General features: G+C 38.7%; 1 protein-coding gene across 1 annotated transcript; it reads right to left on the bottom strand.

Annotated features, from left to right (window-relative positions):
* Nucleotides 1–2,944: 2,944 nt before the first annotated feature.
* SLC15A5 (solute carrier family 15 member 5) lies at nt 2,945–38,494 on the bottom strand. The gene is made up of 9 exons (XM_052790364.1): nt 37,705–38,494; nt 35,692–35,914; nt 29,495–29,664; nt 25,343–25,566; nt 22,655–22,841; nt 17,699–17,887; nt 13,311–13,442; nt 5,120–5,228; nt 2,945–3,270 (listed from the first exon to the last, which is right to left on the bottom strand). Exons 1-9 carry the CDS (start codon nt 38,072–38,074, stop codon nt 3,162–3,164), a joined length of 1,713 nt encoding a protein of 570 aa, XP_052646324.1. The 5' UTR covers nt 38,075–38,494; the 3' UTR covers nt 2,945–3,161.
* Between the last annotated feature and the right edge of the window lie 16,640 nt (nt 38,495–55,134).

Raw genomic sequence — 55,134 nt, 5'->3', positions numbered from 1 at the left:
GTGCTGGTACAAGAGTCATAAAATTTAGGCAGTGCTCTGAAAGTACAAAGGATTCCATCAACTTTATATGGAGCCCCAGATGCTGCAGTTCAAGAAGCATCCCCATCTGTTGGGTGTAACTGGCTAAATTGCTCTAACAGTGAGCATGATTGATAGACTTTTGCATATAGCTTCCTCTGCATCACCAGCTGAAATAAGTCAAACCCCAGAAATCAGTATCCCTTTTCTTTTGCCATCCATCCAAAAGGCCAAATTCTTACCTAAATCTCATAGAAAAAGCTTTCCTCTAGTCTATGTGAAGAAGGCAGAGAGTTTTCAGTAGTCAGCTATTCATCCCAAAGCCCATTCTAACCCATATCTTCCAGAGTACCTCTTTGTGAAGGCTGCCCAACTGGTTCCTTCTCCATTGCTGAAAGCCTTTCTTGCATGATTGCATGACAGAGAGGTCCTGTCCAGAGAGTTAACTAATCCTCTTTTTCTTGCAGAAAGCTCTTCATCAGACAATTAAACTGCAATAGCTGCATTCTGTTCTTTGCTGTCATCTATTCTCACATTTTGATTTCTGAGAGAAAAAAAAAAAAAAAAGGTTCTTGGGAAGCTTGAGGTCATTCAGCCTGAGCATGCACCAGAGGAAACACTTTTATCTTAAAAGAAAGTTAGGTTTCTTGTTCTCCTGTTCTTTATGTAAATGGTTCCAAACTGCTGTCATTTTTGCAGTTAAAAAAAAAATAATATATAATTACCATTAGGTGTTAAAAGGTCTCCAGCCCAATTATACTCACCTGCTCAAACCTTAGATTTTACCCTTTTATTACATAGTTCTCCTTCTGTGTATAACTCTCAAATGCATTGACAGCAACCACATACCTCTTGTCAGCAGATTCCAGCCAGCATCTTTGCAGCTTTTCTGTGCCAAGACAAAGGTCAGGTCAAGTATTCAGGAATTTCTCACTTTTATTTATGGAAAGAAACTAGGATTTTCCATGGCTTAAAGCTGGGTTTATTGCAATACAAGTACCATTTAGCAAATAATACCTTACAAGCAAATAACTGTCAGGTGGGATGGACAGATTTACTCCAATATGTGGAAATTAGTCTGCCTCCCATTCTCTGGTACCCTTGGAGACTAGGTCCTTCAGCCTTTCACTGTCTCTCCCTCTCACAACCCCAGCCCCAGCCCAGCTTATGCAGTCACTTTTGGAGAAAGAGGCTATCTCTTCCTGGCAGGGCAAGAGCCAGGGCAAGGCAAGCAGGCAGCCTTCCCCCCCCCCACTTCTTACAGGGCAAACAGGCAGTTGTACACTCAGCTCCGCCATCAAGGCACGATGACGTCCCACGCTAGTCAGAGAGCACATCTTGAAAAGGATGACCATTGCAGACGAACTTATATAAAGATATACTTACTTCTTCCATCTCCACCGGTGTACCCTAGGATCATATTCTCTGTTACCGTGAAGGAAGATATTAAACAAGTTTCACAAAAAACTTGCTTCCAGGTGGGTACTTCCCCTTTCTACAGTATCTGTTGCCATCTGTGCTTTAACAGGTCCCTCAGCCACCTTGTAGCTCTTCTGCTGACCCTGATCTCCACCTTCCCAAGTTATGTCCCATGGGACATATGTCAAATGCTTTACTGAAATCAAGGCAGATCATCTCTACTATGTTTTGTTTAGAAAATGAATTCTCATTACACAAAGACATTAAGGTAGTCTGGCAAAACCACTTTTGATATATCTATGTTGCATTTTATTCAATTTTCCTTTTATCTTATGACTTTAAATATTGCCTTTTAATTTAAAAAAACCCCACAACTTAAATACTAGTGAGATCAAACTAACAGCTGCTGCCTGCCTTCCTACTTCTTAGATGCTTTTACTATGTTTTGCTCCCCTGTCCCACAATGCCCAACCCAAAGTTACAGCATTAAATATAGTTAACAGTAGAGAGGTAATTTCCTTTACCAGCTCTTTCATAGTTTCAGCTCACAAACTACCCTCTGTGTCACTTCAGTGCACTGTATTTTTTTAACGTAGTTTCTCCTGCGGTAGAACATTCCTTGTATCTAGCAAGCATCCTGGCTTGACTACCACTTCCAATACAAACATCTTGATATCAAAGTGCTCCTTTCATTTTTGGGTTCAATATGTTTCCTTATCACATAAAGACCGTACTTCTATCCCCACTCTTTTTAGTAATACGACTTAAAAAAAAATTAAAATGTTAAGTGCTAGATTAGCATTGCTCACAATACCCAAGTCAGCCAATCTGGGGGGGTGTTTAACACTGTTTAGCTATTTAAAGTGGAATACATTTTACTAATAATTTTTTCCCCCATTTCCAAGTGCATCTACCCTTTCCCAATCTTCTTTTCCAGATTCCCTTCACCCCCTTCAACTGGGCTATAATTAATAATTTTGATGTGAATAAATTCTAGTCTCCAGTTCTCCTACTAGCAATTTTCTGTATATCATCCTTTAAGAATGTGTGCTTCTGCCAAATAAAAGACTAGATGCCTCAGCATCAAGGTTTCATGACATATTTTATGGATATATTACTGGTATATAGTTTCTAGCATATTACTTGTAGATCTCAAAGCAATTTGCAAAGAAGGTTAATATGGCTGTGTCCTTTTTACTAATGGGGAAAGTAAGGTAAAGAAGCAACTTGCTGAAGGCTGGGTAGCAGGTAAATAGCAGAGACAAGAATAGCACCCAAGTGTCCCACCTTTGCAAGTATCAACGAGCCAATACCAAACTTGTAAATGATACTGTTGCAAAGTAATTTGCTAAACAAATGTATACATAGGTTTATTAATTTTGAACCATTACTCAGTACAAATACATGTGGATACCTATCTGTCTCCCTATAGAGATTAAAAGCCTGTGTCCATCAACCATACCAAGAAGTGAGCTCTCATCATCCTCAACGTGCATTATGACAGTGCAGCATCCTACAAGGCCAAACCCTATGACAACTGCTATTTTGTAAATTTATAAATAACATTATTATTCCTTAGATAATTCATAAATACATTGGCAGTCCCACTTAAGCACACTAGGTAATTTATCATTAGAAAGCTGGTTGGCAGCACAATCAAAATTTAGTCAAACAAGGGTGAAATTTTATCAGGTTTTCTCCATAGGAGACAAAATGGGAGAACTTTACAGGATGGTATCATAATGCTTGATGGCTTTTTCATGCTTCAAAAGTTTTTCTTCAGGAAGACTTCCTCTGAATTCATTGGTGTATTCCTGATTCAGATTGTTGTATCTGGGAGGGAGGATAGGGAAGGAAAACACTAAAATAATTATCCTTTCTGGGATTAGATTCATCTATTGTTTATTAGGTAGTATTTTGCAAGTTACAGTGCCTTCCGAGTCCTGGACAGTGATATATGCTTTCCTGGAACCTTTCAGAACTTCAGGATGAGAAGTGCCAAACAGGATGCAGGTGCTAATAATAACCGTACTGTGTCATTTTAACAAATTTAAAAAAGAAACAGGCTTTTTTCCTCAGAGAAATTTTAGTATATTTTTTCTAATTCAGCGTTTTAAAGCCTTTTCCCCCTCCCCACCCCTAAATCAGTGTTTATCTGAATAGTCCTCACCCTTTTTTCTCCCCTCTGGAAGAATTCTTATTCAGCACAAAATGAAACAATTACATTTGACTCAAAAAAAGATATTTCATGTAGGTTTTGGTTGTCTTATTGAAAAATAAGGTACCTTGATTTTGAAGTGAAATACCAATTTTTATTTTTATTTTTTTTTTTTTAAGACTGGAGGTCAACAAATTTCCTCATAAAAATATGTTAATTTGTGGCAAAATTATTTGTTGAGTTCAACCCAATTTTATGGCCTCTGTTTTGACAACCAAACCCTTTTTGTTTCAGCAGTAAATGTCACAAATGAAAGTTTCATTTTACAGAAGAATAAAATCCCATTTTATAAGAGTACATACAGGAGAAATTTCTAATAATGACTTGGGTCACATTTAAAAGAAAAGAACCAAGAACTAGCCACCAGAATAAATGGACACTTGTGCCTCAGGTTACATAGAAATAATTGACAACACACTATTGTAATCTTTGGTGATGTAAAGTTAGTGCTATATGTAATAGAAAAAGCAGTATTTTACTCAAGAGTTCTAGGAGTACACTGCCTTTGGAAATTTTCTATTATTGTCATTATCAAATCACTACTTCATCAAGGTTTCTGAAAGATTTCCATAGAACTGCAGCCCCAAATTTCCATAGGACTGTCTAAGAGAATGCCACTCGCACGTGACCCTTTGCACTCATGGTGACACAGGTTGCTTCTCTCCCTGTTCTTGACTACAAGTATTACTTATAACACTGACAAAAGAAAGTTAACGATGATTAAATGTTCTGGAGCACAGGAGGCAGGCCAACTTTCAAACCACCCTGGATGTGATTGCAGTTGTGAGTTCCTTGCATTTTACAGGCAATATCCAGGCATTAAACCTAGGATCTATAGGTGGCATAAAATTGCTTCCTGTGGGGGGGGCTAATTGAGCAATTCCATTGTATCCAGCAGAAAGTTGCTTTTATCTCATTGCCCAGTAGGGTATCAGAAAATATTTCAGAGTTATTCTGTTGAAACCACTGCACAGAGCATTAACCAGTAGCAGTCTGCTGTTTTCTTGCAACTCCTTCACCTACTGTCCTATACTAAAGATGTAAGCTCGTTGAGACAACAGCAACATTTTCCATATACTGGTACAAAGCCAAGCGCAGTGGAGGTGAGTTCCATGACTGACATACCTTGGTGCTGTGATCTAAACACAATGCCAACATATTTATGTCCTTCCGTAAAGGATAGGATGCCGCTCTTTCTTCAAAGCATTTTTATATTGATAAGACCCCTTAAATATTTAAGGCTGATTACATGAGTCTTTTTTTTTTTTTTTAACTCTACCACATAATTTTTACTGTGAAATCTCTCTCCTCGAGGCAGATCAAAAATACTAAAGTCCGAACCCTGAATGATAATGTATGATCTATCACTACCAATTCTTTATTACATGCTAGTTTACAGGTTTTGCAATAATTTCTACCCATAACTACAAATGAAACATCAAGTTTTCATTTTCTCACACATACCTGTGTGCAATGGTCCAGAACCCCAGGGTGTTCACCATCATTAAGGAAGCCAAGAAGAAGAAGAATCTCTCCAATTTACCTTCATGCAGCAAGTGTGGAAACCAGTTGCCTGGCAAAGCAGACATTTGAAGCAGAATTAGTTTACCTTGCAAGATGAGACGTGGCTCATATGAAAGACACGAAGATAACTTTGTGTAAGACACAATCACAGCAGGTGCTTTGAACCCCCCCGTAGCTGTTTATACAGACTTCATTCTCACAGCATCTATGTTTTTTTGAGTCTACAGTATACTTTGCTCCTGCTTTGCAGACAGACAAGAGAGATCTAGAGAAATTAAAGGACTTTCCTAACAAATCTGAAGTGTACCGGAAAACCTAACTCTGCACAGCTACTACTGCAATGATTGGGCAGTCTTCCCTCTATACTATCTTGTGCACATACCTAAATGAATGTCAAACATGAAAATTTTAGGAAGAGCTAGAATTAAGGTGGTCTGTAGAAATCCTTATTCACATCTCTCATGCTTTTAATAGGCCCTTTTTAAGAAAAAAAAAAAAAGTCATAAAAAACATTTGTTCAGTGCCTTGGATGGTGCTCTATTACCAAGATGCTACCTGACATTTTACTTTACCTTTCTTTATAGCTGCCTTTAGCTGTGAGTCTACAACGTGTCCCTCTCTTGCACATGGCATTTATTTGCATAAATCAGATCTTTTTCTACCAAGGCTTTTGGCAATAGTGTTTGAGATATTTTGGCAGCTTAAACTCCATTCAGCAGAGGACAGTACCACCTATCTACACCCACAGTCTTCCCTGCCTGTATTCTTGTGTGCTTTAGTTTGCAACTGTATTGCTTTTGATGTTGTCCATTGCAACCAGTCTGCAAACAAGCTCAGGTGGTAAATTGCTATGGAAATCGAGATGCTTAAAAAGAAAGCCAGCCTCAGTCAGTCTGTATTTGAAGACAATCGGTACCTGAAGTACTATAATCAACTACAGCAAAAACATAAAACCAAGGTGAAAAAGAAGTTACAGTACATACAGAATACCAGAGAGCTCTACAGTGCTGTAACAACCTTTTACATTATTTGGGAATACAGGATATTTATTGCCTTTGAAGAAGAAAGAGAGACTGTCTTCATTGGCAAGTAGAGAAGTGCAATAGGAGCAAATACAGAGCATGAAACAGCTGGTGCTGAGAATGTGATGTCCACATTATACACAGCTCAGCAGGGTTCACATCAGACCAGTTCCTACCAAGAGCTGGAACACATCAGGTACAAGCATTTTTTTGGTTTAGTTCCATTCAAAAGGAATGCAGGTTTTTTGTGCTGCAAGATCACTCTGATGCAAATCAGAGATGATCAGGAGATTCAGATCAAAAGCACACTCCTGATCTGTACTAACACACCAGCATCAGTGTGCCCAAAGTCACCTTTCTTTGCTCCCTCAAAGTCTGGTATCAAATCCTAGCCATCTAAATAGAGTGGCTATTCACCACTTGAATGACCTAAAAGGGAGAAGAGGAAAAACAGCTTTGCCCTACAAACCTGATAGCCTTAACTGATCTTTTGGCCACTAATGCCATCCAATGCCATTCTTAGCTTGTCCAAATTTTCTAATTAGAGAGAAAGAGCAGTTCCACAGCCCAGGAGAGCCAGCAGTCAAAGGATTACACCCCACCCCCCCTACATATATTTACATTTTTCTCTTTCCTCCACATCTTTGAGTTGTAAACACATTTCTTTTAAAGCAGTTACCTTTAGCTCTCCTGGGATTAACAGAGAACAACTGCCACCAGCACAGCAGCTTTCCTTAACTCCTCCGCAGTTTGCTCCATGCCACATTACCTTTCTGCCTGTCACAGAGCAGCACCACCTCACCTCTGCGTGTGCGGTTCCTTTTGTAGCATTATCTCGGAGCAAGTTTTAAAACGTATCATTTAACATTGTCATTTGACTGAACTCCTAGGTGCTATAACTTCATTTTAGTAGCTTATAAACTTTTACTGTCATAATTCACAATCAGGTGGTTTTTCATTTCACATCCCCCAGTGGCCAATAGAAGTCACAGAGAGAGCGTGTGTATCTGATGAAAGAGAAAGCACGCATGGGGTTCGGTGCTACAGCTTGTCAAAGCAGAGTTCACACTGTCTGCTAGGTTATTTACATCGGCTAGGCTAACTAGATGAGCAGCAGGAGCTTCCTAATGGAACGGCTCTTACAATGGAACCCAAACAGAAAATATGTACTTAAAAATAGCACCAAGTGATAAGGGGGAAAAAAAAAAAGGAATCTAAGCTTCTAAGAGAACAGAGTAAAATGGACCTTTGAAACTGTCTTAATGCTAGCAAAGGCACTATATTGAAGCATTGAAATTGGAAATAGTTGGTTTTATGAGGGTGGGAGGGCAGCCCGGCAAGCAGGAGCGCTGGATTCTGCCCCCACTTCACCACCAGTCTCCTCCGTGGCCTGGGTCAAAGATCATTGCTCTGTCTCCTATCTGCTTCTTTAGTAATTGCCAGTGTTTAAACAGTGAGGCCACGATAACAACACAAAGCCTTTGGAGAATCCTGTTTTATAAGTGAGCAACAGCATAGGCAGGGCCAAAATTAGATTGGGCATGGTAAGACTCCAGCTCCCATAGCATGCCTGCTCTCTCTCATTTACTGCTCTATCTAAAGCAAGAGGTAGGAGCAAGTCTTTCTTTTCCTTTCAGTGAGGGGCAACAAGGTTTGTCGAGGTGCCTTTCTCTACAAAGAAACAGGGGTGGCAGCAGTCCTAGAGATATCCAGACTGTTATCCGACTGCCAATACACATCTTCATCAGTGGATACAGCAAATATTAATGTAACTATTTCCTATTTTCAGCCAAAAATATTTACTTCTCACTTTTCTTATTTCTTCTTTTTCCTTTTTAAGTGGAATTTGATTTTCCACGAAAGAGGGGATAAGCCTGGACTACATTTACTTCTACTTACACTCACTGCACAGAGAATCCTCTGCTGGCAGGAAGCTTTGGGAAAACAACCATCGGTGTTAAAACATCAACGGTGTGTTTCAGGCAGCAAAACTCCCCTTAGATGCTTTCACCCCTTACCCCACTAACACCTTCCACAAGCTGTCTGCAGACTCCAGCACCCTCCACTGACTGGGTTCGGGGTTCATACTTTCAGGATTTTACTCTCAGCTGTGAACATCAGGAACTTATTGGGCCAGTTTGTTTGGTTTTGCTGGAGGAAGATGCCTTGGGCACTACTGTGTTTGAAGAGTCCAGTACTTTCTCATCCTTGAATCAGCATGCAATATGCTAACAATTCACTTTCCCCCAAAAGACACTGCCTTTGGGTTCTGTCAATCCTTTACTTTTCTATGGAGATTGCCAACAGAAGTGCCAATTACAAGGTTGGTTTGTCACATAGATAATTGCTCACTGGGAATTAACTTTCTACAACAAGCTCCTGATTTCCTTTTTTATTCCAACAATGGAAATACTTTGTAGCATGAATCACCACAGAGAATCAGAAGCTTCCTTTAGCTGTGTATATTTTAAAGACCCTTTTCTTATTGTTTAGAGGTGAATTGGTTATGCATTTCATGGCAAATTTAGAACAAATTAGAAGATTAAGTCTAGGCAGAGTCAGTTCCTCAAGCCTGCTATACCATACAGTGTTGAAATAAAGTGCCTGGTAAACTTTCACTGACATTTTGCAGTCCTATCGATTTCGCATCAAAAATGCCTAGGTAGTACAAGAAGGAGGAATATTATACAACACCAAGAGAAAACACCTGATCCTACCAACACAGGCAGAAAAGTAATTGAAGCAGGGACTAGGACATGGACAAAAACACTGTCCTGGGCTGCTTCTGGTGGTTGAGCAACAGTGACAAACCGCTTGCAATACTAGACGTCAAAGAAGATGTGGAAAGGGCTGTAAGCCAGTCTTTGACATATACTAGTGCACACAAGCTCTCTGTCACTATGATGGCACCCTTGAAGCTCTCAAGGGATTCACAACAAAGGCCAAAGTTGCACAGGAAGGCATTCAGTTTGTTTACTGAATAACACCATCATATTTTAGTATTGGGAAAACACAGAAGACAAAGCAAAACAGTCACATGCCAGAAGTTAGTCTATTCTGTACAATTCCCACATTTTTACAGCTATACTGCAACCTAGACTACGATTATAGAAAAATTTAATTTGTATCTTAGAAAAGGATTGTATTGCCTTCCATCATTTCATCAAGTTAGTGGGCATATATTTAGTGTTTAATCATACCCAAATTAAAGTCTCAGTCTGCCTCTAATCCTTATTAGCTAAGTAGGCACCAGTGGACACCACCATCTGGACTGCAAGAAATATCCTTTAGCTTTATCATCTTTGGTATTGAGAATCACACAAGGCTCCAAACTGGAAAAAAAAAAAAAAACAAACAAAAAACCAAACCGCACACCCCCCCCCAACCAAAACCACCAAACAAACAAAACCAACACCACCACCCCCTTCCCCCCCTCCACAGTTCTCTAAGTTCAAGCAGGAAAACTGCGTCTGTGGCAGTTTCCTTCTTCCAACCCCCCCCCCCTTCCTTACATATTTACATTAATATTTTTAGAGAAATATATTCTGAAATGATTGGCATAGGAGGACAGGTTTTGTCTTGCATCTTCTTCCGTTAAAATGTTAGGAGAGGTAAGAGATCCAAAAGAAAGCAGTTTCCCAGCTTGTACCGAAAATATCGCTGTCACCCATCATCTGTTTGCACTCGTCAGTTTTTTAAAAAGTCTTATTTTATCATATTCACACCATCCTCCATAGATGCGTTAAAAATGATTAATGCAGCTTTGACTGTGACTGATATCTGATCAACTTTGCCAATAAAAACCCAAATAAAATTCTAAACTAGTGACATGAAATAGGATATAAAAATGTTTAAATTTTGTCAACACCCTCTGTGCTTCAGCACTTCAAAATACACACTGGAGGATCTACTTCACTGTATCCTGAATTGCTTCATGGCAAACATGGTCTCATTGCTTAGAGATGGGAGAACCAGAAATAGTCTTGGCTCAGGTTTTAGTGAAACAAGAATCATGGGACAAGACAAAAGCACCCATAGCCCAAGAGTCACACACTAAACCTTGTTAAATCTTACAAAACCATTGAATAAACACTATCATCTTCTTTCAGCAAAAGAGAAAGAACTTTGGTCTTCCAACAGAAATAAAATAGTTCAGCTTTTTAGGGAAAAAAAAAGTTCCAGTTGGTTTGCTTTACCCCCAGTTCCATAAACTGTCCAGATACTGAATGTTTTACCAGCTCTTTAAACAGAGCTGAAAAAAACCAAACACAAGTAACAAGAGCATAATTTGTGTCATTCGATCTTAATTTGATCTAAGAGAGGTCACAGTTTTATTCTCTGAAGTGCTGTCATCTCTAGAAGGTTCAATAGGTAACCACTAGGTTTTATAAATTAAAAAATTATTATTTTGTGGATCTTAAGCTTTTCATCACAAGCACCAAAGAACACCATAAGAAGCATAGTAGAAGAGTTCAGAAAAATACAGATGGAACAAGAGAATTTTGTATGTAACATTTCCTGTCAAACTAGGAAAAAACCAAAACCAAGCCTAAATGCCTCTCTGATTCTGTTGTAGTCTATACCCAGCTCCAGAAGTCTGATCCCAAGCCTATTTTGATTTATGAGCCAGCAGGACAAAAGTCTAGCAGGGATGAGTAGAGGAATACTCTAAGTCTTCAGTCTGAAACGTTATAACACAAATGAAGATACAGGAGTATCTCCATTATTTACAAGCTGTGAATTGCATGAGTTGTGGTAACTTGGAATAATTAATCTCATTCAAGCAGGGAACACTGGGAAAGAGATACATTTTATTTCTAAAAATAAGTGAAATCTCGCTGGGTAAGAGCCCAATACTATGTTGTTTACATATTAATAGGGAAAGTAATCTCTAACGCTTCTAACTAGAGCAACAGAGTAAATGTTAAACACTTTTCACTATACTTTCTCTAAAGTTTTTCAAGTTTTGCAGAGGACTTCCCCTATTTAGGGGCTTATTCAGTCCCATTATAGCACCTTAATCTGAATACAGACTGTCACTGAATCCCTTGGAAATTTAAGAGTGACTTTTGCTCAGGATAATAGTGCAGTCAATTCCATCTACAGGAATGGCAGGTCTAACAAAGTTAAATGAAGACATAAGTTACACCTTTTTTTTTTTTCCAAAAGCTAAGTAGAGAAGTTTGCCATCCAAATTCATAAAAGTGAGGAGTATTTTAGCCAGGAACCTTTTTCCATTTGCTCAAAAATCTTGAGCAAAAAGGGTTAGAACATGGCAACTGCAGACTGTGGAGAATTTCGAGAGTTCAGGCTTTTTGGTCCCAGCCAGGATAAGAAGTTGAAGGCTCTGATAGAACAGTATTTCTGGCAAGAAATGAACATTTTCTTTTTTGACTCAATTATATGTTTTCATACAGACTTACAGAAAAAGAATAAATTGCCTTGATATAAAATTAGACAAAAATCTACTGAATTGCAAACCAAATGCAGAAATTGATTTCCCCTATTGCTTTGTATGAAAATATTCTGTAAAGGAATAAGTTACATATACAGTGGCACAACTATAGTAAAAATATTTTGATGCTGACATTATGCTTAATTAGTTTATAAATATTTAATTATACCCAAAGTCAAATGTCAGTAAAATACATCAATTTTACTAAAACAAAATATTTCAATGTTAATAATTCCCATACTTTTGGGGGGAGGGGAGGAAAAAAAGTCAGCAACACAGTCTTTCTTGAAGTGTTAGTTTCATTGAACCCGTATTACCCAATTAAAAAAAATAATCTATTCCACTGGGGGACATTCAAGGAGCTCTGCTCTCCACACTGGATGCCTTGGTACTTAATAGTTCTCTGCCTGATTCATTTGGGTAAGCATTCCTGGTTTTCACCCATCTCTAGGTGATGCTTTTATACCTCATAATAAAATTTTAATTGAATTAAAAATAGCACTGCATGTTAAAGAACCATTCGTTTGTTCAGATCTTGCAAGCAGGAATTAAAAGTTCTTGTCATACCTTCAAAAAACCCACTTCTTGTTTTTAAGTTACATGGCTCTTTATGTAGGGAAGAGAAGAACCCAAAACTTAATCATGAGGAGTTACAAAGTTCTGCAGTCGTGGTAATTGCAATGGTGTCATACATTAGGGCCAGCAGTTGTGCTCTGTAAGAGAACAGTTCTCTGTAGTGCAGTAACAAGGAAGCTTATCAACGGAAAGCACCTTTCAAAGTACTGCTTCAGCAAGTGGAACTATTTCAGGCATGTGAACAAAGGGATCCCTGTCCTTCGTTTCAAGAACTCAGGTGCTCTACTTTTTAAAGTTACTTGTGAAACGAGTCTTTTCTGTATTGAACAAAGATTCATCAGCAAAGGAAAAAAGACTTTAAGAAACCCTTGGCCTATCTTGAAAGTCAGCAACCCAGAAAAATCTCCAGTTCAGGGCTTACACTAAATGCTCCTCAACAGGCTGAATCTGAAATAACTCCTTTTGAAACACTAAGTTCTCTGGGAATTGCAGTATTCATCTGCAAAACAGTAAAACCACAGTGAGACCATATTGTCACAGAATCTGGTTCTTCCAGTAGCTGAGCAAAGGGAGGGACGTAAAGAAGGCAAGAGAGTAGTAGTGGGTCTGGGGGAACAATTCTCTAGACAGCTTTGAAACACTCAACCCAACCTCCTTTCCCCTACAACACTGTGGAACAGAAGGAAGAGCATGTTCTCCATTCTTTGAAGCACTAAGCTTGCTCTCGTGGCCAGAGGCTTCCATGTAAGTGTGGCTAACATGAACGTACTTCTTCATGAACATAAAAAGGTGCTTCCTAGACTATTTATTTTCTTGTCTTCCAGAACAGAAGTATGGAGATTGGAGGTAAGGGCTTCCTGCAAGATGCCATCCTCTAATTACTCCAACTATCAAAACTAAGATGACTCATTAAAATTGGATGAATACAGCTGGAAGGCTATTTCCTATCTTAATTCCAACTTAATTGTGAGAGCAAATCAATAAAACTTTGGCATCCCCTTTAATTCTGCTGCCTAATTCTCCAAATCAATAATAATAGAAAACCATTCAGGAACACCGGTCATGAGCATATTCTTACCTTGAGTGCCTGCGTGGGCTGTGTGAACAAAGAAAGCTCCCATAAAGCAGCCAGCTCCATTAAAGACAGTTAAAAAATGCATGGAAATCCCTCTAATTCTTTCTGGCACAAGCCGGAATGCAAGTAAGGAACCTTAGAAAGGAACCAGATACAGTTACAAGTTTAAAAAAAAAAGTAAATGATGGTAGACGATAGATAAGAGAAAAAAAATCCAAAGTGTCTCTAATAGGGACTTTCCATATTTTACACAGAGTATGTACTTGCTGCAGAAGGGTAATCAGACATGTTAGTATGTACCCTATTAAAAAAGGGTTATCGAAACTGTTTAAAAGACTCTCCATAACAAACCATGCCACATACAACTATTGATATTCCAAAGTACGTAAAGATCTTTCACTGCTTTCACCTTTTCAAACCTCAGGCATAGCATAGACAAGAGAAGCACCACCACAGTCAGCAAGCGTGAAGACAGCAGATGTGATATTTAACTGCAGAACAGCGGGACCTCCTATGCCAGAGCCAATGCAGCGCAGCCACTAGTAAATACTTCCAAAATCCAGAGCTCTACCTTAACCTGGACAGTTACCTTGCTTTAGCTTAAGGCTGGACAATGCTCCTCTTCCCCAGAGAGCAACCCCCAGAGTCACTGGCTAATTTTTAAGACATTGTTCTTCACTTTCTTGCCAGAAGACTAAACCAGAAGCAGCAACAGCTTTGGTGGTGAGGTGGAGCTGTAGCATGCCATTGTAGCATGGATGACTATAAATACTCCCACCAGTTGTAATTTGGCTAAACCAGGTTACAGTAACTGTAAGTCATTACAACAGCTGTTCTTTTTCAGCAACTGTTCCTGATGATCAATACCTCATTTCCTAATTTCATACCTTAAGCCCTCATCCACACTTGTTCTCCAAGCCCCAGTGTCTCCCACCCCACTTTATTAGTTGAGTTTGAATGACCTCCAGCTTGAGAAACTTGTCAGCAGAGGATCCTATTTGGATGCCGAGTTGCCTGAAGCATCTCTGAATACAAATGAAACTTTGCAGTCACCATCTTCCACCCTTTTTAATTTGGATGTCCAAATGAGAGCTTTGCAAGCATATTAAAGAAAAAAAAAAAAAAACAAACCAACCCACAGGCAGTGTTTTTTCCTCATTCACAATGGGAACCAAAAGCCTGAGGGCAAGAAAAAGCAGGTGAGCCTGGGACACCATCTGTAGATGCAACAGTACAGTCTGAAACATTGTACAGTCAGTGTCCTAGCTAATTTGAATCACTAAGAGCCTAAGAAGTTTTTGGAGAGCCTAAGAAGTTTTTGGTTAGTCCTCCCTTCTAAAAGCAGGGGTGCAAAACATGCATCTTGGGCCAAATTCAGCCTGGGTAATTGCATCCTACTTACCTAAATTACCCCTGCTGTTTCAATTGCATACTCTGTTCCTTGCTTCTCCCACGATGCTGCTGTGAACTATTAAACAGCTGCTGCATTTCACCCTGGAGACTATTGCATTTCATCGGTGGGTGAAGTGATCTCCAATATATCCTTTAACTAACAGAGCTGTTTGTAACAGGGCTTCCCATTTCTAAGTGCTTTGAGACATGTTGATGGGCAGATGATATTCTTGCAGCACTTCAGCAAACACTGCAAATCTGCTAACGCTTTGTAGGGCAAAGCAGTTACAGTGCACCAGAAGGCTTGGACACTGGCAGTGTAACACAGCTGCTGGGGCCAGCAGGCTGGCTTCCCTTCACCAGCAATCTCATGCACTGTGGGGGCAAATGCCTGCTTAATATTGTCCCACAGGATGGAGTTGGTTTGATTTTTTTTTTCCCGTGGATTTTTTTTTTTGTGTGGTGTTTTTTTGGTTTGGTTTTGGTCCCCCCCCCCCCCCCCCCCTTTGAAATCATTGGGCTTTAAAAGAGTAATTTCCTAGTTGAAACCAAGCTGGGGTTACAAATTCAAGCTGTCAGAGGCCTGTGAGATCTTACATTCTAACACTGTGGAAGAGAGCAATTATTTTATCATTGTTTTATTTTATTTTTCAAAGACTACCTCAGTGCTAGAGAAATATTAAATACTGATATTATTCTAAGAGATGCTTATGCCACCTGAAGCAGATGATTATATAAAACTCCTATCAACAAGATACTGAACTATATTGTATAAACACAATTGTAACTATCAGGGTTCAGTGTAGATAAAGAGTTCAGTATGCCAAATCTAGCTCCTCTAACCAAGCGCTTCGGAAATCTCCTCTCTTCCCTCTGATTACAAGTGTGAACATTTCTGTCTTCAACTTAGATCATGTACTTTCAGGTCAAGTAAATTATTATGATAATTGAATTTGACCTTCTGCATAACAAAGGCAGGAAAATGTCAGGAAAGGTGAAACAACTGCTTAAGTGTCTAGGCTGTCATTACCATCCGTGGAGATCCACTGAATGGTTCCTGAACAGCAACTCAGTTCAAATTGAAGTAGAAACCTAGAGCTCAGTTCAGTAGCCTGAATACTGGTGCCCAGTGCTGCCTGAAATACTCTAGTGCACCTTAGCCATCTGCACAGGGCTGTCTGATTAAGGTGCAAGACCTACGGAAGAACGACGCTCTTCTCCAGCAGCAGCTGGAGGCCACACAGGTACCATAAAGAGCCTGCTTGCCCCACGTGCATAGCCTAGATACTCCATGACAAATGGTGCCAGACACCTATGTGTGGGCAAGTGAATGGAGGCCTGCATCCCCATCAGCTACAGCAGTAACCTACTATTTTAGGTACCTACCTTTAGTTTTCTACATGCAAGTCTCAAATTCGGACTTAGTCCCATTTACTGGGTTCTCGAATCGCACCTCTGACCACAGCTTTTAGCAAGATGCTTAATCTTTATTTAAACAGGGAAGAAAATTTTCTTCCTAAGAAATTCTAATCACAATCCTTTAAAAATATTAAAAAAAAAAAAAAACAAAACCAGAACCGCCCCCCCCCAAAACCAAGATGGAGGTTTTTTTCTTTTCTAAAGGCTAATGTCACCTTCCACTTATTGGACTTCTGTTGTATCCCAGCGTGCTAGATTAGAAAGCCTTATTCTACCAGCAATATGCTTTGCATGCTTCTGCATGAGAAGACTGTAAGCAAGCCACCTCCTAACCTTTTTTTTTGTTAAGCTAAACAGAGAAGGTCACAGTTTTCAGTTACACTTAGCTTGTAACCTAGAAACCACATTACCTGCCTAGAAACCTGTCTCGGTTAAGTACTTGAGAGCTATCGGATGAAGAGGCATTATGAAAGTGCTAAGTATTTAAAACTAGGGAAAATTACCTTTTTAGTGACAGACCGTGACCCACAGCTCTCAGCAGTCTTAGAGCATAAGAACGAAGCTGAGACACTGAAGATATTTCCTACTCTCAAATAAAAATTTGAGTATTTCTGGGGTTGTCCTGGAACAATAGACACTCAACCTGTAGAATTAAATTCCTGCAGAGATCAGCTAGTCAATGACTTTATCTGTGTCTCTAAGTGAATGTTGATTACATTATTTTTGTAATATTAACATTCTTTTAAGCTCTGCAAGGGAAAACACTGGTAAGCACTCTGTGTGCCCCTCAAAAGAAAATAAGCCTCAGGAATGTCAGTGTAGATGTGGAAAGGTAAATTATGGAAGGGAGAGAAGGTTCAGACTCACAATCAAGAATGCGTCTACATAATTTATGGATGGCAGGCGTGAGCTAAGCTCTGCCTGTGCTCTGCAAAACAGGAGTGTTTATCTCTGGCTTCATGCCACAAGCTAAGGCATGATGCTCTGTGCAGGCATGTTTGCATGACTCCTGACTTGAGCACAAACAAAAATCTTGCATCTGCTTACAATAGTCTCCAGGTTAGCCTGTCAGTTGAATTGTGTTACCCGCCTGCATACACTCTGTGTCAGTGGCCTCAAAAGTGCTCATAGACCGTAACCACAGCTCAGCTGTCACGTACATATTTGTTCTATCTCAAGAAAATCATCACAGAAGAGTTCAGGTCAGAAGGAACCTCAGGAGCTCCTCTGGTCCAGCCCCAACCTGAAGCACGTTCAGCTTCAAGACCAGTCATGCATCCAAGCGCAGGGTCTCACTGCTCTGATCATCCCCCCACCAAACGGTGGATTATACACCCCAGGGACCTGACCCGGCTGTGTTGCCTTCCAGTTAATCTGGAACAATGTCATTGCTCACTCTGAGTTACAGCCAGAAAGACAAATTATGCTACTCTGAAGCAGGTAAAGCACAGATCTGCTCATTAAACCCATGGAAGAGAGCCAGGGATAAAATACCAGATGACAGTAATTATTTTTAGGAAGCTGATATCATTCTCTGCAAATCAGGACATTCTTGCTTTAGCCTATTAGATTTTACTTACAGGAGGGAGTTACCAAGGCTTCAGCCACTCCAAGTAGGATGTACTGAGGAGCTAAGTGGAAGCAAGGCATGGAGGAGACCAGGAGAACCTCCTCAGAAAGTGTCTGCTCCACCTGAGGGAAATGCTTTCGGTGTATTTCAGAGAAGCCAGCAACCATCACAGAAAGTGCAGCAGATAACTGACCTACAACTGGGTAAAGACACAGAGAGCATTCACCAAGGCTGTCATTACAGGATCATCATTTATTTAGAGTGAAGCAAAGTCGTAAGAGATGCAAAAGAAGCTCCCCCACCCCATACATCCTCTCTGGACACATAAACACGAATAAAGAGTACTTGTTACACCACAAGCCTAACTCTATAAATATATGACAAAGGGGCACCAGCTCAACACAGAAAGAATTTAGGGATGCAGAATAAATGAGCAAGGAAAAACTTCTGAAGAGTGAAGTCACAAAAAAGAACTTATTTTAAAGTTTGAAGGAGGTAAGAAAGGAGGAAAGAAAGAAAGAAAAAGCAGCACCCCTTCCAGATATCACAAGAGACTGGGTAGGAACGAGACTACCAAGCAGGGGGAAATTCTTCTATTCAAGCAGCAATAAGGTTCCTGAAATACACACATACACTGTATGCTTTACCCAGTTGTTTTCTGCACAAAAAAGAAGTAGTGCAGTTGAACTACTGGATTTCTAAGGCTGCAGGCCACAGTAGCTGGGAGAGAAAAAGATCAGCAGTGCACATCACACCTCAGGAGATCAAGTATTCCAACATTTTCCCCTTTCCCTCCACTATAGGGTTCCCTTGAACTACTTCTGAAAGTTTGTTGGATAGTGCATTTGCTGGACTATTTAACATTTTAGGATGAGATGAGCTGCATTACCGGAAGACAAACTCCAGCTTTCTAAGTGACTACACATAAACCATTGGACTACAGTTGCCTCCCGCCTTCTTCAGCTGTCCTGAAGAAGTATCACTGCATGATCTGTAATACACAGGATCCACAATATCTTTCAGTATACTACTGCACATGCAATGCATGGAGTCTTGCCCCCTGCCTCAGAGGTAAGGCACAAGTACTGCACAAGCACACAAGGCAGGAAAAAATCCCACCTGTATGTTTAGCCTCCTAATACAAGATAAAAGCTTCTAATAAACTCGGATGTATTTTAAATACCACACACTTCACCACACATTGCATAGAGGATACTATTTAAATGTATTATTCTACATTTCTTGATGTTGACAGTATGAAATGGTTGTAGCCTATCAGAAAACACAGAGAAAACAAAGTTTTCAAGTCAGTCTCCTGAACTTGAAACAGTTATACTTCTGACGTTTTGAGCTCCCATTGATTATGACTAAGTTTGTGATTCCTCAGCATTTCTAAGCTATAATGCAAGTAGAGGTGTAAGAATTTGGTTTCTTTTCACATCTTTGGCTCAAATACCTGGACTATGTTTTTCCCCTTGTCTTACAAAGCCTCGCCTCACTTTGCGACCAGAAATTGTTACACTTATTAGATTTGACATTGACAGTCAAAGGCTTTTTTTAATGTTATATTTATAACATATATAAAGTTTGTCTCTTTGGGTGTCAGGACGGAGAGGGCAGAAAACTGAGATAGCTAAGTGGCCTTAGCCTTCTTATGTTTTTGCACACATCTGTTTCTTTTCTCAGCAGCAAAGTCTCACACCCTTCCACCAGCACAGTTTTCCTCAGCTTTCATGACTTTGAATACCATCCTCCCTGCCTAACCAGAAGCTTGGAGGCTGTTTTGCTGTTAAGGCCCCTTAATAAGAACATCAATGAATTATTGCTTGAAAATTGATGACAGGAGGGAATTCGACTGCATTTTCTAGCCAATGCACCTTATCAAGGCCAGGTAAAAAGCCCTCAAGGAGCTTCTTGTAATCTACCAAAGCAAGAGTTCTCCTAATAAAAAATTATGTTAGTACTAAAGAAACCTCAAGCAGTTCTATATTACTACACAGTGCTATATTTTAAGCATTTTCCTTACTAAAAGCCAAAACATTTCAGAAAAAAGTAACCTCTGAATGCCCAACAATTGTAATATTTCTTTTAAGGCATTATGTGGCAGAGGAAGAAACGGAGAGCCTTGGAGACCTGGTTTTCCTTCTACCTCTTGTCCCTTCAGTCCTCTTTAAAACAAGCAGTTTGGAATGACCATCTGAGGCTTTGGTTTTATAGAGGAACAGGCTGCTTTTAGGAACACTTGGGGCTGATTCTAGGACAAGGTTGTTTATATTATCTAGTGACTAAGGTTGTATTGGACCTTTGTGATTTCTGATCTCATATCCTAAGTAAAACAGGTCAAAAAGCTTTCCTGGAATTAATACTTGTTTAAACTAGAACATCTTTTAGGGAGAAATGGTTATCATCAACTCCCAAATCACCTCAAATAGACATCGGACTGGAGGCTTGCTTTTGTGTACTGTTCGGAGAGCTGTTCTCCACATCGCTCTTGGATGGAGTAAATCCAAGACTAATAAGACATTTCAGTATAATCAGGCATTAGGAATATTAGTGCAAGAATTTCTGTGGCTCAGGTACTTCAGCTAGAGCCTCTTGCATGTAGCTGATGGACAACTATCCAGAAGACACACACCTTCAGTTCTCTACTGAATCTTCTATACTATTGACTAAATCAAGCAACATAAAATATAAAAGAACCCCCCCAAACAACTATGAAACTGGAAAAATTCTAAGTTTATGAAATATTCATGTTTTGCATAAAGAGGTCCAGATACTCAATATATTTGGGACACAATCTAAATTCACGTTAAGATTTTAAGGTTTTTTAGATCATACCTAATTTACAAACCAACAACTACAGAGAAAGTAACATAGATTACAGTTTCCATGTAGATTCTTATTACAGAGCAATCAGATATTTCAGCTCAACATTGTCTATATGGTTTGTCCTTGAAAACTGTTATTCTTGACATACTGAAAATTTCCAGAAAACTATTTAAATTTCTTCCTCTTACAAGACTTGAATTAAAATATAGTTACAGGCTGGCTTAACACCAACAGCCTATTTATACTTCCAATTTTGTTCCTGAAAATAATTGTGAACCTAATTAACTGTTGGCAAAAATATTGGCACTTAGAGGTCTACCATATTTGCAGGTGCAGTCATATACTTGGATATCTAAAGCCATCGCCTGTACTCACAGGTATTTTTATGCCTCAGGTAATTTATCACCCCTAACAGGAGGCTATTTTAATAAATGACGCTATTAAGAATAAACCACTGCATATATTCTACTGCTGTTCACCATAACAGGATAGAACATTAATACTAACTTGAAATTTCCATGGTTTTAAGGAAAATTATTATCTGAATGTGCTTTTTGTGTTTTAATGCAGATGTTATTTTAAAAACTAGGGTAATTGCAACCTGCTGTGTTATATGCATCTGGTTTGTATAAAACTTAATAACACTCTTAATTAGGCTAATTTAGTCAGATTAATACCTCTGTGTGTGTCAGTACTCACTGTGCTGCTTGCCACGGGGCACTGAATTAATAGTAACACACTGAGAAAATAGTCGTTTATAAATATTTTTGTCTGAGGTTTGTAATGCAGGCTGGAAGATAAAAAAAACAAAGGAAGTTTAATGAGAGTATCTATGAAAAGGAATAGATTTCAGTGAACACAGAATGGAAGCTGCTTTTCTGGTGGTGCTAGATGTAGCTGATATCAGAAGAGGGTTGCAGAGGTTCCTTACAGATGCTAGAACATAAGAGGTTTGGCGCTATGGGGTAATTAAAAAAAAAAAATTCACATCAGTGTCAACAGAAGGAGGCCCAACCCCTACTAAAGCCATTATTACTTCTATGCTATGAATTGCTCCGAAATGAGTGCCAATCTGCAAGCCTGAGCTTACAACGCTTTATGTTGAAAACACTGGGACTCAACAGAGAATACTTCTTTGTACCACATCTATGAGAATGAGATAATACTTCACCTCTGGAGACCCTGCTTTGCTTTACTTTAAGTGAATGTACAGTAAGGTATGTTTCAGTTTATGATTTTAATAAATAAAATTACTAAACACCTGGACAATTATCCAATACTAGATATACAAATGAAAATTCTAGTACTAGAGGGGAAAGCTGTACCTCTCCAAGTAACCTGCCACCCGTGAATTGTTTGGCCTGCTCAATGGGAACAGCAGTCTAGTGATATGCATCCATTTGTTTTGCATAGTTGTCTGCATGTTTTCTTCTGCTTGCCAGTTCTAAAAAGACCTATTGCAGACACACAATTAGACTAGATACTTTTATTTCACTTGTGATGCAATGGAAGAGTCTGGAATAAACTGTACAAGAGATAATACTATTTCCCTTTTATGAGCTACAGTGCTAACGCCAATGCAGTTATAGCATAAAAATATCAGAAAAACAAAGCCTGTGTTCATAACCTAGTTATTTAAATCCAAACACCATTCTGAGCAATGAACACTTCTCCAGTATCAGAGAGCAACTAACCGAAGGACTTTCCCATCCCCCCAAAAAACTTTCAAAGTAAATTAACTTTCCAAAAGTTAATGGATAAACAAACATACAGAAGATAACCAAGTCAGAGTAAGTGTCAGGCCTAAATGGTTAGTGCCGTTTCTCTAACCAATTCCTTAGGATGACTCCTAGTTATTTGTGAGCATGTCTCAAAATTTTTTATTGGTCAGAAGAGTCTCAGTCTGTCCTACACAAAAGCGATGCATTTTTTCTTGATATCTACTATGTTTTTTCAGGACCTTCTTTTCAGCAATTCCTTTGAAACATATTTACCTCTGAGTATAATCCCGAAACAATTCCATCTTAACATTTATAATCAGAAATAATTGTACAGGATCATCCATCAGCTATTGAAGTTTCTCTTTCAAAACAGAACACATATTAAAACTGCATAAACACATGTATTTTATACATACCAATGTAAATTGTTGGAGAACGTCCAGTGTCCTTGGCATTAAAGAGACACGAGTTAATTTGTTCCAAAATAGGAACAAGAATCAGTAGTGGCACGATGCTTATCACATTCATTGCTGCAACTGGCAAGACAAATCCACTGAAATGCAAGTTGGAATTCATGGTTTGGAGGTAATATCCTGAAGGAATCTGTATTGAAGAATAAAACCCCGTTCCATAAGTATAGCAGGTACCTTTCATGGATAAGTTTTTTACTATATTTGGAAACTTCTCCAACTCTTTTCCTTCTGAAGAAGTCACAGTAAACCAAATACCTGCTGGCCAAAAGAAATGACCATTCATGATGAAAGCCTTTCAGATAGTGACATTCTCATTCTCTGCCAGAACGTAACATTTTCCTTCTATTTCATTTGCTCCTGAATTTAACAAATCTAAGCAGCAGTCCATGAGTTTATTTGATCATCCCTAGTTAGAGCTATCAGCCAATATACTAAAAGGTTCTGCATAATACTTTAGTCACTTCTTACAGATAGTGTTTGACAGAACAGAATTTTTTAGAGTAGCAAGATGCAGAGTTATTTTGAACTTCTGATTCTGTGCTCAAGGTGGGAGTAGTTTTTAAGATGCTCTTGACAGCATGTGGCTTTAAAAGCTACAGGGAATGAAGATCTGGCCACAGTCTTAGAACCAGGTTAATGTAACTGACAGCCATAGCAGCTATATAGAGGACTTCCTTCTACTTCTGAGAATTGAAACCAGAAGAAAACAAATAACCAGATGAGGAGCCCACCAATGGCAGTCATCAGGGTAGGAAATTAAGTAGATTTATAAGACTGTCTCTCACTTCAAAAGGAAATAATTCCTTCTGCTTGTGTGAGGCTCTATAGAAGATCTGTTCAGTTTATTAAAAAAAAAAAATCACAATATTTTCTACCAACAGATTTTTCAGTTTGTTTTTTTAAAGGAAGCTTGATTAACTCAGCATTGCAATTTCATGTGCAGCAGGGAGTTATAATCTGCTCCATTTTACAGACTGATGGGAAAAAGAAAGAGAGGTAACGAGCAATTCACAGAGTACAGCCATGACAGAGCTGGATGTAGAACTGGTTTCTTTATTTCTGTTTTTAGAGAGTTCTAGATTCCTGCAGCATTCTGCATGGCTCTTCAACATGACTGGTAATGCCAAATCCAGGTAGAATATTACTGCTTTATAGCTGTCTGAAAATTAATGCATAGCTAGTAACTGAGCTCACATAGGGTTTCTCATCAATGGTTATCGTCAACTCTGCTCACTGGGAGTCTGTTCAGTGCTAAAGAATTACTCAAATTCTAGCTCTTAATAAAAATGTTTTTCACCTACATTCCATTCCCCAAAGAAGATATAAATTGTAAAAGGGTGAATAAACGGCAACAGAACTATGAAAGATCAGAATTGAGGCAAATTTTATTGGTTCCTTCTTTCCACTGCCTATTGCAAATCAGAATTGACTTCTTAATAGGAATTAAAATATCATCAACATGAATCACAGGCACTGAAAGCTGTTAACTTCATAAGATGGAGAAAATACTATTAATCTTTACAAAAAAGATACTGATCTATCACCTAGTCTAAGAGCAAGCCTTAAATGTATTGGAAATTCTGCCAAAGGAATAAAAGTCATCTCTTTCAGCAGTGCAAATACTTTTATATTTTCTAGATATATACCTGATTATTACAACCCCAATTAATGATATCTGGTTCGTTTCCATCTGGTCATTAATGCATAGCCTCAGCCACATGTGTGCATTTGTTGGTTTGGGGTTTTGTTTGTTTGTTTGCTTGGGATTTTTTGTGCTTTGGGGGGGAACGGGGAAGGAAGAGGAGAAAGAATTAGGTAGATGGATGGGAATGTAGGATGATGGCAAAAGGGAGTGTCAATAAAGCAGTATACGGTACATATTTGTAAGAATTTCCCTAAGCAGCATTTTAACACCAATAAGTAAAAATGAATTTCCAAGCCAGCTCATAAATTTGTTATTCCAGTTGCCAAAGGGTAAGCTACCTCAAACTCCTGCTTAGCCAGGATCATCCAGACAGAAATGAATCTGAAGGAATCATGTCAGCTTAAGTAGCTTCTTGACACATTTACATTTATATAACGCACACGCACTCAGAAGCGGAAAGAACCACGTAGCCTGATAGAGAGACTGTGAAAAGACTGCTTCTTCCCACAAATGGAAAATCACCCATTTCCAGCGCAGGTACACCAGCAACATAATCCCATCAAAACAATAGGAGAAATACACAAGCAAAAGAGCAAATAAAGATTTTCTACCTCTCCCCAAAAGCGAGTGAACATTTAAGAAATTGGAAAATTACATTTTTTCAAAGAATGCTGAGCCCAAGTCTCTGATAACTGCAACATGGCAGTGTGAGGAGCACAGGACTCTAGCACTGGATGTTTCAGCCAGTAAGGGTTCAGAGAAATGAGTGGCAAGCAGTCACACAAGTTCCTTAATGAGTCTCGACCAAGTCAGTTTTACTTATCTGCTGACGTGAGAGGATATAGCAAGGTATATTCTCAGGTAATTAAAACTACTCTGCAAGGTTGCTCTGCTGGTAAAGCAACAGTTAAAAAAACATGCCTAGAGACATAGTAGTAAACACATGTCACAGTATATTTCAAGATTTTTAAAAGCTGTGTACCCACCTGCATAATACATGTTCTGTATAGAATTTGGAAAGCAAACAACGGGAAGAGCCTGGAGAGCAACTTCGTGCTTTCCACCTGAGTCTCACTGTACTGACCACCATAGTTTTCCTTGGCATGATCTAGCCAGTTTGTCATGCTTCCACTAAAGTAGCGATATCGCGTGCAGCATGTTTTTTTCAGTGCGCTAGCAATTACCCCAAAAGTCATCAGCAGGGAACTGTCTGCAAACAATCAGAGACATTACACATTGGTATGTTTTTACTTGCTGCCAAAACAAACAAGATGAGACAAAACACTTTGGGAGGGAAAATGCAGCCTGATATATTCACCTTTATGTCTTTTTGGGGAGGGGGAAGGCAGTAACAGTCTGGATTTCTTCCAAAACATTCTTTTTTTGGAAGCCAGCTGGTTCACAACCTAATTGTTACAAAAGCAATTCAGCCCAAAATCCACAGAGAGAAGTGCCTTTTGCTACCAGTGATTTAACACACCACAACCACCCGTTGCTGTGGTTGAGCAGTTAAAGCATTACTTTCGTTCGCTTTTTGCTTTCTATTGATTGAATGAGGTTAGTTTTCAATTCAAGACTGTACTGAAATATTGCATATCTGCTGAAGTCCAGCAGCAAGGGAAGGGTAGTAGTGAAATGAGAAGGAAAGGGAGCTCAAAAGAGGGCTGATGAAATAAGAGAATTTTCATGGATGCATTTCAAAGCCAGAAATATTCTCAGGACTTCCAAGTAACATGCTGTGGCAGAGGAGAAGTTTCCAATCTAGTATTTGGCATATTAAAACTTGCTTACTGGTTACTGGGTTCAGGAATTGCTAACTTGGTTCTCAGACTCAGAGGAAATGGAAGTAAAACAAGGACAAAACTATTAGCTTCAGGCTTGGGAATGCAGATTCATTTACCTTTGGTAAATTGCCATCCATACAAATAGGGGTTATAGCACTTCTCTGCTTTTCTGAGAGTGTTGAAGCACTACAATAACTTGGGTATCTATAAACTAATACCTTCCAAAAACTAAGGTGAACTAAGATTGCAGAGGGAAAACATCTCCCTACTATCTCTGGTATGGAATTTTTTTTTCTAGAAATATCCATTGACACCTATTGGAAGCACTTGCTCTAGAGTACTAAGAAAGGGCATTTTATTAGATAACCTAATGTTTAAAACTCTGGCTGTTTAGCATTAACCTGTAGACTCTTTGCACTATTGAATAAAATCTGAAATAGCATATCAAAGCTTGCAAACACAGAGAGTTGGTACAGTTCTTATTGTTCTGTGTGACTGTACTAGGCAACTATTCTTACCACTCCTTGTAAGTGATGTTTAAGTTTAGGATCTAGACTATTTCAAGACCAAATCTTAAGACTAAAAGAAAAATCTGCAGACTTCCAGAGTGACTTGACCAAGGAGCTAACCAGAAAACAAGTGGGACTTGGGGCTCTTGTCATGCAGAGTTATTTTCAGAAGTAAAAAAAAAAAAAAAAAAAAAGTACCAGAAGAGTCAGTGTCAGCTCAACTCATTGGCAGAACTAGTAGTTACATAGTTTAGGTCAGAGAAGTGATAATCTTTTGCTTAGCCCTATGCTAGAGGCTGGACATTCACAAAGAAGGAATGAAAAGCAGTAATGTTGTGTTACTGCTCTACAAGGGTTTGAACCCAGTCAATGCTGAAATAAGAAGTTACTCAGAGTACCCCACGACAAGACCAGCAGACAGCTCAACAAAGCAACAACATGGCTGTGTCCTGGTTTATCTGACCTAGTCTCAAAGATGGTCAAGGCCATCTCCTTTCCTTTGGCACTGAAGATGTTGGGCAGACTTTTGTTTCTTACTCTCACTGAAAAAAAGACTAAAATAGACAACAAATCCTGATGGATCAGCTGAGGCCCTCTTTAATGTAATTTCAGTCAGCTACCTAGGAAACATTATTTTGTATGAGGCAAAACAGACAAATACATTATTTAGCTGTGTTTCTTGGCATGGAATTCCAGCAGATTATAAGATCTAATAAACTAGGAAGATAAAGCTGCTTGAAGTTGTAGTTCAAAAAGCAACTTGAATGATACATAGACCTAATCGATATAAAGAGAGTTTTGCCAATGATATAGTTAGAATAAGTATCTCATCCCTTCTTTAAAAGAAAAGAAGTAAAGCCCACAGATCTCAATAGTCAGGAATTCTTCAGATTACAAGTCTGATCAGCTAGCAAGAGCCATATTTAAAAGCATAAATATTTCTATCAGTGCACATTGTGTAGATCAACATCATACACTCTATACTTGCATTTCTAATGTTTTCTTTAAAAAAAAAAATCTATCTGTATAGATATTAAATTGCAACTTTCAGAAAGTGATTTTCCTTCTCCTTTATACTTCAGCCCTGGGCTCTAATGTTCTGCTACTTTGACCTTGATCTAATCATGAATATCTATGCTACTTAATTACAATAAAAAGCCTACATTGCACCCTAGACAGTAGATACACTTTTTTTTCCCCCTCATCTCTGGTCATCTGCCAGTCCTCAAAATTATAGCAGTGGGAAGAAATGCAAATGAAGTCCATGCTTGACAGCTAAACATAATTGAATGCATGATCCATATTTGACGAGTTACCTTAAAATAAAAAAGGCAGCATATATAAAAATCATTTCACGTCACCTATAGATCTGAACTACAGTTCTGAAGAATTTCCAATTTCATTATCTCACTGGAAGGTACAAAGTATATTATCTTTTATTTTGACTAAGGAGATAAAAAACTTTGCAGATATTAGCGTAGAGATTAGCATTCTGCAAAGACTTGGAAAATACATGATAAATCAAACAACACTCATAGGAAAAACACTTGATACAAAAAAAAAAATTTCTGCTAGTTTTGTTGATTGCCAAGATAGACATGATCTACAAATTTATGTTATGCCACTTAGATGCTAAACCTACAGATTTAGTCCATATGAAATGGTCCAGCTCAGGGCTGGATACTAAAGAATTTTTTTAGCTTCTCAGATTGTAAAACCTGTAGAAAGCCCCAGCGAGCCAGCCAGCCACCATTCTCTCCATAAGAAGGTAGCTAATTTGATGCTAGTCTTCGCAGATCTCAGCTGCATATTATCATGAGTTTTTTGGGGCACTGTGGAGGGGATGCATTTCTTTGGCTCTATTCGTTTTGAATAAACCTCTTTAGTGACGTCCTCACTATGATATTTCCAGGCATTTGATTTATGCATTCATTCCCTCATTGCTAATATATTTTTGCTTAGATTATAACAAAAACACTGAAATAACAACTTGCTTTCACTTTCTGGGTTCTGTTGGAAAAAGAACAGCAAGGTTTGGACATTTACAGCCTTATTCAAGTCACCTAGGCTCCACTTACATTTCCATGCTTGGTCAATGGAGAGGGGTAGCTGCCATCAAAGGATTTTCTAGAGCTCTGGTACTAACTGGTGAGGCCACAGAAGTGCAAGAACTTCTTCTGTTTTGAAATATCTGCAGTCTGCACAGGAGCTATTTGGAGCTATTTGGTATTTCTAGTTATTTTCAAATGTGTAAAAACACTTGATATTGTATAAGCAAGCATGTTGAAAAAACAATAAGCGTCAGATATTCTGCAAGATAAAGGCATTATAAAACTACTTTGCTACTAGTGCATATTCCTGTTTAGCTGACTAACCACACTGCTTGGCTGCCCAGGTGCAAGTTCAGGCAGAGCAATGGAGCACACTTAAGGGAGAAAACACAAGTGTGCTTGGTGCCTTAGCATAGGTGCACACTCTGCTTCAACTGACCAAAACACATTGGGCATAGGTTGAACCAAACATGACAAAATGAAGTCCACCAGCAGCATGCATATTATACCTTTTCCTGCACAGGCAAATGCTTTGACACATGCCTCGACATGACAGAAAACGTACATAAGTTTGCCAGAGACTGCTTTCCACTTTTTCAGCCTATCCAGAATCTCCAGGTCTATCTTTACAGAGGATGGACGTTGTCTCTTACACAGAAACCTTGTAGAGTTAAACCCCAAGATCTCCAACCAAACAGGGCAGTGTTGTGTAAGAACATGTTTAGATATGCAAGTTGATCTCTTCTGTGAAAATAATCTCTAAAGATATCTCCTAAGATAGAGTTGCCTCTTACCTGTTTTGGGTTTGTAAATCATTTCACCCCGCACCATGTGAATTGTGATCATAGCCATAAGCACGGACACAAATGGGATAAGAAAACCAAGATTCCTGGCCACAGACTTCTGGATATAAGAAATGCTGACAAAGACAACTGCTGAATTTAAGTTAACCAGCCAATTAAACCTAGTACACACAGACAAGAGAGAGAAGAGTGGAGAGGTTGAATAGTATAAGGCCTTTACAGAAGATTAAAACAACAAATTAAAGGCATGATAAGTATAGTAATCATGGACAGCATCAGTACCATGCACACATTGACACAGTAATTAACATCAAATTTCACTTGGATGTCTCAGCTCCAAGAGGTATATGATTAAAGTAACTGTAATAAAGCAGTAGAGCTGAACCAATTATCAATCTAGTACTGCAAATATTCTTGTGGATCAGACTAATTAAATACATCAACATTTACCATTTACACATTTAGTAGCTGATAACATAAGTTTTGTGTACACAATATCATCAAATCACATACTTTAAGCTTAAGAGAAAGGTCTTAATGCCACCATCCCTTTTTAAAAAATATTAGAATTTGATTTATCAGAAGGGATGGCTTTTCCATTAGTTGCAAGGCTCAGCTTGAATTTTTGTTGGCTTCTGGAGTTATCTTGATAAGGAGGCTCCCCAACATAATTTGCTCTGAGTGTGCCTTTGGCAGTAGAGGTCCTTCCCAAGTAAGTGCTGAGCCTCTCCTATGCACAGGAGATATTAAAATGAAAACTGCATACTCTTGGAAGCAGATGGCATACCACTAGTGATAGGCCTACTGCAGTTTGGAACCACTGCTTTAAGAAATTATAAGGATAGCAAAAAGCAAACCCCCAAAATAAAAAATACCAGAACAATGCATTTCCCTGATAGTATTCAAAAGGATGACTACTTATTTTCTTTATCCTAGCAAATGAGTTTATATCTGTGCAGTTCAGAGTATATTGTCACCACACTTTTTTTTCCTTGGATTCTGACTCCTACGTAACACATTAAATCACGAGTTCTTCTAAAATTCAGCTTTTTCAAGAAGTTAACTGTATAGCTATTTATTGAAGTGAAACAAAATGTACTTCTATTCTTCTATGTATAGCCCTCTTCTCACAACATGACTGACCAATTTTTAGTCTACCATCCATAAATACAAATGTTTCAGTTATAACCCCTCTAACTTCTTTTAAATTCTAAGGTGCTCCCCTTACACTGTTCTTCAGGACACTTGTGTTGCCTTTTTGCTTTCAGCAGAGCTTTAACCAAGATTTCCCTTAAAACATAACTCTGACAAAAACCAGGGGTTTGAGGCTACAGAGCAGACTCGAATATTCAGCATCTCAGAGCAGAGAGATGAGATTTAGGGAGGACCTGCTTTGTTGGAGTCACAGTTTCCAAAAATACTGTTGGGGATCAGGATGATACTTTGTTTGAAGAGTCAGTGTTAGTCATTCAGCAATTTTTCCTTCAGAATTGACTCTGGCCTGCAAACTTAGCCTATGAAATTTTAAGTTAAGAATTCTAACTTTGACTAAACTTTCAAGTTCCAAGTTGGCTTTAAAGATGACAACTGTATTTTAAACAAAGAGGAGGGATCAATAATGGAGTAGTACTACCTCAATATATCACGGATTACATTTTGTAAGTAACTGCAAGAGAAGATTCCTTCACCTTTGCTGGAACCTTAGCAAAATAGTTTCATTTAAAGGTGAAATATACATTGATACATGATTATATAGCTTAATACATACTGCTTGAGGAAGCAAAGCTTGCTTTCTTGTCTGGTGCCACTTCTGCCTCATGTATGCTATTTGGACTTGAGTATTTATGTCTCCTAATTCATCTAGAATTACCTTCCTGGCAATAAGAAAAATCTTAACATGTTGTAGCAGACCAGATACCCCTCAGCAACCCAACTCCCAAGCTTTCCAACTTGATCCCTCCTCAACTGCAAATGAGTGGGTAGGGCAGGAGCAAAGTATCAGCCTACCACTGCAGTTCTCTGTATCAGCAATCACAGAAAAATGTTTTGACCTGAAAATCCTAAAAGGGGGATTGCAAGTCTCTCTTGACACCTAGGAGACTTCCTCAACCCCATTTCATTAATTTAAAATGATTTCTAGGTGGCCTATCATAATTGCTAAGACAAACCATAGTCATATTGCAAATTAGAGTATTGAAGTACCTGCTGTACTCCTTCCACTTGTTCTGACATTGCCCATTACATCACATCTAGCTACTGCCAAGCAAGCAAAACTTTTATCGTATCAGAAGTATGGACCTTGGTAATGCTACTCAGGTCTGTTCAGTTACAAAGACAACACTCACTCACTCTGCTAGGGGATGGGAGATGACCACAGGGCTGTGCACCAGGAGGCATGGGAACACGATTATGCAGCTTGCCTCACAGGACCCAGGGCAAGTAGCAGAAGAAAAATGACGTACTCAACCAGGGCAAAGTCAGGGCTGCTGAGAGCCATGCAGCAGCAGCTCTTCCGGAACCAGCAAGGACATGCACAGCAGTGAGCTCTCCTGCTTCACGCATTTCTCTGAAGTCACACCAAGTCACATCTGAGGTTCCAAACCAATTACTGTTTCCTTTAAGTAATTTACATTTTCAGGAGATGATACTCATCAGAATCATGTACTTTTCCCCTCCGCTGCAAGCGGTCTCTAGGCACTTTGGAATTATGTTACCCTGTGATGGTGGTGTAGTTGGAGGGATTTTGTACATACACATGTTGACCCCTGTTCAACTAAAGCTTTTTAAAAAAATACAGTTACATAACAGGATCAACTAGAACTTGTGTAGAAAGTTTTGAAACAATTCCTAACTGACAATTTTTAAGTTAGAAGTTTCAGTGGCTGTTTTCCAAACTTTCTAAAGTGTGCCTGAGCTACCTGAAGTCCTGTCACTCTTCATGACTCTACAATTGTTTCACTGGAAGTAGGAAACTCCAAAGAAAACCCCTGAGTACAGGAGAATGCCCTTGTTTTTCACCACTGCATCGCAAAGTTCTGTAAGACTGAAATGTAAAGCTCCTGTCCAATCCCAGAAATGAGAAGAAAAAAACCACTCAACATGTTTTAGCAACCCCTATGGACCAAACAAGAAAGATAAACTAGCCTCAATGAACACATCAGAATTTTGGGATTTGCTCATACCATACTGACAGCAGTAGATCAGAACCTACACGAACAGAAACACATCTTGCTAGCTCTCATATACCACAGCTATCCAATATTGCAATATTTGGACTTGCATTATGTAAAGTGTCTCAGAGATCCCAGCAGGGCATAGCTGAATTGGTTAAATACGCCAAACGGAATATCATGTCCCACTTTGCAGGGAACAGCTCCTTCCTGGAGCTTCAGCTCTCTGAGGTCTTCTCACAGTGAGAGCCAAATGCCAACTTGGGACGTTCATTTCAAGAATGCAGTCCAAATACAAACCTAAATGCTATTGTGACATGACCATAAAAACCTAATAATCTCATTATAAGATTTTACAGAAATGTATTCATTGTGATAACTTTAAAGAAGTAACATGCAGGTGACTTCTTATTTAAAAGTATTGTTTGTGTTTATACAGTATTCAGAAAGTTTTTACTTAATGTAACAATTGAGATGAACCTGCTGAATGAAACAATCTGAGATCAAGTTAAATATATGAAAATATTCTAAAATTGACCTTTTGTCACTTTTTGGATTAATTTTGAAAACTCAGTAGATTTCCTGTCACTTGAAATATCATTTGCTTTTATTTTTTAAGCACGTCCAGCTTTCACAGTTTAAGTTCTGATTTATCCAAACTCAGACCCAGATATTCCATGTATGGACCAGTATCCACTGTACTACAGCTTTGTAGGAGGAGGTAAATTTTTTCAGAATCACTATGGAGTTCTCTGCAAAGACAAGGTGTGCGTGGGGGGGAACCCAAAGGGGTAAAAAAGCATTTTTTAAAGTGAATGTAAAGTGCGTCCAGGATAACAGAAGAAACTGATCTGCAGTATATGAAAAGAAAAAAGGAAGGGAAGGGCAGTGCAGGATAGAGAAATACTACTGGTCCCATGTTCTCTGCATTTTTTTACAGCGCATCAGTAAGACAAGACACAACACTTCTAACTCTCATCCCCAGTCTGGATTGTACCCTTTGCTCTCATTCTCTGCTCTCATAGATAGAATTTACTTCTCCTGCTACAAAAATAGTACCAGTCCATAACCTTAACCTTAGAAAAGCAGAAGTCCTTTGGGAAGCAGTCCAACAGAATCCAAGTCCCTTCTCCACTTAGCATTGGTATATTCTGTTTATTTAAAAGGTCAGTCATAGCTCATGCTAGGGGTTAGAACCAGGCCCTAGATGTGCAAAGCAATCTTCTTCAAGGATTGAATTACACAACAGGTAATTACAGGGTCTTTTAACCCAATCTTTAACTCAATAATTCTGATCGTTTAAATAGAACTTGGCTAAGAACACAGACTCAAACTCACCAAGAGTATGCAACCATGTCATTTTATATTGTTTTAAAATTCAATCCCGTGACAAGCACCTACCAAGAGAAAACAGCCTACCAAGAAAAAGTGATTATATTTGAGAGGTTTTAACAAGATTAAGATTGCTAAGAATGAACCCCCCATTTTTCAAATCTTGAGATTGCACTCAAACAGTCCTTCCTTGGATACCACTGCAAAAATTATTAAATTTTATTAATTGCACATGTGTCTTTCTTAGTATTTCCAAAGTTCCAAGAACTAACCCATTTGGATTCCCCCAAGGAACTTTTTATTCGTATTATATCTCCTTTGTAATCAACACTGAGAAGTGTCACTTTGATTAAACACAATTCTGAATGGCTAAGACCATAGTACAATAAATTCTCCAGAGCTATCTTTCAGAACAACTGATTGCTCTCCAGTCTTAATCCCCCAGAGTCTTATTTAATCAAAACGATGTTGCTAATTAAGGATTAAAACTCAGAATAGAGTAAAAAGGAAGGATATTCCCTCCCTCTCCCATGGGCAGGTCAAGGAGGCAGAATCTGCTCTAAGGACCTAAACAGTCTCACCCACCTTTGGTAAAGCTGCCTTATTCACTGAAGTTTGGATTTAATTCAAAACTCTTTGATATTAACATAATTGGAGGAAAAAAGAATAGCCAGGAAAGCCATCCCCAAAGGAGGAGAGATCTGATTCACTAAGATCTTCATTGATTCTTCAGCATTGCATTGTTAATATGCAAATGTGCTCAGTTTTTATTTTAATAACTGTACACATATAGGGAAAGGAGAGAAAAGGGGGCAGTTTAGGGCTTATTTCACCCTGCCTTGAAGCAGGAAGCTGGAGGTTCCCACTGTGACTTCTTTGATCCTCACTCCACAGTTTAACCAGAAAGTGCAGGTGAATGCATACAGCACTCAGTATAGTGCTACAGAAGTGGTAAATAAAGGCAAACACATCATCAGAAATGACTTGACGCACCGAGAGAGAGAAATAGTTAATATGAAACAAAACTGAATTTTAAGAACCATTTTAGAAGCAATTTTTCCCTCAAAATTTTCTTAAAAAATTTAAAATATTCAAACCAGAACACAAATGTGAAGTGGTTTATCTGATGCCAAAACATGACAGCAACAGAGCTGAAAAAATACAGCGGATCCCTACCATTGAGGTTAGCAGTTAGAGACTACTAGCAACCCCTAGTTCCAACAAACCAGCAGACTCAACTGCTCAACTGTCATAGCTAAAAATTTACTCTGATGTAAATTCTAATATATCATTGAATTTTGCCACTGTTAATTAGGGAGTAACAGGAAAATATCCTAAAGGCATAGCCATGTTAAAGGTAGAAAACCAAATGGAATATGTTGTTCTAACAGCAACTAAGTTGTCAAGTCTTTGAGCATTTGGGCAAATCAGTTCATCCTAATTCTGACTGAAGATTTATGTAGGAGGCTAAAACAGATGATCACCTACTGGTTCTAGCAAAAGGAAACATTTAGGAAAAGTTTTTACAAAAATTCTTGGAAACTATTCTAAAATCTAAAAGTTTTGCAGTTAAAAACAAAACATGAAACCCATCATCTGTAGAATCTCCCCTGTAAGTCAGCAGTGAATTTCAAGGTAATGCTCTATCATCCCTAACAGATATTTAGCTGACATTAAGTTACCAACCAGTTGAAAAAAGAAAAGAGTTCCTTTGGTCCACAGTCCTCAAGGTTGTATGCACTTAATGGACAAACTATAGCTCTTATGCCTCCTATTCCCAGACTAGCTGTGAGTAGTGCAAAGTAGAATACTATTTTCTGCTCCCTCTTGGTTAGCATATGAAGAATATGTCGTCTGTCAATGTAAATATCTTCAAAGGGGAATGCCACAACAGGTAATAGCGCTGTGCCTGGAATTAGAAAGAAAATAGTCATTTGAAATTGATTAGAATCAGACTGATAAGACATACATATTTTTAAGCAGTTATGTTGAAAAGACAGATGAAAAATCAAAGATACACAACAGAGGAGTGCAAAGAGGGAGAGTCTTAATTCTGTAGAGAGGCAGAACCTGTCTGGATGTCGCTATGTATAGTAAGGCAGGACCACTAAGGGCCTCCAAGAAAGCAATCTTCCTCTGAAATGCTTGTAAGGATTCAGGTTCTTCAGTTAGCTGAAGACTCACTCTCAAAATGTAGCTCCTCTCACTGGCCTTCCCCATTGCCTGCATACAGAGGGCAGTAGCTCTCCACTTGCCAGGGGGCACCAGTTAAAACATGTAACATCACCTGATGAACCACCGATCAACCAAAAAAACCACCCCATGGTGGAGTGTAGCCATCTTTGCATCTTCTTTAAACACCAGAATTGTAATGGGAATCATAATTTAACAAATAAATTCTCAAAACTTTTATGGAAAACTTTCTTTTTTCCTGCTGCAGCTTCATGGGAAACACATGACTTTCAGAAACTTAACCTATGGAAGCACTGTCACGAATTGCATTTACGACCTCTAGTCTGCAAAGCAAGTCTTTCAGATTTAATCAGCTACAGATTCTTCAAGCTGTAACTGGAGACTAAACTCAAAATATATTGATGTGTCAACACCACCAACACTAGCCATGACTAAGACTATGACTGTGCATCAAACCCTAATATGCCAGGAATGTTTAATGATCTATCTCCAAAACAAAAAAAAAAGTTCTGGTTAAAACAATACCCCAATACATCAAATTCTGTTTGTCACCAGTCTTCTACTTTAACATATGCATTGAAAGGACAAGCAGCAGAAGGAGATTTCAAACCAGAAGCCCATGGGAGAAACAGTGGAACATAATAGCAGTCGTTTTTCCAGGCTGTTTGCACAATGGTTTTGCAATCAGCTCAAGAACATTTCAGGAATGACTCTGATTTTTTCCTTACTTTGTTGCATGTCTAAATAACAATGTGGCTGGCTACTGCAGAAGTCAGACTTGTGTATGCTCAACTACTGGTCCAAGTAAAAAGTATTTATATCAGCTTGGTTTAAGTGGACAGAATAACCACCAGCTGCAAGATGCATTAATTGCTACAGAACAGTCATACTTAGTTTGAACAGTGCTTTTATGTAAAAGATCTCCAGAATAACACATGGGGAAGATTCAGAATGTGCTAACAGAAAGCAGGCTTTCAATACAGGTATTAGGATACAGCCTCTCTACTTAAGGCAAAGTTTATACTGGTATGTGCTTAAATACATCTTTCCCTCTTGTCCAAATACAACAGTCATATACCTTTACATACAATAAAGTCCTACTACCAACAGCTGGGAAACAGCTTCTGAACTCTCTCTCTCTAACTAAAGCCTCACATTTGCGCCAAACACTAATAACCTTAGATGCTTGTTAAAGGGACCAATTTTAAGAGTTGAGCATCCATGTTCTGAATAGCTAAGCCAGTTTAGAGGAGTCAAGTTTGTGCACCAACTATCCACAAGATACACATGCAAACATTCCTTAGTCTTGCTCAAAGCACTGCCTCACAAAAGTACAGAGGCAAAAATACTGCAGTGCATTTTGCAGAGGAGAAACTAAGTAATTAGCTGTTAGAGAAGGTAGCCACAAGGTTGGAGAAAGTTATTAGATTTCAAACACAATACTCAATAATGCATTTCTGCAACAGAATTACTAAAAGATGAAATAGTCCCCAGGGTGTCACCTACCTAGGAAGTGTAGAAACATGCAGACGCACACAAGCTTGATCCTTCCCACCAGGCATTCGGCAAGCCAGCCAACCAGTACTGGTGTCAACATGGAGGTGCCTACAAAGCACATATTGACAATAGCTGCCTGGTAGTTGCGATAGCCAAGTCTGACAGTGCAGAAGAGGATCATGTTGCAGACGATGCCAAAGAACGTGAATCTCTCACACAGCTCCACCAGCAGCACACAAATAGCCTCTTGGAATTTCTTCGCAGATTGAGACAGGTTTTCATCATGGTTGCTTCTCCCAGGTAACGGTCTTTGCTCCTTGTCAGCCATGTGGTTCAAAAGTTGCTTCTCTTGCATATCTCTTCTGTCTGCATCAGGCATGCTTATCTTTTTTTGAGTATGACTGAGTAGAGCAGCTTAAGTTACAGGTATACTTCTGTTCTCCTTCACTGTAATTAGCAAACTGGTAAGACTCTCGCTTTGAATTCCACACTGCACTACTACAATTTCTTAGGGCACCTGTCACTTTTGTGACATTACATATAGGATCAAAGAGTATTAAAAAAAAAAATTAAAAAAAAAAATCAAAGAGGTATATCAATATTTCAGCTTCTGAATTTAGCAACACTCAGGAACTCAATCAGTTTATTCAATTAGTACGTTTGGGGGTGAACAAGATTTTTCCCCAGAATTATATTACCCATTAAATTACGTGAATCCAATACTGTATGTGCAACTCTATCTGTATGTTAAAGATAAAGATTTAAATACACATGAAAGCTAACATTTTCAGCACAATTCAAGTAACAGATCAAGAAAATAATTTGGTTAAAATAATCTAATACTCTAATTAGGCAACAAGTGAAAAATGGCAAGCAAAGATAAAGAGAAGGGTTTTTTTTTTATAAGGTTAACAATATCTAATCATTATTACATTTCTTGTTATTTTTGGTTGAAATTCAGATAAAGTTAATTATAAAAATAAGTAATGCTAATACATTTAACTTAGAAAAGCAAATTTCAAAAGAAAGCAAGTTGAATGTATTAGCAAAGAAAAAAAAGCAATCTAAAAGCAACCTAAACCAGAACTGTTTCTTTAGCCAGATATTACACCATAGCTACAATGCATCATAAGGGGCAAGGGCACAGATGATGTGTTCTCTCATATCAACCAAAAGCAATTACAAGCTTGAAAGGCAATTAGGAAGAGCCAAACTTATAGTGCTTTATAATGCTCCTGCTACCTTATTCACAGAGAAGTTTGCTGATTTCCCAGATCGGTTTCTCCATTTTGTGGATCTCATTAAGACCACTAACACCTGTTCAAAAAACTCCTAACTAAGAATGAGAAGCATTCTGCATTTATTTTGCACAAACATAAATGCATACACGCTACAAGGCAGTGGTATATCAGGTCTGCTTCTCTAAATAGAGCTCAACACTTCTAATGGCATTTTTTGAGACATAGGCTCTGCTGTTTGTTTCAATCTGTCCATATAACTACTCAAATTTTACCTCTTCAGATCTACTTAGTATATGAGAACTCCTACATCCTAAAACAGATGCACATTAGTATATAACCAGTATGGATAAAGATAGATTCCAAGATTACCTCAAAAAAAAAAAAAGCAACTGTGATTGAAATAGAAAGCCTAAAAGCTCTGAAGCTTAAATCTTAAATCTAAGTAGCAATAGATTGCTCCCTAAAATAATTCTGAAATATATATATTTTTTTTAATCAAGTACTAGTCTAAAGCAAGTACTCAAACAGCAAAGAACTTATAGATTTCAGAGACATCCAGTTGGAGATGAAAACAGCTATGACTTGTAGCATGCCAAGAACTATTTCTGTCTTCTGATCTATAATAGCTAAAATGATCTTCGTTTGGACAAACCGAACAGAGAAATCCAAACTAGAAGTCACTTATAACTCAGCTTAGCTTCTCCATGAAAGCATATATCTTCTGTTGCATGAAGCTACTCTTATCTAACTGTTCATGAAGAATTTTGTTTTTTTTTTTTTAAGGAAATACAACTGCATTTTAGAATCAGTGAGAAATCAGGATAAATACACTCTTGCTCCTATAGACATTTCAGTGTAAAATAGTCTGTTTTCCTACAAATTATTTTTCTTTAAAGAGTGCAAAGTTTACCTGTTCTCATGGGTGCTAGCAATTCAAAGTGAATCATATCATGGCAACTGGTAGAGACAGCAGGGTTACTAGCTGGGATGGCTGTATCTTAGTCCCCACGTGGTTTCATTTACCCTAATTTTGCGTTACAAGCTAGGGAAAAGGAATAATTGACTGAGCCTTATAAATGCCATAGAAAGCAGGTGGGTGATTTTCATTGTTACTTTTGAATTGCCTTTGTATGTGACTAATATGGGTGTGGTGGTTATGATAGTCACAGATCACAAACAATGTAGGAGTTAACATGCTCAATGCAAAGAGAATATACAACTTCATATAACAATATGATCTTTACTGATTTTTTTTTTAATCGCTTCTGCAGCAATTATAGGTGGTCTATCTAATTACTTGACATGGTTTTAGTTGAATTGTAGTTGAATCACCTGGCATTCACTTGGCTTATTCTTATTACATAAGGTAGTAGGACTGCATAATGCCTGATGAAAACCTCTATTATTTTTATTAACATATGTACAGCTTTATATATACTGAAGCAGCTAGAAACTAGCTGCACCAAATACTGCTATTTCAAAATCCAGCCCTTCTGGCAGTACCTCTGTCTGCCAGTAAGGACTTTGTATAAAATCTCCTTTAAATGATAGCTCTCAAAATGTGACAGTCAGATCTTCGAGAGAGGTTTATAAAAATACTTGCTCTCACATGACAGTGTCAGCTCACTAGAGGTCTGGCTGTTAATAAAAGAGTTGCTATTTGGTGGCCTATCACCCAAAGTAGGTTACTTCTACTCCTACTGGAACCTATAAATTAGCATTAGGCAAGTGAATTAAGTTGGACAAGCTGGAACTGAAATTGTCTCCTAATATTCTCTGACAAGTGACAGTTTTCTTACGGGGGTAGTTTACTGATATTGAAGAGGCAGAACTTCAGTGTCCAGCACAACAGTTCCTCTGGCTAAAAGGTAGTAGTGGCTCTAGACCTCTGTTTATGTCCTAGAAGGGTCAGTCTCTCCAATTTTTTAGCAAAATTAATTCAGCTTTACTCTTACTCTTTTAAAGAACATGTGAGAGGTGTTACCTTTCATCATAGCAGCAGCTGTGGTTCCTGCTAAATATCTGGGGTGGAAACATAATTGACATGGACAAGACTGACAATGCAACACAACGATTTTGACACTGTAAATAAAAAATTACATGGGTCAAATCTTTCTAGTTAACACCAGGATTCCCATTAACTTGCATGGGTTGAGAAGTTGGCTCAATGACCACTGACCTGAGAACTGCAATTTCAAAGTCAGAAGAAAAGCAAAGCAAAAGCTCTGGGTGAGAGCATTGCCAAACAGGGGCAAACACGCCTGGGGTTTGCTGCCTGATGGTGTAAACACAGGTCCAAGGTGGTAGGTTTGAGCAGGCGGCCACAGTAAAGAAAGCTCAAAAGCTGGATGACAGAAAGGGAGAAAGCAGGAAAATGCTGCAAAGACAAGTTTGGAGGAACGCTTCTGGCATCAAGTGTCTTGCTACAGCTCCAGGTGACTAATTAGAAGAGTTACAAGGTTAGTGATGGAAAAAAGAGTTGTGGTAAAAACACAGGCTAAGACTAGGCGTCATGCTTTTCAAAATCACCACTTTAATTTACTTCTCTTATGTGTATGAGAAATGCTCAATTTAACACATAACAGCAGTTACCAGCCCAAGTTTGATCCCTGCAGGATGCCCTTCAGCAAGGGCAGCTAAGCATCGCTCTCTGCAGGTATTGCTCATGCCTGCTTTCATCTAGCGCAATGTGTGGCCTCAGAGAAAGGGTCAAGCACTCTGCTATTAGGTATATCCTTCTCTCTTTTTTTCCTTCCCTGCAGTTACATCTATAGTAGCGGGAAAATCAACAAATGCAAATTACCAGTCTTTTGAGGCATAAAAAATAAGTACTAGAAGCTGTGGTCTTGTATAGGTTGGAGATGACCTGCCACTTATGAATATGCTTCACAGGGCTTCAAAATAGCTGTAAGGACAGAGTTTAATTGTAGAAGGGGTAAAGCAAAGGTTCATATTAAAAAAAAATAGACTTAACTTCTAGTATGAACTTCCTTTGTCTTTTTCTGTCAACTTTTTTGGTTCTTTTTGTCCCTTTTTTTCATCTTTAGGTGTTGCTTCGGACAATGTCTTATTTCCTATATCCTATATCCTATATCCTATTTCACAGGTGAATAATGAAACTTTTTCTATTTAAAATGTTACCTCAGACAACCATTTTAGCGATTTCTGCACTGCCTGTCACTGCAGTCTCAGAGTACTCAGGCTGCTGTGCAGATAGCCTTGAATCAGAACTGGGACAGAATACGACAGTGCTTCTTTTGGAGTTCACAGCATTTGAAACCTGTATCTGATCCTTCTGAAGAACTTCATCAGCATCAGGAAGATGCTGACTAATATTTGTCTGACTACATACCAGAAGAAAAAATACATGCAAAACCCAAGTGCTCTGTGAATCATGTAAAAGGTCAATTGAGAAACTGAAATGTAGTCGTTGGGAGGCTGAGAAAGCTTATTTGTGAAATCTGTTAGATTAGCAAATCTACTCAAATAAAATTGTTTTATATTTTATAAAGATCTATTAGATGTTATACAAGTACACGCTGAAGGCTGAAAAATAGCATCTATGAAATAACCAGTTATTAAAATTACTGATTATATGAGAAATTCCCTGGGAAGTTCTGGGACTATGGTACCACATCATGTTTGAATAATTTTTTTCTCCCTTTGATAAGTATTCTTGCAAAACCTTCCCCACTTTAGCCACATGTAACTGGGAACCTTAGCCTAGTACTGTCTTTGTGCGGGATAGATGTAACATTTGTCTTGTTCCACGGCAACTTTTGTCTGTGAAAGTGCAAGACCAGGGTGACACGTTTAATTTAGGGAAAAGCTATATTTTAAGAAGTATATTTGTTTATTTTCCCTCGTGTAGTCATACTTAAAAATGACGTGGGAAAGCCATTTTCTTCTTCATTCTGCCGAAAGGTAACATACCAAGAAAGATAATCAAATCCCTCTCTCAAGAATGCCCAAGAGGTCCTGGTGGAGAGTGCAGACACGACCTCTTCTGCAAAAGGCTTTCTTTCCTCTGCTTGTGCTACGAAAGACTGCTGTAGCCATTTCTCCCTGAGTCCTACTTTTTCCCGAGTGTATATTTTTTTCTCTCTTTCTCCTATTCAGGCAGGGAATGTGGCTAAAGCACAGAACTGACAGGAAGCAAAACTTCCATAGCTTTTTCCACAGTACCTAAGCAAGTGCAAGTACAAGTACAAGACATGGACATACTGGAGTGAGTCCAGTGAAGCGCCATGAAGATGTGAGGGGACTGAAGCATCTCACATATGAGCAGAGGCTGAGAGAGCTGGGACAGTTCAGCCTGGAGAAGAGAAGGCTCAGGGGAATCTTATTAATATGTATATATACCTGAAGGGAGGGTGCAAAGAGGACAGAGACAGGCTCTTTTCAGGGGTGCCCAGTAACAGGAGGAGAGGTAACGGGCACAAACTGAAACACAGGGAACTCAATTTAAACCAAGGTAAAAAATTCTGGGGTTGTCAAACACTGGAAGAGGTTGCGTAGAGAGGTTGTGGAGTCTCCATCCTTGGAGATATTAAAAACCTGACTGGACACAGTGCTGAGCAACCTGCCGTAGGTGACTCTGTTTTGAGTAGGTGGGGTGGACTAGACAATTGCCACAGCTGCCTTCCAACCTCAACCATTCTGTGATTCTGAGCAGCAACAGTAAATACTTTACCAAAGCAGAATCTAAGCAAGAAGATGATAGAGGAAAAAAAAATAGTTTCTTGACCAGTTGCTGGGTATGCCCTCTATGAGTGAGAAAGGTTTGCTAATTTACTTTTATAATTTTTTTCCAGGGAGATGGTTTTAAAATTGCTGATCCTCAAACCTTTGCTATAAATGAGAATTATTTTGGCATGATCACACTGTTCCTTCAAACCGCACATGTTTTATTTTGGGGATTTTGTTCAAACATATATAATTATCTATGCTAAGCAGTTTTTCATATGTTCTAAGGTTTTTGTCTTATTGCACCTAGTTGACAGTTTTATAATTCAGGAGTAATTGAATTGCAATTATTTTTCATGATGCATGGTACGGTTTTATATCACGTTGTTGGCAGATATTCTTTATGATGTCGTTTGGTCTAATGGGAAAATTAGAAGTAGCTCTATCATATAGAAAGATGGCTTTTTTGTGTCATGTTATAGTTTGTAGATGGCACTCAGGATATTTTCTTTTGACATATAGATTTTTAGGTAGGGACTGAAATGAGATTCTAAAGCAGGGTTCACAGTTGAGACAATATTATCTGTACATCCAAGATGATTTCAACTATTTTCCCATAGTGACAGTTCATTTATATTCAAGTCCATTTAGTAGACTGTGGTTAGTATTCTAAAATACATATATAAGTACTATGTGATGGTGGAGTTTCTGCTCTAAATTCATCCCTGATCCAACGTAACTGGTTTCAGAGAAGCCAGGAAAAGATGTCAGCATCGTTTTTAGAAGCAAATTTTCATCAGAACAGGGGATTGACAGTAGATCTCCCACCTCACTGAAGAGCTTTCCAACCACTGCAGTGCCCAGATGACAGTCTCTTAATCTCTCCTGCTGGAGCTGTAACACATTGTGTAAAGCTTTATGAGCTATAGGGAAGCTGACTTTGAAACCTAGAGATTAGGACAACTGTCCTGGAATTTGGGGAGAGGCAAATTCAAGGCTCTGTGTGAATGAATAGTTAATTATGCCTACAAAATAGATAGTCCTCAACAGACAGGAGTGAGAAAGCACTGTCTGAGAAAAGCACAGTTTGGCACGTTGGATGTAGGAGAATGGTAGAAAATGAGAGCTGAATGCTAGAGCCAGCAGAGCATGCTTTTACAAAGGGAAAAGAAATACTTTAAACTTTTCAGTTTTGTCCACAAAATAATATTTGGAATCTCACAGATTTTCACAGGATGGGTCAATGATCATATGAAACCTAGATCATCTGTCCATATACCATTCTCATAAACAGATGACTGCATAAAAGTTGATGACAGAAAGTTTCAGATAGCCATCTTGAAATATTTTTTATTTCCTTCATCTGTTCATATACATTTCCACCTTGTAAACTGGTACAGGAAAGAGCAATACATAACTTTATTTATTCAGCTGCAAACTTGAATGTCCACAATGACAAAACTGTGTGAGTTACTACAGACTCTCTCTACAGTACCTTGTATGGCTTGATTGAGGGAGAAACTGGCAGAATTTAAAATGTTTCTCCTTGTAATGACCAATATTTTCTCAATAAAAATGTTTTTTGGAGAGTTTGGAAATGAAAATGGAGTTTTCAGTCTTTATGGATGCTGTTAGCATTGCCAGCAGGTCAAGGGAGGGCATCCTTCCACTCTGCTCAGCACTGATGAGGGGATGTCTGGAGTACTGGGTACAATGTCCTCTATCATCAGCAGTTTGCCTAAAATGAGTGAAACTGAAGTTAAACTCCTAATCTGGGGATAGGTACAGTAGAACTGTTTCAAAATTAGCTCTTATTCTTGCAGCAAAGACAGGCAGGTTGAAATTTTATACCAAGCATGATCCAAACACAGATTTTTTTTTGCTAAGGGTTTCAGGATATATCTTCTAGACGTGGATCTGAACTGAAACCATGAGTCTGAACAGGTCTGGGCAGGTTTGTATCCTGATGTTATCTCCCAAGTGCAGGCAACTTTTTAAGCTTTCTATTATGTTTGACACTTAATGTGGAAGCCACATGTCTTCTAAAGTGGGAAGCCACATGTTGCTTCTTTTTTTCTCTGGCACGCAACTACATTAGGGCCTCTATGTCACTGCATTTAACTATTGTAATGACTTTTGACTGGTGTCCCAGCACACTGAATTAGCAAGCTACAAGTAGTACAAAATGCTACTGCTAGGATCTAATCCAGCATAAGGAAGTGTAAATATGTAGCTGCAGTTGTACTTTTAATTGGAAATAAGAAACCAAAGGTCTCTTAGGATACTACAGACAATACAATTCAGGTTGAGCTCTTACTTTACTTTGTCTGGACTTTTGAAACCTTTGTGAAGAAAAACGAGCCTGAATAAGAATTCTAGTTCTAAAACCCCTGGGAATGAGGCTCATCCCTAATTTGAAATAGGCAGGTCATTAGGAGTTTCCCTACTTGCTAAGGAGGATTGTTTCATGTTACTTCAACGTGTTTAGATGTAGACATATATGCATCCTAATAATCAGCCTTCTTTCTGCTTGCCTTCTCCCTATATGGCATAGTAAGACCATGAAAGTGACTAAAGGCCACCCTCATCATATGGCTGAAGCATATTGGTCTGCAGGCATACATGTACACATTTTGTTGCAATTAGCTCTTCTGAACACTGATTTTCAAATGCAGATGACAAACAGTCAATATTTTAGGAATAATTCTGGGGAATTCCATACACGGCTTCTGAAACCACAGTTTGTGTGCAGCAGCAGGTCACATAAACTGCTTTATTTAGTTTCCAAGGAAGTCAGCCAGTGCTTGGGATAGCATATAATTTACAGTCAGTGGTATAGGTGATAAACTCTCCATCTTCTCTTCCTTGTTGTTTCTTTTCCCAGTACTCTTGTACCAGACTTTGAGAAAGGGGCTGCACAGAGGCTTAGCTCTCACCACATCTGCCTCTAGGATTTTTACAGCCTCCAAAAGTTAGTCCAGTAGCACACAGGAACCTTAGCAAAGGGCAGAATCCTTGGCCCAGATATGAGTCTCAATGTAAGAATGGTTTGCCTTATCAGAAGTGCTCAGCACCTCCAGTCTTCACATCAGTCCATAAAAGCTATGGCTGCCTGGGGCCTCAGGAAAGGTGTGGGATGTACTCAGATACCAACCTTCTGGCACTGATACCTCCAGATTTTAACAAAACCCTACTCCTCAGCTGATTGCTTATGAGTTTCACTAATGCTGTACTAAAATGTTGTCACTGAATCCATCTAGTACTTTCTTCCTACAGTCCTTCAGAGAGATGCAATGGAGAGGTTAAGTACACCGTACATAGGCAAAAAGAGAAAGAAACCTTGGATTCGCTCATTCTCTCTCAGACTTTCTTTAGTTAGCTGGAGTAAAACACAGTATTAAACCACTGTACAGCTTATAATGAAGTACCCTGAGTTGTCTTTAAATATCAGAAGGCAGCATGTATGCTACTGATTTATTACTGGAGACAAGACAGACTAGTGTCTGTTACATGTTATAACTGATTTGGCTATCATTTCAAACAAAGCATGCTTTTTTATTAAAAGCACTTCAGTTCCATCAATAAATAGAAAAAGGAGAGGGACAACACATACCAACTTAGTGGAGAATGAAATCAATATGTTGCTATTAAAAAAAAAAAGATTTTTCAGAATATGGCTATGGAATCATCATTGCAGAAGCATGATTTTAAAGGCCCACTGACACTCTCAGTAGAGGGTGCTCAGCTCCGTCAGGAAGGTGCTTTTGAAAATCAGTGGACATTATGACTCAGAGGGTGTTCAATGGCTTGCACTGATGATGTGTGAGAGTAAGAAAATACATTTTGTTAACTTGTAAGTGTGGGAGGCATCTATATTTAATTTCTCTGGATGTCTTGCCATTGAACATAGCAGGTGAAAAAAACCCTGGTAATTAACTTCAACTTAAACATAGTCGATTAACTTTTTTCAACTTCAGTTACTGTTTAACCTGACTGATTTTGACTGAAACAGATTAAAGAAGGTTTACATAATCCTTTCCACTGATGGAATTGGTGGGTGCTATGATGTCTGTCCCAGGGTAGTGATGTCTTCAGCTGCAAAGGTTTATGAAGGCAACATCTGCCCATGCCTCAAATGCCGAGATCAATACATCGTGTAACTTTATAGCCAGCTGTACTTCTGGGCCTCTGCTATTTGATGACTTGAATACACTTTTTCCTGACTACTTATGGCAGTTTAAAGACATCACTGAATTTCCAAAAGTATAGTTACTCCCATCTAAATTCCAGTCTATGAGATCTGAATCTGTATTTGGAAATACTGTTTTCAATTGCTGCTTAAAAAATATACAACCATCAATGGCTGTTACACCTGCTATTCAGGGCTCACGCAGAATGCTTGTCATGTTCAATACAAGAACCACCTGCAATATCTGTCCATGCAGTCTTCAAAGCATGGAAGCAATTTAAGAGAATGAAAACCAGAATAATAATTATTAACTTTGTTTACATTTGATACATCTTTAAGATTAGGAGGTTTTGGGTTTTAAACACTGGACTTTAAATTTCACTCTTAATTGCTGGTTGTGTGAATTTCAGGATAGAAATAGAATTGTTTACATGGATTACACAGTATTTAAAAATAATCCTTCCCCATTTTGAGACATGCAATATACTACATTTTGAAAAATTCATTTTTCAGAGGTGCACTTGAATGTGTGATTCCAAAACAATATAATCAGACCAAATAGCTTTATCAAAGATAGCAATTCAAAGCTTTTAGTGCAAATGCATCACAAATGCTTACACTTAGAAATTCTCTTTGTAAGATTGTGTTTACAGACTCTGCCACAATAGGTAAAAGAACAAAAATATCTTTGATGATTTAGCAGAGAAAAGGGTAGTACTGAAAAAGAGATGAGAAAGAATGGGATGCAAGACACTATTGAAAAATATTTGATATTGTTACAGGAGGAAAGGCTAAACTCAAAAAGAAAGACAGAGAGGGAATGATAATGAAATAGGTTTGGTATTAGATGTTCACATTTTACAATTAGGTGCATAAGTGTTTGTACATCAGTAAAGTTTTGTCACATTCATACTACACATTGACCTAAAACCACATTTGAGTTTCTCAGCTTTCCTCCCTACTGTTTTCTCCTTGACAGACTTTTTGAAGATCTTAGATATGAAATCTCTTAGTGAGACGTACATCAAGTAACTGAATTTGTGGCAGAAGAGATGAAGGTGGAGGAATGCAAACCAGGTTTTGGCTATCACACCGGGATCTGACAGGAAGAGAAAAGCATAGGGACACCCTAATTTCCTCACCCAGTTCCTCTGGCTGAGTAGGAATGGCGAAGGAGAACCCTACATGCCAAGTGAGGCACAAGGGGACCACATGGGCCACACTGTTTAACAGTGGTACAGCCACATCACCAAAAGGCTTGCCTTTCTCCATGTGTAACAGTGGGCATCAAGTTTGGAGGGAAAACCTCAGGTTGTAACCGAAAAAAGCCTGGAATTGGCCCAAGAAATCAGTCTGCATACATGTAACAGGAACCGACACCTCAGCACTTTGCAGAGTTTTAGTGAAGATTATATTTAGTTTTTACTGCCACGGTATCTCTCTATCTGCTATACACAATTCCCTTCAGTCCCCTTTCCCCCCAAAAACACCACAAACATACTTGAGAGAACAGTAAGACTTTAAGACAAGTACTTTAAAAATAGTAAGTGTTAAACTTCAGATGACCTGTGCAAATCTGTTCAGTCTTTTTTTTTTTTTTTTCTCCTGGATTGTGAATAGTCTTTAATTAAAAAATAAAATTTGTTAATAATCTCAAAGCACAAGATGGATTTACTCTGGGGATAATTGCCATGAAATGAGAGTTTCTGTAAAGCCCAGCTTTAGTTTTTGCAGAGCATGGAAAGTGTAGAGTGGATGAAGTAGGTAGAGGTACAGACCACTAGTAACCCCAAGTGCCAAGCTAAGGAAATCACATTGGCTTCCACCTTTTCCTTCCAGTCTCCACCTTCTTTCTTTTTGCTATAATTGCTGCCCCATCCTCTCAATTTCTCCACCCTGCTGCTGTTTTTACTTACTTCCAATTTAACCTGGCCTTTATTTACTTTTTTCTATCCCTGCACACTCTTATTATTCCTCCACAGAGAGCAGCAGGAACTGAGATTTCTGTATCATTATTCCTCTTCAGCCTGTTCCCAGACTACTTTTTGTTATCACTACCTTTTTCTTCACTCTCCCTTTCTACAGTTTTGCTGCCTTTTCTTTGAGGGGGATGGCGAGGTAAAGAAAGATGTAAGAAAACAGAAGCTGGTGAGAATTTATTTTCTTAGAATATGCCAGCTCTTTAAAAATCGAACAATTATACTACATGGGTCCAGATTAGCAAAAATCCGGCAGATTCATGCTTGTCAGGCCAGACTTGTGCAAAACTTGCCTGCCTTGCTGTCCGCACTCCCACAGCAGCCTGCTGGCTGGACTGCCTTCAAGTCAGGAGTGACACATGCTCCAGAGCCTACATGTCTTTAACCATCTAAGTGCATGCTTAGGAGCAGGGAGGGGATGGAGTATGCTCTGTGCAAAGGGAATCTTCTGACGATGCCAGTGCTACAAATCCAACAATCTTTCCAGGGCATACAAACTGAGATTTCAGAGGAATACGCGGTTACTAAATATAGGCAGATATTTAGCATATTTGGCAAGTGTTTCAAGGGATGAGGATGGCACCTTTGGCTCCAGTGCCTTTCCATAATTTCAAGTTCATGTTCCATGGAAGACTTGGATGAGTTTATTTCTCCCGGATTACTATACCTCACTACATCAAAATAAACACTGACTTCAAATCGGATTTTACACTTACTTATTGTTGATAGAGCAGATAACTTGGTCTGGCTCTTTCCAAGAGAAAAGAATCACGCTTCTTGCTGAAAAAAATGTCAGGGAGATATTTAATATGATTGCAACTAACTGTTAATATTCAGGCAGCAGACAGAAGAAAAAATAGCATAGTTATATAGTCCCACTGCAGAGATGTAACATTTGTAAGATAATCTCCAACGTAGTGCTTGCAGGTCACGTTTGTTCACATACTTCAGAGGAATGTTTTCTAATCATCCAAAGAAGTTTACAGTGTTGTGTTGAGTTGACACCACTTGAAATCAGGTCAGCAAGCAAGAGATCCATAATGAAAACAGCTGTATAGCACTTGTATGTGCTGTGCAAGTGGCCGCTGCTTCCAGTTTGGTGATGAAATCATGATACATATTTTTCACAGTGAAAGACTTTGGCAGTCACACAACCATGCTTTCATGGGGTTGTGAAATCCTGAGCAGATCCACGCTTGAATCTTAAGTTTTAAAACTTCTTTCTTCTCATAGTCCATAGTGTGTTTCACCTCTGGATTTTGCAGGTAACCCTCAGTTGGTCTGGCAGAGTTTGCCCTTCTCTGCGGGAGAAAATGGAATGTATCAACCAAGAATAGGTAGGATTTCAAGTCTTTGGCATTGAATAAGGGAAAGAGTAAAAGTTAGGTTTCAGAATATGTGTACGAAAGTATCTGTTAATATATTTGCTATGAAATATAGTAGTGTGTTCAAAATGCATCTTACCAGAGCACTGTTTTTCAACAACTTTTTTGTGAATTTTTAAGTGTGAATGCGTATCCAGAGGCTCAACCTGATAGTCTTCAAGAGTCTCAATTTTCACAGGATGTCTCTAACTAGTCACTTTTGAAAACGTTGTCTGTTGCTAATTAAGTCTGGCATGTTTCTGTCAGATAGGCAGGGAATGTTATTTGCCACACTAGAGGTGGGTCAGTTATGATACAGAGAATTTGTGGCCCCCTTGCAAATCAACAGCAAGGCCAAACATAGAAATGAAGAATCCTAAATAAGATCAGAGGAGAGGCTATGGTCCTAGATAATGACTCTACTTATATAAGGATGAAATCAAAGCCATTCCAAGTTTAACATGGGAGGGAAAAAAAAAGAAGCCTTTTCAAAATATCCAACAGTGTGTCAATCAGATCATGGGCTTGATGTGTGGGGCACACCGTTTAAAGCCTTTCTGTCACTGGTACTGAGCATTATGTTGATGTCTGTCTTGTTGGGAGAATAACTTCTGTCCTGAACCCACAGAATTTTTCCAAGCAGACGTTCTCTAAATTGCTCTGCCTTGCAAAAACGCAATTAATTTAAGTGAATCTGATTTTTCCAAAATCAGGCATTAAAATAAGCCTTACCAAGCTGTAAACCTTGTCGGATCCCTTGGCAAGGATTGTTCTTCCCTGCCTATTTGAAATCAGAAAACAAATACTATACTCCAAGTATTGCAAGATATTTAGCAATTTTTTACAATGGCACAGATTTCTATTCAGTTCTCAGGAGCGGCTTCATAACAGGGTGACACTGTGACTTCTGGTAGTTAGCAGACATAAAATGGTCTTATTCTGCACAAGAGTTGGATCCTGAGAAATTCTTCTGTGCTCAGTGATAAGGCTGCTGATGCTACTGCCAGAAACCTTATATTTTACTGCCTCAGTGAAATGTTTTTGCCACACTCTTGTCATCATTAATGATATTTAATACAGCCCATAATGTGCTACCATTATCCTTGGCCACAGGAAAACATGGTTTGTACCTGAAGCTGCTCAGTCTTTCTGATTTGGGCCTTATCTGCACTCAAAACCTTTGCCAGCATAACATTTTGGTTGCCTTTTTTCTTTTAGCTGCTACCGTAACACCAATAAAGACTTCAGTGTGCAATGCAGTACAAAATCACCACAGATATGCTCCCCTTGCTATACAGGGATGACGACATGACTGAATGCTATTTTACAGGGCTGTAACAACAACCAATGGGTTGTATTACTTTAACTACAGTGGTATATTTAAAGTGGCACAATTTTGGAGCACAGACAAAGCCTTATTTACCACTTGAGGTATAACAGCTGCATAAAAAATTATATTCCACAGATAAATCATCCCATGATGGTGGCAAAATACTGCATTTAGCATCTCTCTGTGCCAGTAAGAGAGCCAACAAGACTTCAGACACCTGCTAATGGAAAACAGAGAGGCAGCTTATTTTTATTACCTTCAAAGTTTTTTGATACTAAGCTTCATATTTGTCAGGAATTGCTGATTTTATTTCCCCTGTGGAAATTCAAACTTTGCTAAAAAACAAAGAGAAAGAATTTCTGGTCTTTTCCTGATTTTTTTCAACAAGCTGTGATACTAAGCTTTTGTATTCCCTAATCCAAACCCGCACTGACCATATCCCAGGAGACATTATTGTGGATAGAAATATCGAGCTACATTGTCCCCACTCAGTGTGTATTTTGTGCCACAGAGTGACAGGGTACCTGGCTGCTCCCTGAATGTCAGGTAGGTCCCATATGCAGTCTGGTTCCCAGAGTAAATATGAACATCCTAATGCTGTGGTAGTGTCTATCATTTGGGAACAGCTGGAGTGTGATAGGGTCTGTTCATTTTCCTTTTTTTTTTTTTTCCCTAACATTCAAAGGGGATGTTGGGGTTTCCTGGAGATCCAGCTTTCTTTTATCTACCATCTGTCCCACCAGTTAGTTACTTAAGCAGATAAGGCTTAAGAAAATACTGCCCAAGCATGGTTTTGGTTTTTTGAAAGTAGTTTAGACTATATTCTGTTTTTCACAACACAGTAAAGTGACCTGCAATCATGTGTCACATTGGAAAATGTAACTTAGCTTTACACTTCCTCTTTTTTAACTCTTTATGTCTTCAGGCTATTCAGTACCTTTTTGTAAGTACAGCTTTTGGGTGAGAAGGAGAAATAAGTGGGATCAAATTAATATTGCTCCTGGTTACAGAACTTCAGCACTGCAGGACTCCACAGCAAGCAAGCGCATGGCAGTGGCACATATTCCTACTGACTGTGAACACCTTCTGTACGACTCACACAAACTGTACCAAACCAGCAGAATGGATTTTTTTGATTTCTGATACATTCAATATTGCTTCCAGGTCATAAGCATTCTACTGATGTCCCACTGAAAAGTTTCATGCTTCCACTGAGCAGGGGTTTGCCACATGCACGTTGTCCCCTTCTGTACCTGGATAGGGGTGGCTGGGCCATTGAGGAAGAGACCAGCACAGAATTCGTGAACCCCACGAAGACACCAGCACACCATTTCCAACCGGGCAGCGCACCCAGAAGCTAGTACAACATGTGAGCTTCCTACTAATACAAGGCTTTGAAGTAAGATATACCTTCAGAAAGTAAGGCTAATAAGCAGAATTACTCTAAGTGTTTGTACAGCTGAGTTAAAGTTTTAGCTCACTATCCTTTTCTACTCAGCTGACTCTTTCTACTTCAGCTGATAGCAAGGATCTAGTGCAACTCTAGCCTTGAGACAGAAAGATACTGACCAGACAGTGAAAAGCTATATCAGCCTCAACTAACCTGCAGATACTGTGGTTCACTGACTATCTAAATTGCATTCATACAGCTTTCATCATAAGAAATATGCTGGGTACCTTCAGGGGCAGGTTAACCTGCCATTGATTTATAAACTTTCTGGGGTTTTTTGTTTGTTTTGCATGTAACAATTTCTAGAAAAGGGTCTGGTTTTATTTTTAAAGTAGTTCTGAAGTAAGCCAGATATCAATGAAAGCTGTCAGATACCCCGTAATGGGATTCTTTCTTTAACTTGTTTTTTTTTTAACAGAATGGGAAGAAATAAGTTCTCCAATAAATCCTTACTTGGTGTTTCTAAATGCTGGTCAGGACAAGCCTCCTCCAGGAGCTTAAATTCCTGCAGTCCATTCAGCCTTCTGCCTGTTGGCTGCAGCTACCAACAAAGGCTTATTTAATGAGTGCCAATTGTGACAGTACATTTTGCAATGCTGAAGGACCAAAGGGTGCACAACTTGCTCTGAGAAAAATGCCTCGTCTCAAACGGGGAGAATGTGAAGCAAAAAAAATGCAAAAAAACCCCCAACCAGTATTGAGGAACTTCTGCCTGATAAAAGACTGAAAAATATTTTAAACCTCATTAGAAAAATAAAGTTTGCCTGTTTCTCCTGTTTCATACACTGTGCAGGCAAGGAACACATATGCTGTCACATTCATATTTTACAGGCTCTTTTTTTCCCCCAAACCTTCGTACCTCAGATTTGAACTTTAAACTTGTGACAGTGTTATGTTCATTAGAATAAGAATCACTTGCTATTTCCATTGCAAAGCTCCCCCCCAGAGGTTATCTTAGCTGTTTTATAAATCATATCAGGAGGAAAGCTGGCATAAAGGTTGACAGCTCACTCTAGGTAATCATTTCCCCTTCTCTTAAGTGACTTTAAGGAGAAAGGAGCGTGTAGCTTGCCAGTTCAGTTTTTAGTGGTCAAGCATCCACATCTAACCACCACCACTGACTAAATTAGCTTTTAAGTATTTTACTGAAATGCAGGAAAATCACAATCCTGCTCCAAAGGAGAAAGAATCTCAAACATT

Source organism: Harpia harpyja, chromosome 6 (genome assembly GCF_026419915.1).
Source record: "Harpia harpyja isolate bHarHar1 chromosome 6, bHarHar1 primary haplotype, whole genome shotgun sequence".
NCBI lineage: Eukaryota > Metazoa > Chordata > Aves > Accipitriformes > Accipitridae > Harpia > Harpia harpyja.
This window is presented reverse-complemented; position numbering and strand designations above follow the sequence as displayed.

Excerpts from the sequence above, each read along its gene's own strand:
- SLC15A5 (XM_052790364.1), bottom strand. The coding sequence starts at position 38,074 with ATGCCTGATGCAGACAGAAGAGATATGCAAGAGAAGCAACTTTTGAAC. Across the intron at positions 25,567-29,494 it reads GATTTACAAACCCAAAACAG|ACAGTTCCCTGCTGATGACT; the intron begins GTAAGAGGCAAC and ends GATTGTTTGCAG. Across the intron at positions 22,842-25,342 it reads ACAGAACATGTATTATGCAG|ATTCCTTCAGGATATTACCT; the intron begins GTGGGTACACAG and ends TCTTCAATACAG.